Here is a 68,348-nt window from a genome sequence, read left to right as displayed (position 1 = left end):
GTAAGATCACTAATGAATCGAAAAAAGCTTGATCTTTAGATATTAACAAAAATCAGACCAGAAGTTTAATTTTAATATTTTGTGCTCCACATACTTTAGCGGTTAGTGGGCGTTAGAGTGGGCATAACCGACTTTTGAAAGAGACCTGAAAAAAAACATGTTTAAATGCTATTCTTACTGCGAACACAGTTCTGGATTCGGCGGTCCAGGACTAGTTGAATGATATAAAGCAAGTACAGTAGGATAAGGACAGTAGCCTCATACCACGTGACAAGCGAATCCCACACCACAGTTGTGACAGTCGCTACGGCCAGGAGGTACCAAACTGTATCCCTTGTAACCGGCCACCAATCCAGTTTACTCTGTAAGAAAAAGCAAAAGAATATCAATAAAAGACACTATTCAGTCTGAATTTATGATCAGACCGCACCGGTGGAGTAAGTATGCCGCAAACGCCTGCGATTACCAAGATGTTGAACACCGAGGATCCCACGATCGTGCCCAGTCCAATGTCGCCGTGAGTGATAAAGGTTGCTACAAAGTTAACGAAGAGTTCCGGGGCCGAAGTGGCAGCCGCCAGGAAAGTGGCTCCGGCCACATCATATGTCATTCGCAGAGCTATGAAAACAGATTATTATTAAATAATAGTTTAATTGAAAAGCTTTGCGGTTTGAGTACAAGACTGCTTAAAAACGCTTTAGCCATCTCTTGCTATACTACTTTAGGTAGACCAAGACTCTGCATGCTTTTATAGTTTCAGATATCTTGGTCTACATACAGACAAACGCATATAGGATTAAGAAGTGGATTGAAAACGCTTCTTTAGAAATAATCCTGCGTATTTCTAATCTAAGTCCGAACTATCTTTGCCTTTTAGTTCTTCAGATTTCCGCGTTCATACAGACAGACCGAAGGACGGATTACACACTGCTAGGACCATTACGGTATTGAGTGTGCATTCTGTATTACACTGATAGGGCTAGTACATATATATTTCCGATTGCCTTTTAAATGAGAAAACATTAACACATACTGTAGCACAGTCGCTCCATGGCCGGCACTAGGTAATCATCACAAACAATAGCCAGGACGACGAACAGGTACATGCTGAGGAAAAAGCAAACTGTGGCTGCTATCCAACTTTTCTGTCGCATAAAGTTTGGGAAATCCACGATGGCCGGCGGAGTGCAATTAAGTAAATCAATGTCATCGCGCAAATCACTTTTGTCTGAAAACGCGAAGAGGTTCCGTTCTGAAAAAACAAAATGAAGTATATATAATTTATGTGTAGGCCTTTTTTATTTAGAATCCTAATGAACGGCATCTAGTTCGTTCCTTTGATATTGAATATTCGACACTAACTTCACTTGGTGATGCATACCATTCGTAAAATTCAATAAAACGTAGCTTTTAGTTGTTTTTTTTTAGCTGACTTGCCGTCGTCAATTTTTGCTTTAATGTTAAGACAGTTTTGTCTGTTGAAAAATCAAATTTTATTAAAAAATTTGACATGACCAGGCGTAGTAAACACTTGTATGTCTGCTATCTGTGATTCCGCTAAGCTCAGGCGCTTTTAAATAGATTGTAGAAAAAAAGGGTTTTATCTCGATCTGTTTAAAACAATCAAAAACTTATCTCAAAAATCCCGATTTTTTAAAAACCCAAAACAGATTTTAACCAATAAAACTATATATTATATATATATATATATATATATATATATATAAGTTGTATACTAATGACACAATCCCAAACCGTTCGCAAGTATGACTACTAAATTAATTTATTTAATTTACATTTATCCCTCTTATTTTTGGGTAACGGATTTTCTAGGAATTGACCTTCATGTTAGAATTTAAATTCGGCCCCAACTACAGTTTTCGCTTAGTTCCTATGTTAATTTCGTTCCCAGGGGTCATGTCTTATCAAGGATTTTTATACCCGTTACTCGTAGAGTAAAAGGATATACTAGATTCGTTGAAAAGTATGTAACATTTAGAAGGAAGCGTATCCGATCCTATAAAGTACATATATATTTTTGATCAGGATCATTAGCGAAGTCGGTTGAGCCATGTCCGTCTGTCTGTCCGTCTGTTCGTCTGTCCGCATCCTGCCACGCCCACTTTAACGCACACAAATCACGGAAAACTAAAATCGCTGAAATCTCAGGAACTATTAGAGCTAGAAAGTTCAAATTCAGTATGTATAATCTTTATATGTTAGTGCATCTTATAGTGATACTATTATCCGGCCACACCCACCCATACGCCCACCAATCTGAAAAGACGGCTTTCGCATTTTTTAGAAAAGTTGATCACTGTAACTATAAGTTATAGAAAGTTCGGATTAAGCATGTAGGTTTTTATGATGCTCACAATGCGAATGGTTTTTTCCCGTCAAGTAACGCCCTCTCTAAAAAAAATGCAAAAATCTCGGAAACTATAAGAGCTACAAAGTTGTGCTTAAGAATACGTATTTTAGAGATGCCACTGCAACTTTCCCTTAGTTTTCATCTGGGCACGCCCACTCTAATGCCCGCAAACCGCGGAAAACTGTGGCGTATAGTATTATTACGAATGCATTCGTTTGACCTTGTGTAATTTATTTATTTATAACATATTTTTGTCAATATCTATCGATTTACCAAAGAAATTTCAAATCGGAACATTATTTCGCTACTTATGAAGAAATTTAGGTTATAAGGCCTCACATGGGCAGTGACGTCACTATCAGTTACTCAACATGCTTTCTCCGACAATAGGTGGCGCTTTGGGAATTTCGACAAGCAAAATGAATATTTTAAAATGATGTAAAACAGTAACGGGTATTTTATAGTCGCGGCACTCGACTGAACAGAGAAAAACAGAAAATCCCTTATGCTTACCATTGATTTTTCTTTTGCGAATCTTAAAGTATAGCTCAAGGTTCGACCTATGTGAATTATTTAGGTATGTAATTTTTTTAAATTAAGTTTTATTTAAGATATATTTAAGGAGGCAAACGGGCAAAAACAGAATATTGCAATTAGGCCCTATTTTTGTAGAATTGATAAGTAGCTAGGCCTGAAATGTACTATAACCTGGTATTTATATCAATTATTTGTTATCCACATAATACACATTATATACAACCAGTGCACTAGTGTACAGCCTTTATAGATTTTATTAACTTAACAGAACAAGTTTTTGTGGTTCCTGAAAGCTTTATATGATGAAGTATTTGTTTTAAAAATGAATCAATATTTGGTATTGAACTCAAAACTGGATTCCTATTTTTCACGTTAAACCATGGCTAATTGCATTGCCTAAATTTAAAAAAGTATTAGAGTCCAAAAGTTGTTCTTCACATACAATTTATGTAATTAGACCCGGATTTAGTTCCCTGAAACTTAATGTACTAAATTCATTTATAATAAAGGAGAATGCTGATTCGATGTATTCTGTCAAAGAGGAGCGTTTGAGGGTGCCATGCAGTACTCTACATGTTCAGCCACATCCAGAATTGGATCGATGGCTAAAATATATGAAAATTTCAGAAGAAAAGACCGACTTAATTTGCACGTTAAAATCGTTTCATTTGTTGCATGAAAACTCCGCCACATAATTATATAATTTATAATGCTATAATTTTTATGTGTTCATTTACGAACTCACTAGAACAAGTCCTTCAAATTTGTTTTATGAAATCCTGTCGAAAATTGACCATGGAAAGAACTACAGCGTTAGTTTCTTTAAATATGCTTTTTTTATTTTATGAGGTAAAATCATGGATTATACTCTTATACTGTCAGTCTGTCAGTTGTTTAAGAAGATATTTCTTATGCAGTATTAGTAGGCCGAATAATATGTAACGAACCTTTCAGCAAACACTTAATTACTTGGCTCTTAAGCTGAACTTATTTATATAAAATTCAATGTCATCCTGTAAAAACTTATTTGCCTATATCTATTTTGAGTATCTGTAGAATATTAGGCGATTAAGTAAGTTAGATTTGATAAGCCAGTGGACACAATCTTTTTATTTCTAAAAAATAAGCAACCAGCGGAAAAATAAAGTAGTAGTAAAAAAAATAATTAAATAAATAAACACTCCCAATGTTTCCCATTTCTAGAAGGTGCGACATTAGTTTTACCCACCATTAAGATGCAATGTGCTTACCTTCATCGCTCTGTCTGAAGTCCGTGGAGTCCCAGTCAAAGAACATGGTGGTTTAGATACCAAAAAAAATAAGCAAAACAATTTCACATTAAAATTATCCAATAAAATAAATATGTAGAAGAATTATATGACTTGATCAGTTAGGCAATGTCTCCTCTGATCGAAAATGGTTGGAGACCTCAAAAAATGTAAAAACAATCTAGTTTGAAGCTGTTTTGTTTCATAACCCAATGGGGCCATTCCCGTCGAATGGAATGAAACGGACCCTTTCCTTGCATAGATGTTCGTTTTCGGAATTTCCAAATGTGATATCCTTTCCAAGACAGCATATACAGCGATTTAATGATGATGCATTGTAGTAAGCGATCACGAAAGGTTTTTTGGTCCAGATGTTAAGTTTTGTTATAAACTCTCTCTCATTTGGATTTTAAGTGACTAAACGCGGAAAAGCCCACTCGGTGCCATGTTACTGATAAGTATTTTAAAATATTTAAAATATTCATATTGCTAGAGAAAGCATGTTGAGTGACTAATAGTGAGGCCCATATGAGGCCTTATAACCTAAATTTCTTCATAATTAGCGAAATAATTTTCCGATTTGAAAGTTCTTTGGTAAATCGATAGAGATTGACAGATATAAATTACACAAGGTCAAACGAATGAAACGAATTAGTAATAATACTATACGCCACAGTTTTCCGCGGTTTGCGGGCGTTAGAGTGGGCGTGGCCAGATGAAAACTTACGGAAAGTTGCAGTGGCACCTCTGAAATACGTATTCTTAAGCAATTCGCAGTGGGATCATCATAAAAACCTACATGCTTAATCCGAACTTTCTATAACTTATAGTTACAGTGATCAACTTTTCTAAAAAATGCGAAAACGGTCTTTTCAGCTTGGTGGGCGTATATGTGGGTGTGGCCGGATAATAGTACCACTATAAAATGCGCTAGCATTTAAAGATTATAGTTACTTAATGCCAATTTTTTAGCTCTAATAGTCTTTGATATTTCAGCGGTTTTAGTTTTTTAGGATTTGTGGGCGTTGGATTGGGCGTGACAGGATGCAGAAATAAACTTGTGCTGCGTAGGAACCTCAAGAATCTGATTTTTTTTTGTTTTACTTTGCTATTTATTTTATTGAATATTCTCCTTTTGGAGACTAACAATAAGTGTATCAAATCTTAAACCTAATTAATCTAACTAACAGTCATATGACTGATAATGTGCTATAGAGGGCTCGAAAGTTATTGCTGGCTTTGCAGGTCGTTGCGTTGTAGAAGGGATCGGCTGGGAACCCAAGTCAGGCTTCTTGCGAGGCGATTGGGGTGCATAGAGAGCTTTTCATTGTAGGACGCTTTTTATACCCGTTACTCGTAGAGTAAACTAGAGTATACTAGATTCGTTGAAAAGTATGTAACAGATAGAAGGAAGCGTTTGCGACCTTATAAAGTATATATATTCTTGATCAGGATCAATAGCGAAGTCGATTGAGCCATGTCCGACTGTCCGGCCGTCCGTCCGTATGAACGCTGAGATCTCAGGAACTACAACAGATACAAAGTTGAGATTAACCATGAAGGTTCTTAAGATCCCGGGACAGCGCAAGTTTATTTCAGCGCCCACTCTAACGCCCACAAATCGCAAAAAACTAAAATTGGTGACATCTCAGGAACTATTGGAGCTAGAAAGTTGAAATTCAGAAAGTATAATCTTTAGATGCCAGCGCATCTTATAGTGGTTCTTCTATCCGGCCACACCCACCCATACGCCCACAAGGCTCAAAAGACGGTTTTCGGATTTTCTAGAAAAGTTGATATCTCGGTAACTATAAGAGATAGAAAGTTCGGATCAAGCAAGTAGGTTTTTATAATGCTCCCAAGGCAAATTGTTTTTTCCGATCAAGCCACGCCCACTCTAACGCCCACAAAACCCGAAAAACCAAAAATGCAAAACTCTCGAAAGCTATAAGATACTTAGGAACACGTATTTAAGAGATGCCTCTGCAACTTGCCACAAAGTTGCATCCGGCCACGCCCACTCTTACGCCCACAAACCGCGGAAAACTGTGGCGTCTATAATATTATTATGAATGCCTTCGTTTGACCTTGTATAACTTATTTCTGTTAATATCTATCGATTTACCAAAGATTTTTCAAATCAGAACATTATTTCGCTATTTATAAAGAAATTAAGGTTATAAGACCTCACATGGGCAGTGACGTCACTATAAGCATTTTCAACATACTTCCTCTGACAATAGGTGGCGCCTTGTGAATTTCCACTGGCAAAATGAACATTTTAAAATTGTGTAAGACAGTAACGGGTATCTTATAGTCGCGGCACTCGACTAGCGTTTCCTCTTGTTGTTTGTCTTTTTCATCTTTTACGGTAAGAATGCCTAGGTCCCTGTGGATGTTTAGATTGCGAATATACCATCGTGCCCCAGTGATAATTCGGAGGGTTTTTGATTGGACGCGCTGTATAATGTCTATGTTCGTTCTACTGGCGTTCCCCCATAGCTGGGAGCCATATGTCCAGATGGGCTTAAGGATAGAGTTGTAAAGCAAGACCTTGTATTCCAGATGCAGGGGTGAACGGGCGTTAAGAATCCAGTGGAGGCTGTTGGCTTTCAGTTTTAGATGTTCTTTTTTGCATTGGATGTGTCTTCTCCAGGTTAGTCGTCTCTGGACGCCGAGGTACGTTACATCGTTAACTTGGGGAATCTGCGTGTTATTCAATGATAGTGGAGGGCAAGTTTGCCTGTTGAGGGTAAACGTTATGTGTTTACATTTTTGTTCATTTATTTTCATCCGCCAATCAGATAGCCCTCTCTACTACGAGGAGGTGATTTGCTAGCTGTGTGGTGGCTCGGCCTGGGCATCCCGAGCGAATTAGAATTGCGGTGTCGTCAGCGAACGTAGATGTTGTTAGCTGCTCATTCGTAGGAATATCCGATGTGTAAAGGAGGAACAGAGTAGGCCCTATCGCGCTTCCTAGCAGGACTCCAGCTTTGATAATGTAGTCGCCGGATGTTGCTGTGTTGCACCTTACTGCAAAGGTTCTGTTGTATAGATACGACTCAAGAAGCTTATGAGTGTATCCAGGCAAGTGTGTTTTAATTTTGTGCATGAGACCACCTAGCCATACTCGATCAAAGGCTTGACATACGTCGAGGAATATTGCGCTGCAGTATTCCCGATGCTCAAAGGCTGTGCGAATTTCTGTTGTTATTCTGTTTGTTTGTTCAATTGTTCCATGGTTTTGACGGAAGCCAAATTGATGAGCAGGGATAACATTGTGTGCTTCTAGATATGGTATTATGCGGGTTAGACAAACACGATAATAGACTGATTGGTCTGTAGGACGAAATTGTATGGTCTTTTCCGGGCTTCGGTATCATAATGACCCCATGATCCCATTGAAGAACTTACAAATAACCTCAATGGCAGAGTTTGGAAGTTCGGTTATCATTTTTGGGGTTATTTGGTCACCGCTAGGGGCCTTTTTCTGTTTCAGTTCCCCAATGACTTTCGCGATCTCCTTCGGCTGAAGCAATGGTGGCAAGGCAATAGATTCAGATTCGATTTGATATCTCGGTAACAATAAGTGATAGAAAGTTCGGATTATGCATGTAGGTTTTTATGATGCCCCAAATGCGAACTGTTTTTTTCCCATCTAGCCACGCCCACCCTAACGCCCACAAAATCCGGAAAACCAAAATTGCTAATACGTATTTAAGAGATGCCACTGCAAATCGACACGGAATTTCCTCCGGCCACGCCCACTCTGACATCCACAAACCGCGAAAAAATTACCTTCGTTTGACCCTTTATAACATATTTTTGTCAATATCTATCGATTTACCAAAGATTTTTCAAATTGGAACATTATTTCGCTTTTTATGAAGAAATGTGTGTTATAAGCCCTCACATGGGCAGTGACGTCACTATCAGTTACTCAACATGCTTTCTCCGACAATAGGTGGCGCTTTGTGAATTTCCACTAGCAAAATGAAAACTTTAAAATTACAGAAAGCAGTAACGGGTATCTTATAGCCGTGGCACTCCACTGTACCGTTTCTTCTTGTTTTGTACTCAGCACACTCAAAATAGGGAATATCGCCCACATTGACACCATCAATAATATTGACCATCAGAAAACACTTTGTTAAATCTCATATATATTAATCATATAAATACATTATTGAATTTTTGGTTTTGTTCGCGTCTCTCCATTCGCTTCGCTCCGTTTTTTCTCATCTATTTAAATTTGTCTGTTGGGTTCAACCGAAGGTCTTCAAAGAGTCTACTTTAATAATAATAATAATAAAAAAAAAGTATTATTACAATAACAGCATAACGTATAACGTAACTCAACTATCAAGATAGATAGAATTGAACAGAAAATCCATATTAATTAATTAAACGACTGCACTCAGGGTTGATTCCAGACAGATACCGGAAACGAAATCAGAAAATGGGACCAGCACTTATTGGCTGGCATCTCTGGACTCCATCCATTCATCCAAAATGGTACATCGTTCATCTACACATTATACTCCACTAGTCGTCCTTCGTATATCGCACATCTATCGGATACAGATCTCACGATCGACCGCAGGTGGGCAGGTTGACGCGGAAGAACACATTGAGTTCGATGAGGGAGGCGAACACCATGAAGACCAGATACATCACCAAGCAGGCGGTGCCCACCTTCTTGTCCAGCTTGAACTTGTTCGTGGAGAAGGTCAGATAGAGCAGGAACAACGTTGACAGCAAAGTAATCGCTGAGTACTCCAGGCCGGCCGAGTTTATGGCCACGTAGTTCTGGCCCGGTTGGATTGGAAAGAAGACAGCCTTGATCAGCCAGGGCACTCCCAGGCACAGCAGGATGTCAAAGGTGTTCGACCCGATTGAGTTACAGATCCCCATCGATCCATGACCTACGGCAGATACTTGGATATTCCATACACTGCCAAACAGAGACGATCAGCTACTCACCTCGCTTCGCAACAATCACGCTTGACACCGCTTCAGGAACACTGGTTCCAGCCGCCAGAAACGTAATTCCCATCACCGAGTCAGGTATCTTAAGTGTATCACCTGTGAAAAGAGGACATGTACTAAGAATAAACAAAAGTCATGCCATGAAAAAGCTCTTTCGGCCTTTACGATTTATTAGTCGAAACGTAAGTAACAATTTTAAGAATGTGACTGTCTAACTATTCGCATGAACATGGAAATGAGAGCTACAAAGTTAGGGCTAAGCATGAAGACTTTAGTTTTAACTACCACAACTACCTTAACGCTCTTTTACTTCAAACTATGGAACTATATGTTTTTATTTAAATCTACATGTTTTTAAATCGGTTTTATCGTTATCTACAACGCTGCTTAGAAGGATATAGATGAGACAATTGCATAAGAAGATTTTCTGTAGAAGATATTAATCGCGTTTGTTTAAGGTTTTGGATACAGATGAAAATCGCAGGGTGTAATCATTTTAAAAATCAAGCAAAGGAAAAATGTTTATGAAAAAAACCATTAAAAGAAAAGCCTAATGATAATCATAGTTTATGCTAGCGTATTTTATAGAGAAATTAGAATTTGTTTTAACTTTTATGGATAATATACTAATTATCGATTATCGGATTCTAGGTTAAATTTTTTTGTTACATTTAATATTTAGCAAAAATGGAAATGCACTTACAATGCTCAACTTTTTATAATATAGAGTAAAAGGGTGTACTAGATTCGTTGAAAAGTATGTATCAGGTAGAAGGAAGCGTTTCCGACCCTATAAAGTATATATATTATTGATCAGGATCAATAGCGAAGTCGATTGAGCCATGGCCCTACTCAGCGGAAGTTTATTACAGCATCCTGCCACGCCCACTCTAACGCCCACAAATCGAAAAATTAAATTCGCTTACATCTCAGGAACTATTCGAGCTATAAAATTGAAATTCAGTATGTATAATCTTTATTATCCGGTCACACCCACCTATACGCCCACCAAGCGCACTGTGGCGCCTATAATATTATTAAGAATGCCTTCGTTTGACCTTGTATAACTTATTTCTGTCAATCTCTATTGAATTACCAAAGAACTTTCAAATCGGAACATTATTTCGCTATTTATGAAGAAATTAAGTTATAAGGCCTAATATGGTCACTATCAAGTACTCAACATACTTTCTCTGAAAATAGGTGGCGCCTTGTGAATTTTCACTAGCAAAATTAATATTTTAAAATTGTGTAAAACAGTATCGGCTATCTTATAGTCGCGGCACTCGACTATAGCTTTTCCCCTTTTTATACACGTTACTCATAGAGTAAAAGGGTATACTAGATTCGTTGAAAAGTATGTAACAGGTAGAAGGAAGCGTTTCCGACCCTATAAATTTTATATATTCTTGATCAGGATGAATAGCGAAGACGATTGAGCCATGTCCGTCTGTCCGTCCGTCCGTCCGTATGAACTATAGCAGATACAAAGTTGAGATTAAGCATGAAGATTCTTGAGGTCCCGAGAACTATTAGAGCTGGAAAGTTGAAACTCAGAATGTATAATCTTTAGACGCCAGCGCATCTTAAAGTAGTAATACTATCCGGGCCACACCCACCTATACGCCCACAAGGCTCAAAAGACGGTTTTCGCATTTTCTAGAAAGTCTGATATCTCGGTAACTATAAGAGATAGAAAGTTCGGAGTAGGTTTGTAGGTTTTTATGATGCTCCAAATGCAAATGCAATCAAGCTATGCCTACCCTAACACCCACAAAACCCGTAAAACCAATTCAAATATCTCGGAAACTATAAGACTTAAAAAGATGCTTAAGAATACGTATTTAAGAGATGCCACTGCAACTTGTCACCCGCGAAAAACTGTGGCGTCTATATAATTATTATGAATGCCTTCGTTTGTCCTTGTATAACTTATTTCTGTTAATGTCTATAGATTTGCCAAAGATTTTTTAAATCGGAACATTATTTCGCTATTTATGAAGAAATTAAGGTTATAAGGCCTCTGACAATAGGTGGCGCCTTGTGAATTTCCACTAGCAAAAGGAAGACTTTAAAATTGTGTAAAATAGTAACGGGTATCTTATAGTCGCGGCTCTCGACTATAGCATTTCCTCTTGTTTGTATCTGTATTCCTAGTAAACCAAATGATTTTCTAAAAATCGTAGAAGGTTCATCTGCACTTATAGTAGATATTATTTCTGCGACTATATATATATCTCTATTATCTCTACTATATACCATTATATGCATTCATTCCAGTTACATCTTGGGTAAGCCTACACCCGATTTAAAGGCAACAGCTAATTATTGACTAAAGATAGTTTAGCACATAGTTCATAACTCACCAATGATGGTTATCATCCACGCAACCACATAGGACAGCGATCCGATCCAGACGATGCACATGATGAATGTGAGTGGGAAAATCTTGTTGTTCTTGGCTTTCTTGCAGTCGGGAATGGCGATTCGGAACAGTAGGTGGATGGGCCAAATGATGAGCCAGGTGAACTGCGCAAAGCAGCTCTTACCCTTCGGGTAAGTGAGCAGGGAGTAGCCCTCCTCCTCGCTATCCTCCGCAACGGCAGCCACCGCCTGCTGGGCTTCTGCATCACAATTATCCTGTGGTGCCATCTGCGCAATAACCCCTGCCCCTCCTCCTCCTCCTGCTCCTGCCACGACACTGTGACTGGCGGGGGTGCTCATCGTTGTGGTCATGGTTGAGCCAGTGATCGAAGTTGTAGTTGTGACACACCCGGTGGTGCCTGCGGCCTTGGCCTGGTCATTGTTGAGTCCACCATTTAGCTGGATGTTGGCCATATTCTGGCAAATGCGATTCTCTACGAGCTCTGCGGGAATGGGTTATAGTAGAACACGAAAATTAGCTATTAATCTGGTTACAAATGCTTTCAGAGGTCAGAGGTTTGAGATTAGTAATGGGTCTGGAATGGCTGACTCTTGTACCTGGTTCCTTCTCATTGCTGCTTTTTGTGTGTATGCTGCAGTTGGAGGAGCGGCTGCGCGAACGCGCTTGCTTAACGCCACCTGTGTAGTATAATGAGAGTAAGATATTGCGTATATTTATTCATGTTATAGGTCTATCTGTTACTGCTGCAAATGCCATATAACTGCAGAGATGTTACACTGATTGTTCAGTTAGGAAAAGTATTATCCGATTCTTTAGGCTCAACTCAGTTTTAAAGCTATCTGCATGCAGTCTTCTCCCTGTGGCACGTGGTATGTAGGAGCAACCCAAAGAGTATAAGGATACCAAAAAAAGTTATCTGTTTAATTGATTATTAAATATTCATCATCATATTTTATATGTGATGTAGATTTTTACACTTATAAGTAAAATATAAGATGACTTAAATTTATTGATTAAAAAGCTATTGTGGTATCCTTATAAATCATTGATTGATGTAAGTGTAGAACCCTTTGTTATATATAAGTATAATAATCTTAATAATATTATTATTATTATTATCAGTATAGTTCGTAAACATCAAAGTTATATCGATTTCGTCTTTATGTTTTTATAAATAATGTCCTAATAAAGGGCAGTTAGACACGTTATAGTCTTGGCAATGGCAATATCACGATCCAGAGAGGAATAGAACGCTCAAGCCCCGAATGATATAGAGGAAGGTACTTCAAATTCCAAAATATCTCAGAGAACCTGTTTCCGAATTATACTTGCTATGATAGATCTGGTTAAAGCTCTAAGTACTAAGTAAGTTAATATCTCAGATCTGAACTTGTCTACCCAGAATTTCATACGTCATTCATCCACATGACGGAGTGATCTCCACATCAAATATATGGATAGAGCTATCTCTACAAATATCACTCACTTACCTTTCGCGCACTTTTGGAACGTTTTGTCGAAATACATGACCGCCAGGTAGACGGCGTACAGGGATACCAGGATGAGGGCCTCGTACCACTCGACGCGTTCGTCGTGCATTACACAGATGAGTATGGCCACTGTGACTCCATAGGCGATGCTGTCCCGCGTCAGTGGCCACCAGTCCAGGGGTATAGTCTAGATTTTGGATATCAGGCGAGTATTAGGCGATTAGAGGTCTTGGGGATCCAAAGGGGTCAGGACTTGCCATGCCAGCTCCAATACCGCAACAGGCGGCCACAGCCAGGATGTTAAATACCGCCGATCCGACAATCGTACCCACTCCGATATCGCCCTCCGTGATGAAGGTGCCTATCACGTTGACAAAGAGCTCTGGAGCGGAGGTGGCCGCGGCCATGAACGTCGCCCCCGCCACATCGTTGGACATGTTGAGAGCTAATTAAGTATGAAGTATTTTAAATGAGCATTACGTTTTTTAAGACAAAAGGAAAAACTACGCCCAAGCTACGCACCTGCACATATTTTCTCAACTGCTGGCACAAAGTACTCATCACACACTACGGCTAAGGCTACGAATAAATATAAACTGGCTATAACATGAAGTACAACAGCACCGGACTGTCTTTGTGCCTCCGAGAAAAGGTCTCTGGGGAAGTCATCGATGGCGGGCTGAGTGCAATTTATATCTGCAAGACATTCCGATGTAATAGGCAAATTATTTCCGTTTTTGTTTTTATGAATTATTTAAGATTCCTCAAGTATTTGTATTACTTATTTGATATAGGGCTTACTTTTGCTGGTAATAATAACCAAACTAATATTTATGTATCCTACACTTGGGGAAAACAATATCTTACGTGGAGAATTCCGTTCCACGAGACCTGGAAACCCTTGTACTCTGAAACCCTTGTACCACCTAACGTGGTATGCGATAAATATGGCTTAACCTATGATTTTAACAACAGATGGCGCCAAATATCGCACTTCGGCTCAACTGACGTTAAAGAATTTATTTCGAAGTAGGTTAACAGAGTAGTGGTTGTGGTAGCAAATAAAAGGCCTAAAAAGTGCAGGATATGTGGAGTTTAAATTAAAATATTTTATTTTATTGTAACTTTTTGGAAAGCTGCAGGGATAACATAATAGATTTTCTGTAGCATTTACTATACCAATTATATTATTTAGTAATTTTATTATATTACTTTTTTGTCTTATATTGTTTTATTATTTTATTTTGTTATACTCTTTTAAATTATTATATTATTTTGTTATGGCAATATTTTTAATTTTCAAGGAAGCTTTCTATAACTCATAATTATTCAATAACTTAGTAGAGGAAATCGAAGCAACAGAGTTTTACAAGATTTTTTAAAAAAATGTTTAAAAAAAATTCGTTTCCTTTTTAATTTTTTTTTTTTTTGAAATCCTTTTTACTGATATTTTCTGCGGTTAATTATGCACAGCTTTTTCTGTGATCCCCGATCGGGGATCAGGAAGCCAAGATGTACGCATATTAGTATACTTTAGATTATCTCTTAGCTCTACAGTTAATTTTTGATATGGAAACAAAATCACTTGAGTTGCGCACATTTCATGCTGCTCCTGCCACAATGTTTCACACAAAAAAAACACTAATTTGAATCGTTCGGGGAACTTGGGTCTTCCGAATCGCACAATTTTCCCGACCGCCCTTTATTTTCTTCGTGTATCACAAGTCGGAGTCTCAAGCGTCGGTAATGAACTAAACCAGCAGAGCTGCAAGAAAGACCACAAGACTGGCGATCGGAACCCAGAATGTGGCACCCACTAGCCCGCACCCAGCACCCCGCACCCCAGCCCCCACAACCCAGGGATCAAAACTCAAAACAGAAGCCGAATTGGTAGCTGCACGATGCAGAGGCAGGGCAGAGGCAGAGGCAGAGGCACAATTACACAAGCCACTCGTACAGATGCAACTAGAGCAGCGGGCCACAGATACAGATACATTTGTCGAAACAGAAACCGAAGCAGCCGAAGCCCCGCCGCCTTCTTTGTAACGTAGCATACAGATGGACTTGATCATCGATCAAATATGCGACGGACCTCCGATCCAACTAACGATCGCCAGCGGAAGCGATAAATACGCCTTTGATGTCGTCAAATTGAATTGCAAAACAACAAAACTGAAGCCGCATGCTGGAACCCCATCCAAAAGCCGGGCTGAAATTGAAACCGAAAACTATGCCGAGTGCTAAAAACAGATCGACCAGACGGACAAACACGTGGAAAAATCGATGATTAAATTCTTTAAGTTTCCCAAGCGGCGATGGAAGTATTGCCCTCTACATGTATAGTATAGTATAACGATATTCCTGATGTCCACTTATAAGCCAGTTTAAAAATTGATTATTTAGAAGTCAACTTGGCCAAATTAAAAATTCAATAACAATTTATAAAGTAAGCTAGTCAAAAATTGTAGTTTATAATATTTATATATTATTTCATTATCTTCATAATGTTAAAGAAAGGAAATTGACGATTTTGATAAATATAAATATACATTTTACATCTTTAAAATCACAAATACAAAACCTAAATAACTAACTAAAAACCTAAATAAAAAACAATTCTTATATATTTCTGGAATTAGGAATCTTTTAAGATTTAAATTGAATTTCCCTAAAAAATTCATTCATATAATTAAAAAACATAAGAAAATAATCCGCCTTTTTCTCGTGCAGCGCACCTGAGTCTGATCTTCGTGCCGCAAACAAGCAGACCCAAATTGGAGCAATAAATGCTGACCAAGCCGAATGGCTAAGGCTAGCCACACCATCATAGCAATCGATTGGCCATTATTAGTTGATAGCGACATAGGCATCAGCAAAGGCACAGACAGGGTCGAGAAAATATTGAGGTGAGGTTATGCTCAATAACACAATACCTCCGGGAGGCCTTTTTATTATTCAAGACAGAAAACGAAGTAAAAAACGAAATTTCAACTTGCTAAAGCGTATTTATTCTTGTTAAGCTTACTGCTGATCATTGGTGAAATGAAAACTAATAAGAAAATTATGGCAAAATCAAGATAAAGTCCTGTTTCCTAGCAAAAACGCATTTAATCTCGATGTATCATTTTAAAGAAGTAAAGTTATTTACGTACAAATCTATCTATCTTTATTTGGGATTATATAACAAGGAAAGGTTTAATCTCTAATCTCTTTTTCCCTAAACTACGGTGTTCTTCCTCGTTACAAAACATTTCTTTTTCCATACCAACTTTTTATCGATTTTATGTTTCATGTCAAATTGCAAACTCAGATAAGGCATGTTTCTGATAACAGCGTTATAATATTATTCCTAATCTTATTCAAAACGCCAAACCTGTTGCAGAGTTTAGATGCAAAACAAAGGCCAGTTATCAGTCAAGATTTAGAGACGTTATTCATCATGGATTATATTTACAAAATCAACACATAGCGTGCAGTAATATAGCCTCTTGGGCGTTTCTTCCCAGTGTGGAGTCGGAGTTGGGAGCGAAGACAAACATATAGGTAACCCGGGGAATGAAGACGCAGACGCTGACGAAGATTGAGGGATACAGAAACTTGGAGTCCGGGGTCAATTGAGACAAACGCTTTTTGTAACCGGCATCCCGCATAATGGAATGATGCTTAATAAACATTTACAACGTAGCGAATGCGACAGCCACAGGGTGGATGCAAGAGGGAAAGGGAAGTGTTAATGATAATCAATTCAGTGTGGATAACAATCAGCAAAACATTCAATCGCAGTAAATTAAGTTAACTTTAATTGAATGAGAGGCGTTGAAACGGTAAAACCGTATCAAATTCCAAATGTTTGGGAATTACGACATCTAAACATAATAAAGTTGTCTTAATATGGTAAGCGTGGTAAGGGAAGACACTATTAACCTATTTACAAGCAAGCAAAAGGACTTTTTGTCCAGTGTGGATTGCAGTTGAATTCCGGTTCTGGCAAATAGATCTACTAACGGTCATAACGAAGTTGCCACTGCTGTTTGCCAATTTGGAGACGAAAATCTAGGACAATTTGCCGAGAACGGAAACCTTATATAGCACATTAATTAGTCTTCGGAAGTAATAGCTATCAATGCTGAGTTGAAAACTAGCTTTATGGTTTTCATAAGAATATTTCCAACATTCATTTCATTCATTTTATTCATTTCAATCTCTCATTATTTTCACTCTAATTATTCCTTGATTTGCGGATAATTTATTATCTATTTCCTGTTAAAGACCGACTGTATTAGACACAAACTTAAAAGGCGCGATGTTTTCGCATTGAAGGTAAACTAAAATTCCATATTTTCGTTTCCTCCTTAACCTAATTCAAATATATAAATAATAATTAGTTTTCCATAGAACTTAGAACATATATTTTAAAGACACTGTTTATATGACTGAGCTTCCACATATTACGTATCCGCCTCGTTGTCACAATTGTTTTATAGAAAGACTTAAAGTACAACGCCTCTTAGCCCACACAAAAAGATCTATAGGTTCCACGTATGTACCCATATGTAAGTTTATTTCTAACCATAAGTAAGGAAAATCATCGTGACAATGCGTTTTAATATGACTTTTGTATACCGTTTAAAGAAACATTTTCAGAACGATCCCAGCTTTGTAGCTTTTGTGTGTGTATATTCCATTTTTAGTTAGTTAACCTTACTTGGTGCTGTCTCCCCATCTTTTCGATCTGGGTATACCTGCACCCGAACCAATAAGTTAGGCAGAAATAAAATGGATCTATCGCTGCAGTGGCTACGAAAAGGTCAAAGATTTAATTTGTTTATTTTCATTTTATTTGATTTAATTATTTTGGTTTTGACAGCTTGCTTGACAATTTGTTTTGACTTAACGCTTCATTGCTGCTACTCAAAACAAAAAGGTTTTCGATTACGATTCACCAAATATATTACACTCCCGTTTAGTTTCTGCTTCTTTATGGCCTGGTCTTCAAAATAAAAGACAGTTTAGTTCATGATTTAGTTTAATGAGTATCGCGCGGCTAACAAGTTTAAACTCTTTAAGGCTCAATTCCAGGAGTTTAAATTTTAAACTTTTAGGATTATTACATTACCTAACAGACTTATTTGTAAAAAGTAGTATTATTTTTTTATCAAAGTTTTGCATCACCTATTCTGTGGACATTTGTATTATTAACTTCTTTAACTCAATACCAGTAATGGCAATCGAAACTTTACTCCAAGCCGCTTATGAATAAATGATAGAAGCTCTAGAAAATGTAGTTTTTCCACATCTTTAGGCCATAAACTGATCAACCGCGAATATATCTTCAGAGCATAATCATTACAAAGTGATTTGTTATTAACGGAAAACACAATAAACAAGAAATAAAACAAATATTGTCATTTTGAAATGGCAAATAGCGCTAGCAATCGTAGTAGGTAATTTTAGAATCGTCATGCTTAACCCTTTAACTCTTAAGCTGTCATAGTTGTTGACATTTATAATATCCTTGTTTTTCTTTGCAACGAATACCACGAATACAACCTCTTACTTTATGGCAGAAATATTTTATTTTTTGAAAACCTAATTGTACAATTATTAAAATGGTAATTTTTTTAAATATATAGATTTTCCAATGTACAATATAAAATTAAAATTGTTTTGTGCCTAAAAGTGTTCTCTGTATTAATGATGTCACTAATTCCTATTTGCAAAAAAGTCGTTCGTATAAACGTAGTAATAGACAGATAGGGTTGGTCATATTTTTAACTGCTTTTACAGTGGGACAACTGGGAACTTCGACATAATAGTCAAAATGGACACGAAGTGGAAAAATACTTCACAATTTTTTTTTCGCGGAATAGTTCTAAGGCGTAAAATAAGCATAAACATTCTTGTGAATTGGTTAATAAATTACCAATATTCATGTAAAAATAAATTGAACTTGAATTCAGATACTTTTGTTTTTTTACCAAAGGGACATTACGCACACTTTGCATGGTTGCATGATTTTTCGGTTACAGTACACATTAAACATGCGCACAGCACGCCATTCAGAACATCTACATACACACATGCACATGTGAAATCTAATAAAACTGAAACTAACTTGGAAATACACTATAAAGAAAAGAAAAGCCAGCAAGGCACGGTTTCAGTTGCCACTGTGCATAGTAAATGTCATTAAGATTCACTTAATGAGCCAATTTAGACAATTGATCCATATGCCTTAGTTTACGCGCACATACACAGAGACACCGAGACACAGGGCACACACACATGCACTCGCGGGCAGATAGAGATCTGCACACACATACATACACCCACATCGGGAATATACATATGTATAGATACAAGCATACGTTGGGTATGCGTTAGATCGTGCAGAAAATAGCGTTTTCATCGGCTTAGCCTGTGTATGTATGTATCGGGGCCTATGACGTCATTGCACGCACACACACACTTAATTGCATTGCATTACAATTGTTCCGTTTCATTGGAGGCTTAATTGATTTATTAAATTTGTTTCTTTCTTTTTTGTCGCCGCCACTGGCGCCGTCACACAAAACATTAAAAACAACAGAAAAAAAATGTGCATAATGTACGATAGATGTTTTTTCTTGTTAATTAGTTAAGAGGACACTTGTGGGGTAAATTATCAACTTATCTGTAATTCGTCATCTTTTGTTTTTCCTCACGATTTATCACGTTTCATGTTTCTCTTTTTTTGTTTTAGTTTTCAAGTTAATTAGTTGAAAGAACACACTTTTAAAAGGATAATAGTCGTGCAAAACGATGGGCTAGGCAAATCTCGAATTCGAAGCTTAGTCTTGGCTTAGTTTCTATCTAGTTTCATTATTGGTTATGTACCCGTAGTGCTGCTGAGACCCCAATAGTCTTCCATTGCTGCACGGTGTTGTAGTGGTGATGGACACTCGTAAACTGCGATGCGCCGTTGTATGAAGCGCAATCTCAATCTCAATCCCAATACCCACTTCAATGGTGTTGATTTTCTCTTTCCTCCTTTGCAGTTTTTCTTTGCGTTTCTCTTGCCTCCTGTTTCTTTTATTTATCTTCTTATTCGTCTCTTTTTCTTTCCTTTCTTCGGCCTCTTCCCTGTCCCTTCGGCTTTATACCACTTTTAAGCTCGCCTTAAGTGAGACGGCGAGAGTTATCTCAATTTGCGCTAAAGATCCAGATCCACAATGACACGTAGAGTACCCGGGTGGGTCGGTGGGTGGGATTGTGGGTGGTGGATGGCGGATGGCGAATAGAGGAACGGAGGCAATTGAGGCACACACACACCAACTGCCACGCATGGACGGACACCTCACACCCACGCACACGATTACACCTCGGAAAGACGCATCTCGTTTCGTTCGAAAATCGGACGATCTGTGGATGGTGATATATGTTTTAAGGCAGTAATAACCAAACAGACCTATAGTATTCATTCGATTTGTCCGAAGCTACGATTTTTAAAGAGCAGGGATCGAGAGGGAATAAAAAGAAAGAAATACTCAAACAAAAAATATAGATTTTGTATTTTGGTTCTCTACACCTCTTAATGTATTGGATATGTGATTGATTCTAGCAAATGGAAAACCGATATTTCCGGAACTCAAGGAAGAGGGTTAGAATTAAGCCTGTAGACTGTATGCTCAGTTTCGTGTAATCCCTCAATGGTGCCGATCTTATTAATGGTAAATATGGTGTTTTGCGCTGCTAAGGAATGGGTAATATAGTGTTCCCTTCTAGTTTATTGGCTAATAAATAATGAGCAATATAAGATAATAACTATATATGAATGTCCCTCTGTGGAAAACCAGGTTCTTATCAAATTACTAAATCGTTCATTGCTTAAATTTTGTATTATCTTTTCTGTGTAATTAAGGTGATTCCAACAAGCTTCCGGCGGAAAATTTATTTTCATTACTTCCCAGTACCTTTTTCCATTATTTTCCAGCGCATTCAGTCCGTCACTCAATTGCCGGCAAATTTAAATGAAACCAAAAATTAAAGCAAAAATCGAACAAAGTAAAAACCGTTTAAGAGGGGCTGCCTTCTCGGTATATGTATGCTCAAAAGCAAACTTTAGAAAAATTAAAGGGGAATGAACAGAATGAAATAGAAAACAGTCGAACTTCCTACAAAGAAAATTTGCCCTAAAGTTTTATGTTAAGATTCGTGAACGTAATCCGAACGAAATTCCGTACTATTCCGTAAATAGGGGTTCCGAGCAATAGAAGTTCGACTGTGTATATACATATGTGTGTGCAAATCTGTTGTTTCTGGACCTTGCTCTTGACACTCTCACTTAAAGGTTATGGCACAACAACAAAAATACTGATCAGATCCCGTTACGCAGCGTTTCTTAACGATTCTTCGCGTTTTGTTCTGTTTTCATTATCTTTGTTCTGCGCCTACTCGCGTCTTTGCACTCGCTGACATTAATCTCGATCTTTTCGGTATCGTTTTTGCTCTCGTTTCTGGATCTCTATCCAAAAATGTTGCGTTTAGTATTCGCTTTTCTGGTTCTTCGCCTCTACATTCTCTTTATTTGTTATTCTTTTTTAATTTTTTATGTGGCTTGGCTTGTTATTGTGTGTATTGTCTTGATGCCACCGACGTTGACGTTAAACTGATTCTGAATCGGTGCTTGGAGCGCTTTAGTCTAAACCGAGCTCACGATTTTTTATGTTTTTTCGCCGAGCTTGATTTGGCTCCAGATCCGAGCGTATGTGTGCCTATCTATGTATATATGATATGCATGTATGTACGTACCATGTTTGCTACTATAATACAAATTAACTGACTATTGACTAATACTAGCAGTGATTCAAAGGCGAATTGCTGGCTGGTGTGCGTGGGTGTATTTTATTTTTTCGAGCTTACCTATGCGCTCGTTGTGGGGTGTATTGTTTGCCAGTGTTCAGTTATTTAGCTTACCTTTTTTTTTTATTTGCATTTGGTCAATTTTATTTCGGGGTAGAGTGGGCATTAGCGATCGTCAAAGGTCAAGTCATGGTAGAGCGATCAACTAATTAGAGTTAAGCGCAAACTCGTGCCATCGATTTGGGGCGTGGCAGCAGAACCATAGCTTCTCCAACAAAATAATGCTAGAATCTGCACCGAAAAAATCTAATTTTCTATTTGAGGCTGAAAGAAAATGAAGACGCATTACTTTCCTCAGTATACCCGTTATTCAGTTATTATGGGAAATATTAAATGACTACTCTAAGTTATGATGAAAATTCTTAATTAACAGTCGTCCTTAGAAATTATATTGTTTGTCAAGGATCTAAGCGTGATCAATCATTTGTTTTTGGAACCAACTTCCAAACGGGATTTGTGAAACACATTTACAAGAATAAACTTAAAAAACCAATAGAAAACTTCTTGTTTTCAAGTCGAGTGCCACCACTATCACTTTTTTCAATGTATAATACGAATATAGCATGCTCTTTCATCTTACACAAGACTTTTCTTATATTCCAATTATAATGGTCATTTGCTACTTCGATATTTGTTTAAAATGTGTGGTAGAGGGGTGGGGACCAGGGCCATCATTAGCTGAATAAACAGACACTAATTGGTCAAGAGCGTTCCTAATTAAGCGACCAACTCATAAAATAGCCAGTAGATCAGACGATTACCAAAGCAGTAAATAGAATGCCACTGACAAACAGAAGACAATCAGTTACGATCGACTACAGCAAACATCCAAGGTTGGTTTATCGATTAAAACCTGAAAATATAGTTATATTTTGCTGAAATTATAAACCAATATTTTATTCAAACAGATCCAATTTTGACTGATATTTATCCAATGTATAATGTATTTAAAAATCCATAACGTAATCAAAAATATCCAAACAGCTTGTAAACGGCAACAAGGAAGAAAGTTAGCTTCGGCAAGCTTCAGTTTTTGTTTTATTGACATTTTATTGAAGTCACAACTTGTAGGTTTCGTGGCTATGGCGGCTTAAACATCATACATATGTACGTAATTTTATGTATACCCAATTTTATGTATGTACATATCAATCATCATCATAAAAAACTACATGCTTAAACCGTCTTTTGAGCTTGGTGGGCGTATGGGTGGGTGTAACCGAATAATAGTACCACTTAAAGATGCGCTGGCATCCAAAGTTTATACATTCTGAATTTCCCTTTCAAGCTCTAATAGTTCCCGAGATTTCAGCGATTTTAGTTTTTCGCGATTTGTTGGCGTTAGAGTGGGCGCTGAAATAAACTTGCGCTGTCCCGGGACCTCAAGAATCTTCATGCTTAGTCTCAACTTTGTATCTGCTATAGTTCCTGAGATCTCAGCGTTCATACGTTCAGACGGACATGGCTCAATCGACTTTCCTAATGATCCTGATCAAGAATAGGGTCGGAAACGCTTCCTTCCATCTGTTACATACTTTTCAACGAATCTAGATAACCCTTTTACTCTACGAGTAACGTGTATAAAAAGGTGGTTAAATCCGTTGCTAGTAGAGTAAAGTTGTAATGTATTCAGAAGAAGGCGTTTCCGAACCTAAAAAGTATGTATTCTTGATCAGGATTAATAGCCAAGCGGGTAAAGACATGTCAGTGTCTATTATTCTATTCTTGTTATTACTTTTCGAAAGCTTCTAAACTTACATCTAACTCTGCATGCCTAATTTTACTTGTTTACTTAATTTTATCAACTTTCACCGATGACTTTAATGTATATCAGCAACTTCTTTTCTGTAACCGCCCGAATTCAGAAGCTCAAAATAATCAAAAAAAACCATAATAACCGATTAGTGCTTCGGTTTGTTGTCCTGGTTTAAACTAAAACCCTTTTGGGAACGGGAAAATGTCCGTAATGGCTTCGATAGAGGCCCATTCCACGTGTAAATGTGTGCTTCCTATATACAAGTATTTGAAATTGGCTTGAGGTACCACCTGATAGTTTTTAATGCCTTATGCACATCTTCTTTTTCCATTTACCTTTATGGGATGTGAGGATATAGTTGTCATTCAGATATTCAACCCAGACGACTTAGAACATGCAAATTTTGAAAGTATGAAAAGTTTGTAACTGGTAAAAGGAAGCCCCTCGGACCTTATAATGTATTTTAGGTGTTTGATCATGAGGCCTAGCATTGTCCGTTTATCCGAATGCACAATGTTTCTGCAGATGTTTAGGTCGATAGTCATGTCATGCATGCAGATATATGCCATAATATAATATTAAAAATATCGTTTGATTATGAATTTTGTTTTTAACAATAATTTAACGCCCACTTACCGCGAACAGAAACGTATCAAGCTAAAGGCTTGGATTGGATTGAATATTAGTTTTTGTTAATATGCATTTATTGCCAAAAACTTTTACAAATTGATACATTATTTTAAAGGCCTTTAAATCATAAATCAATTGATAAACATACATTATATGGTTTCAAAAACAGATAGCGCTAGCCAATGACCAACAGTTGGGAAAGCATCGCCTCGACATGCATTAGGTAATAGTAATATTAACCTTGTGAAAAAAGTTGCCTTAACATCCGACAAATAAACTTCCTAATATAGTCTTATTCGTCACGCTAAAATACGGAGGCTCTGATAAGGAAAGAAATCTCAAATCTACTGGCTCTGATAAGGAAAGAAATCCCAAATCTAATGGTTAACATGGCTTTACAAATCCGAAGCCCACTGCACGCGTGATCATATTGAACTGTGAAGCCACGAAGCAGTCACGGCAAATGACGATCGCGAGTTATGATAATTGATCATCGTCGGCGGGCTTTTGTCATCCCCTTTCAAGCTTGGCCTCGGAAATGGAAAACCCCATAAAAAACAAACGGCCATCAGCAATAAAAACTCATACAGTTGGTGGTTTGCGTCTGCGTCCTGGGGTCGGACTGTATTTTGCAATAAGGTCTCAACAAAATTATTCAAGGTTTCTTCGATTGTAACTTGATAACTTTAACATTTAAAACTAGAAATTTGTCTTCGTCTCGCCTCCTCTTGCTCCGCCGCATGTAAATGCCAGCTATTTATACAGAAATCACAAACACAAGATATATAGTTTAACCACTAATGTTATACCGACTGAAAAGGGCAAAAGGATATGAGGAAACCTGATAAAGAAATATGTGAAGACAAAAAACATTGGTCTAAGCTCGGGCTAAAAAAGAGCAGCAGATAATAGCAGTAATTAAATATTGTAAAGTACATATATCAATTTGGCATGCCCAAGCCCTGCTGGAAACCCAAAGTCTCTTGCTGCTTCTTAACTTCATCCTGCATCTCAAGTGCCAGCTTCTTATACTTTTCCGCCTCCTTCTCATTTTTTTCGATCCCATCGCCTCTGGCGTACATCTGGCTGAGATTGGCGCATGCATACATGTTGCGAAGTTCGCACGCCTTGTGGGCGAACTGGAACGCCTTCTTCATATCTTTCTGCACAATGTAGTCGGAGTCCTTTAATGGTGTGTTGCTGGAGGGGGGCGCTGTAGGTGCACTTCCTGCGGATGCAGTCGTCGTGCTCTGCATCGGCTTTTTTTGCACGCCAGAGATGTGCATGCCGGAGAGGTAAAAGCAGGCCGTGGCGTTATTCATGTCACAACTCTTGGTCAGGAACTCCAAGCCCTGTGAATTGCACAATAAACAAATTAATTCTTATATTTTATATAAACTTAAAATTTCGACTCTAAAAAGTTATAGTCCTCCTTTTGATTAGGTATCACATTTAATTAAATTAAAGCAAAAATAGAACAATTTAACTTGGAGTTAACTGTTTATGTGATTGGAGGTTAAGTGAGATTTGGAGATTTGTTTGCATAACACTTATTGTGAACACAGAACGATCGTTGATCACTTACAATTATAGCACCTTTAAAAGGTAGAAAGTACAAGAAATGTTCAGACATTAAATACATATCAAAAATTTGGGCATAATAAACAGCATTGAATTTCTTTTTGCTATTATTGCCAAGGCAGTTCAGTAAAGTGATTTTAAAAATCCTTATGAATTGGTGAGTTGTAGTATGCTAGGCAATCAGTGCTTCAGCGGGGTAAAAACCTCAAACTATATTTTATATGGCATTTTCAGGCAACTATTCTTTAGCTGTGCTACCAATGGGTACCTATGGCGTTCACACTGCGGCACCTACCTTGGGTACATTTCTCTCGATCTCTTTGGGCATGGATCTCGAGACCAACAGTAGACCTGAGTGCAGGCAGGCGTCCGAGTCGTTCAGGTTGCAGCCCTTCTCATAGTACTCGTAGGCCACGCGGGGATCCCCTTTGCTTCCGCTCTTGCCCTTGCCCAAAAAGCTATAGTTGCCGAACTTGTAGCAGGACTTTGCGTAACCGTAGTCGTCGCACGTGGACTTGTACACCTTAGAGGCCTTCTCAAAGTCCTTCTTGATGCCTTCGAGGTAGTCGCCTAATAGGTGGCAAGCTGCAAAGCAGAATGGCAGTTAGTTATCTCATATCTCGAAGCCTCGCGTTTTGTTTTGTAACATTTCCTTCCCGGCAACCAAGCTTATGGACCGCATGTGTTTGTGCTAAAGCGGCTGGTGCCTCGACTGGCTTGCCCCGGCGTTGACCAGGTACTCACCTTCTGGCTTCTTCTCTGAATAACATCCGAATCGGTACTCCACACCCAACTTGTCTACGTACTCCTTCACGTCTGACTCCTTCTTCAGGTCATAGGCCATGGTAGGTGATTTTTGATAGACAGCAACAAAAAATAATTATATTATGCTATGTACTAATTATTATTTATAAATATTAACTGTCCCCAAAAGGCGCAAGTTTCAGAATATTTTCCTTTTCCTTTCCTCCTGATATCATGAATTGATAACATAACTATCGATTGCGTCCCACACGTAGTTCAACAGCTGTTTCTGCCGATAGGCCTCGCTTCTGGCATCTTCTGATATAGATTGTTTACCTATGGATTATACCCCTCCAGATATATAAGAACGATAGAGTTTTAATATGCTATCGATATTAGGAGTGTTACCAGATTGATTTATAATTTGTGATTTTTGCGCGAACATTTTTAAATTAAAATTTGAACAGTAAACAGTTTGAATTTCCCTAATTTCAAGCAAGTTTAATATATATTGTATTGTATGTCAAACTGGGTTAAAACTTGGGTTAACTCGCTCTAAATTTTCAGTTTGATCGTCTGCTGTCCGGCTGTTTGATGCTGAGCCAGAAAGTTGGAATTAATGAAAACTACGAGTATAATTTTTTATGCAGTTCATATCATAACATTTTTTCTGAAAATACGAATGCCACTTCTAAACCGAATAAGGGCATTTTTCAAACCAACAAAGAAAGCCGTGCAAGAGGACTGTGCAGTGGTCGATATGTTTAGATCGAGGTGTTAATCTTGAGTAATTTGTGCAAATCGTGTATTGTAGATATACCTGGTGGCTTCCCCTTTCGCGATGGTGGATAGGGATGTAGAAAGGGGTTTTCCCTATATTGGCATCGCCAAGTCTATAGCGCATATTACAGATTCAGAACCAAGGTTTTATATTTATAAAAATCAGAAGTCTATAAGTTAAGAAAATTGTTATTTAAAATTCTCTAAATAATGCTCTAATAATAATAATCATAAAACTCGTTTTATGGTTTGGCTTAATTACAGATATTAAAAGGCGCTATTTAAACTAAAATGTGAATTATTAAACCAAAAAAAAATTTTTTCGCTAGTCAGTTTATCCGCCATTTGTTATTAAAAAACGGTCGATGTACTGTTAGATCATTGTGTACGTATAGCAGTTTCTATCTGTAAAATAATACAAAAAGTTGGAACAAATAAGGGGAATACAGTATTTTTTTGCTTAGAACAACTATTTATTCTTATTCTAAGGTCTTAACACATTGAGATTAATAAATTTTTCTGTGACTGAAAGCCAATATGCCAATTTCCTACCTAGGTTAACATTTTTTCATCAAAAAAATATATATTTTCATGTAATGTACATACATTTTTACCCCTTTAAATCTGTAAATTTGAAGTCCAAATTGTTTTGCAACCGCATGATTGCGTGTGTAGACCTCGCTCCAAATAAATTAATTTACTCCTAATTAATTATATGCGTATTTTGGTCATCAGTTTTATCATTATCAGTATAAAAGCACTACTATAATCAGCTGGATAGCGGAAGGAGAAAAAGCTCATGAAGATCGAGCAAGCTAATATAGCTCAGACTTTTGCATGACGGCGGTGACTAGCTCCTTGAATGTGTCTTCGATCATTATTATGTGCAGCTGGGAATCCCGATATGAGCATAACTTCGCGCTTTCTGTTAGAGGCATTTGCATTGTGGTTACGCCCAATGACGACTGGGAATGCAGGCTACGACCAGTGGTCATCAATATATTGACGCAGTCGTCGGCCAGGATGGGAAACGTTTGCACGAACCGCACAATCGCTGGCAGCACACTTCGCAGAAATTTACATTTAGTTGAGGCGGTGAGCAGAGACAACGTTGTCTGGATCACATTCAGGCAGAATTTTGAGACACCTAAACTCTTGGGTATCGAATAGTTTAGGACCAAGTGGGAGGTCAGTTCAATGGTGAATATCTGTTTGTCCATCTCGGTGACGTTGAGAAATTCGTGAACGAAATCAATACATATGTGCATCGATGGCACACTGGCCACAATCAATGGGATAACAGTCTTCGGATATGTCTGGAAGTGTACGAGTTTGGCCAGCGACGGCTCCGTTATGAATGCTTGATGCACATAGGTCCCAATGATACCCTGTATCTCACGCAGCTCAAGATGAGACACCCGATCAGAAGCCTTGCCGGCCATGTAGTCAAGAACTTCCAGGAGAATGTGCACGGCTGCGCTCTCCTGCGAGGCAATCAACGTGGTCTTCAGTTCCTCCCGATCCGCATCCGTCTGCACTAGACCATTTTTGTCCAGAACTTGCTTCTGCTGTATATGTATGTTAAGGTAGGTCTTCGAAGCGGCCAGGCTTCCCTTGAGTATGCGCAGCAGGATCATCAGCAAATAAGGTGAACAGAACACAGCTCGAGGACAGCTATTAAAAGAGAAGAGGGAGATATTAAAGGCAATGTTAATAAATCATTTGAAAATCCAAAAGAAACCAACCTCAACACCTCCATGGGCTCCAGCAAACTCTCGTTGGCGAAGGTCCTCCGGTTGATCGAGTCCGAACTATTGGTAATCGCCCGCAGTGACATAATCCACAAGGTGGTGGGCAATACGGCGTTAAGGCGTAGCCAGATATCGATATACAGATCTTTAATGTACCGCGGCACTGACTTGCCGAACACCGCTGGAAGATGCTGCACCAACTGCTGACCATACTGCGCCTGTGTTTCTGGCGGCATCTGAAGCAGTTGCTTAAACGCCCTGATAATCAAATGTGGTTTCGTCTGAATGGCGGCCAATGCCCGATCCAATTCCTCCGGGCTAAGCTCACGCTTGCTCACCACTACGGTGGAGTTGCCCTGAGCCAAATTGTGGTCCTCCAGCCAGTCATCCACCATACTGAGATGCGGGTAGTTGGAGATGATCAGACGCAGCAGCGGATGGAAGAGGTTGAGGTAATCGTTGTGGTAGTTATGCGCCTTCTGAAGTAAATACTTTAAGGGCAATCCGCCCAGAAAATTGTTCGAGTACTCCTTCTGTTTGCGGCCACCCAAAACACTGAGGTTCATTAACCTCGTGTCTTCGTATAGCATCAGATAGTAAATCATCAGCAATTGCGCGGTTAGTGGACAGGCCACCTCGATTTGGGCCAGTTCATCACTCTCCGCCATGGGTGGCAGTTCTTCGGCGAAGAATGTTAGCTTGGATGTGCGGAATACGTGCAGGATCTCGGCTTCAGTAAAAGGCCTGTGCATGTGATCAATGTTAACCTTGCCAGTAGGATTGGGTATTATCAGCGTGTTAACAAACACCTCCACCAAAGCCGGTATCACTGGATGGACTGGCTTCACCGAGTTGCATATCTGCTTAAAGATCCACGACTTAATTGGCACTTTGTGCTTAAGGAAGGTCCTTGACTTCAGCAGTTGATGGATACAGTGCACTGGCAAGTAGCCCGGAATATTGCCATTTAAATTCGGAGTGACTGGGACGCGAACAGCATGCAGTGCCACCACTTGCTCCGTGAACAGATCCTGTGTGAATAGTTGCTTGATTCTGTTTGTGCTATTCGGTCGAATGGGAATCTTCATGGCCAGAGTGGAACAGACCATCTCGCTAATAGCCGATATCTGATTACTATGAAAGTGGATGGCTAGCAGCAGGAGCATCTCACCCAGTGAGGTGCTGGTGCCGGATCGCTTGCAAAAGAAGGCATCTTCGCGGATCAACCACTGCAGCCACTCTACTGCCTTGTTTTCTAAAGGAATTGAAGATACTAGCGACGGACAGGCGATGAGCATGCACAGAGCCAGCGTCACGAATCTAATTCCAGAGGGTGTGGCTTGCGGACAGCTCGTTACCAATTGGGAAAGGGCATTGATTTCATCGTCGTTAAACTTCAGACCACCAATTCCACGAAGTGCACAGTATAGTCGCAGGAGCACCGCTCCCTGTAAATTGAAGTCACGCAGCTCCGCCGCATTCGCTGTCGTTTGAATCACTTTCTGCAAAAGCTCTATGCGCACCAGATTGAGTGCATCGCCCTTCCGTTTTTGACTGGATCGGATGTAAACGGCGAACCAGGAGCGCAGGTTCTGGTCATTGCCCAGCAGCAGGCCCGTGAGGAATGCGATCTGTTGTGAGTTACAAAGTTTAGGCTGTTATTTATTTATATATACTAACATATTTATTTGCGAAGGTAAATGGAATAGAGGGAGATAGCGATATGCTACCTTTAGCTACAAACTGTGTATCAAACCTACACGAATTACTGGGAGAGTTTTAAACTTTATAATTAAGTATTTTTAATAAACCAATTTCGTCACTCTCTCATAATGGGAAATCTTGAAACTTACAAATTTTAGTTACCCTACTCACCAAATCCTCAGGATGCTTAAGCGTGAGCTTGAGCATGAACGACGGCACCTTAAGCATGTCCACGCACATGGATCTGTTGGCCAGCGCCTGGGAGGGATTCATTTCGCTAAGCCCCATTAGCAGCATCAGTCGATGCTTTCCATCACTACCGTCCTCGTCACAGTTGGCGATCACATGGGACACAACGTCGCGATAGCAGTCTGGAAAGTTGGCTACCAAAGCGCAGATAATACGATGACCGTTGGGCACATGAACGAGGGCATCAGCCAGCTCTAGGATGTTTAGCAAGGAGGGCAGCTCGGCCAAAGCAATGCATAGGATATCCACTACCTCTTCCAAGTAGATGCCGTCGTCCAGCATTTCAGAGTGGGCGGCAGGCTTTTGCTCGGAGACTTGCTGCTGCAGATTAAATATCTCAGAAAGTACGACGCGCACCTTGCGAGCCACATCTGCCCGCTCAAAGCCCAATGCAATGCCTGACTGAAGCCCATACTCGTGCTGCTGTCCCTCGAAAAAGGCTGACTTTTGCCGGGCCTGCAGCTCCTTCTTTAGCTCGTTTTCAAGCTCATGGTAGTTGACCTGCAGGTATGACACGATGCTATTTACAACCTCAATACCAATGAGCACGGCCAAGATCTGTTTGCGGGACTCCATCGATGACTCTGTGTTGTCCAGCGGCGACAGCAGGCTCATTCGCACCAGCGATGGCAAAACGGGGCGAATCTCGGCCTCTGGATAGCTGGCGAGCAAGGTGATGTCCAAGTTTTGCATGGCACAGAAAACGCGGGGCGACACATCGTGCATCTTTACTGGCATCGTGTTCTATTTATGTATTAGCCCTTGTCCTGACCGACGGAGTCTCTGTGCTGAATTTGACGGCACGGATATGGGTTAACCTTGTTAAGTGATAGGTTTGCCAGGGAATACCGAATACAGGGTCCACCGAAATTGAAAACTCTCCGCCCTAGCTGATAATGTCTAAGGGAGAGGATAAGTTGAATATCTCTAGTAATCCGTTTGTAGTTTTAACCTTTTTCTTCTGTTCAGATTATATTGTCCAGTTTGCGGTCGGCAGATTCATACCTTTGCCGTCACACGCACAGTGTAAGATAGCAGTCGGCACCTACACATCGATAAGCGCGGGCAAAGTATTATTGTAATACAACAGGTAGTTGTTTTCGCAGCCGCTGCAGTGTGGTTTAGTCTATTTTCTAAGTTTTGGACTATTAAGATACTTTCCTGACCATTTAAGATGGATGTTTTATATTTTTTACTCTGTAACATAACTATCGTTTGTGTTCCATCCGCAACCGAACAGCTGTTATTCGCGGCGTGCCCCGTCAGCGCTACCCGTGAATCAGTGTTGCCAGTTTAGCTTATTATAAGCTAGTTCTAGCATATTTTGAACTGGAAAAGCTTGAAAAATATCGATCTAGCTTATAGCTTGAAATATAGCTTATTTTAAAATTAATCTAGCATATTCTAGCTTTAAATTTATTTACGTCATTACCGCGTTGTTTCTTAAGAAAGATATGCTTTATGGCATGAAAATATCGGAGCTTGTTCTTTTTTGCCGATGGTTATGTGCGTTTCATATGATCGTGAATATATTTCTAATCGATAGTGTCATCGAAGATCGATATGTTGGCTAAAGTGTTGCCAGCAATCACTTGGAGTTGTGAACTTTAATAAAGCGAGTGGTAAAATGTATAGGTGGAGAATGTTTTTCGATGTTTTTTGGCGAAAACATCGATGAAACATCAATGTTTTAAATAAAAAAAATGTGCAGTTATTTTAATGTGTTTGAACTTTATTTTAATTTGTAATGCTTAAAAATTAGAAGTCAAATTTTCAACAAAATATATCCAATTTATTAATCACTTATTAAATAAAAACGAAAAGAAAAGCAAATTAAAATAAAACTGTTCATGATATTCATGTTCCACTTCTTTGGTATAATGTCCTATTCTTAGTTTGTAAATAAAAACCAAAAAAAAACAAATTTTTTATCAATATTTCAATATATACATGGTCCAAAGAAAATAATAGTTCTTTTGGATATTGTGATATCCCTACTATACTTACTATCCCGAATTCTACTATATATGTATATTTGCATATTCTTTACATGTTTGTTTTTGTTTAAAAAGAGGAGCTTATCGACAACGGTCGATGATAGCCGCGTACGACGTTCATTTATAAGTCGTCCAGCTTTACTGAAAACTCTTTCAGATTCGAACGAAGATGCTGGATCGCAGAAGTATTATTAAGCTAACGTTTTAAAAGCGTCGCCATTTAATTAAGTGATATATGTACTTATTATGCGTCAATCTTCCTCAATATGCCTTAGAAATGGAAAAACATCGATGTTGCTCCGGTAAACATCGATGTTGCCAATGTTTCGAAAACATCGATGTCATCGATGTTTCTCCACCTCTAGTAAAATGCCGAAAGTCCAATATAAACAAATTTATCGCGATGCTTGGCTCCAAAGTAGTGAGTTCAAGGCGTGGTTACGCAAATTGCCAGGAGATTATACAAGAGCTTATTGCTCCTATTGTAAGTCAACAATTTCAGCAAAAAGCTTTGAAAAATGGCAGCAAGCGGCAACAAAGAAGCACGTGCTAGAAATGTTACAAAACACCCTTCAAAATGTTACAAAACACAGGAGCAGGAAGCAGCCCTTTCAATGGAAATTTAAGGACTTAATCATAAAAGTAGCCCCCAATGACTATTGCCACCCACATTTGGGTGTAGCTTGTTTTTTAGCATATTTTTTTTTTTAAATTTTAGCTCATTCTAGCTTATTTTGTTCACAAATCTTACTTATATTATAAAAAAAACAAGAGGAAACGCTATAGTCGAGTGCCGCGACTATAAGATACCCGTTACTGTTTTACACAATTTTAAAATATTAATTTTGCTAGTGGAAATTCACAAGGCGCCACCTATTGTCAGAGGAAGTATGTTGAGTATGCTTATAGTGACGTCACTGCCCATGTGGAGCCTTATAACCTTAATTTCTTCATAAATAGCGAAATAATGTTCCGATTTGAAAAATCTTTTGTAAATCGATAGCTATTAACAGAAATAAGTTACAAAAGGTCAAACGAAGGCATTCATAATAATATTATAGACTCCACAGTTTTCCGCCGTTTGTGGGCGTTAGAGTGGGCGTGGCCGGAAGCAACTTCGTGGCAAGTTGCAGAGGCATCTCTTAAATACGTGTTCCTAAGTAAAATTGTGTAGCTTTTATAGTTTTCGAGATTTTTGCATTTTTGGTTTTTCGGGTTTTGTGGGCGTTAGAGTGGGCGTGGCATGATCGGAAAAAAACAATTCGCATTGGGAGCATCATAGAAACATACATGCTTGATCCGAACTTTCTATCTCTTATAGTTACCGAGATATCAGCTTTTATAGAAAATCCGAAAACGGTCTTTTGAGCCTTGTGGGCGTATGGGTGGGTGTGGCCGGATAGTAGTACCACTATAAGATGCGCTGTAATCTAAAGATTATACTTTCTGAAATTCAACTTTCTATCTGCAATAGTTCCTGAGATTTCAGCAATTTCAGTTTTTTGCGATTTGTGGGCGTTAGAGTGGGCGTGGCAGGATGCTGTAATAAACTTGCGCTGTCCCGGGACCTCAAGAATCTTCATGCTTAATCTCAGCTTTGTATCTGCTATAGTTCCTGAGATCTCAGCGTTCATACGGACGGACGGACGGACGGACGGACGGACGGACGGACGGACGGACGGACGGACGGACGGACGGACGGACGGACGGACAGACGGACATGGCTCAATCGACTTCGCTATTGATCCTGATCAAGAATATATATACTTTATAGGGTCGCAAAAGCTTCCTTCTATCTGTTACATACTTTTCAACGAATCTAGTATACCCTTTTACTCTACGAGTAACGGGTATAAACATAAAATTATATTAATTATATTAAAAAAAATAAAACTTAAAAAAAAAAAAATGTTAAGCTATTGATTAATATTTTTGGCATATCCTATTTTTATTTAACATCGCAAGGTTATTTTAATCGCAGCAAGAATTTCATTAGCTAATGTTTTACTTTAACATTTTCGTAAACTGATAAAAATATTTGTTATTCCAGCTCGAACTACAATAAAAGCATCTGCCATTTTTGTATGTATCACATGTTGTATCTAGAACTTTTGAATTTCTTTATCTTACTGACTTCAGCATTATTATTTATTTTGAGATTTTTTTATATAAAGGGACGCGTTTTTACAACTCTACGACTTAATGAATCTACTTACATATGTCTCTTTCAACTGGCCTCGATTTTGGTCGAATGAATGTATCCAAAACTGAAAAGCGTAAAAGTGTTATTAATTTTTAAACAATATTAATTTTTATCGATTAGGCAGTAGAAGGTTTCGACCGATATGAAATCGCAATATGAATGTAAATATTTAACTAAAACTTACTGGCTATTTACGTTGAAAACTATTTTCCTGCAAACACAAATTTCAACTCCAATTAATTTTTTTTTATTTAAATATTTCGATAATATTATATTATTTATTAAAAATTATATTAACTAATTATTTATTTATGAATAACTTAAATCATGGGTAAGATGCCTAGAGATTTGTTGCTGTTGTATAGCCCTATAATTCGCTTGTTTCAGGGTTCGGTCACACTGCGCAGTTGCCGTTTTTTAGTGTCAGATTGTCAGATTTTGCTGTTGTTTTTTTTTGTTTCTTTGTGTCAGGCAGGACACCTGGGAATCCGAAACGCATCCCATAATGAATGCGAGCAAAACAGGCAGCGAGAATTTTAAGGTAGTTCTGCTGGGCGAAGGTGATATACTGAATAACCAATTAACCATAGACCCCTAAAGACACCCCATAATTGCAGGTTCTGTCGGCAAAACTTCGCTGGTGCTACGCTACATGGATGATCGCTTTAATTCCCAGCACCTGAGCACCTTACAGGCCTCCTTTGTAACTCGCAAGGTTTCTCTCGACGACGGAAGAAGGGCCCAGTTGAATATATGGGACACGGCGGGGCAGGAACGGTTCCATGCCCTGGGACCCATATACTACCGAGGATCCGATGGCGCACTGTTGGTGTACGACATAACGGACCTCTTATCATTCCAGAAAGTCAAGTCGTGGGTGCGGGAGCTGCGACAGATGCACAGCACGGATATTGCCCTAATAATCGTGGGTAACAAGACTGATTTGATGTTTCATCGGACGGTGTCGGAAGAGGAGGCCCTCCATTATGCGCGTTTAGTAGGCGCCCAACATGTGGAAACCTCGGCCAAAGAAAATGAGGGCGTCACCGAGCTCTTTGAACTTCTGACCCGTTTAATGCTTGAACAACGACAGCGTGATCCAAATGATAATCCGTTGCGTCACCTAAGTACTGATATCGATCCCCTCAGCATCTTAGATGACACACATCCCGGCGATCCGGTGGGGCACCGATCCTGCTGTGGCATTTAGCCGTTCCCATTGTGATCATAATTTTTTTACTAGTAGTCGATGTTCATCCTGTGTATATATTATATATTTAATGATAACGCGTGCTTCTGTTATCAAATACCCAAGTTACCAAATTGAGCCCACGTGTTTTAGTCATCCTCATAACTGTTCTCGAAATTGCTGGGATTTTCGTTTCGTTTTCTCTTCGTCTAGTTCATATACGTAATTTACTGTTTGCAGATTCGGCCATTTAAGTTTTTTCGCTCTTTGTGTGTGAAAACCAATAAATTATTTAATACTTGCACTTATCATGTTATCGGGCGGCTAACGTCAGGAGTGTGGTATGAAGCAGCCGTTTTAAGCTTAAATAGTGATCTAGCTGATAAAGTTTTATAAAAATCGGTTGATCTTATAATAGACATAATTATTAGAATATAGTTATAAAATGGATTAGAAGGGAAACGGCTATCTGTTAGTCGCTGCACTTGACTGTAGCGTTTCTACATGTTAATATGCAAAGCCTATCGCTTTCCTTGATCTTAAGGTAATTGACAATCTAATTGAATGGTAATTACAAACCCAATGGGGTCCTAGAAGTGTGCTATGGGGTATGTATATATATGTACATAAATATGCATACATGCATACATTTGTTTTTACACGTACATTGTGGCAATCATTTTAATTTGTGTTCATGACAATGGGTCATTAATTTCGATTCCAGGACATTATACCACCACCGACCCAATGGTCAGTGCATTAGGGTAATTGCCAGAGATTGCTCTGCCCCACTGCAATTACCATGGGGAGTCCGGGCCAAGGGACACCTGGCACTGTTTCCATAGGTTAATCGAACTCCTCGTCACTTTCAGTTTTCGCATTTCCCGATGGCTAAGTCAGTTTTCAGTTGATCCCGGATAATAAAGCTGTCGGTGGATTTCCTAATGACCTGCCTAGTCTACGGATTCGTTGTGCTCTTCAGCCTGGTCAGTCGATTCCTAAAGTGCTGTCTAGACCTCTGCCACTCGTTAACCGTGTAAGGAGGAGGGCTGTAAGGGTTTGTTGTGCCCGATATCACTAATCTAGCGCAATATTTGTTCAACCAGCTGGGAGTGTGAGTTATGAGTTGTGAGTTTCCCAAACTAATCGCACCGGCAATCAATAATGGTCGGTCTTATCGGACTCACACCTTTCGGAAGGGAACTACGACTATTAGTACAGTGCCTACAGGGTAGTGTTACAGTGTTGTTATAGAAAAGTATCAATTTGTTGCTTCCTTCAACTTGTTGCGTCACTTTAAAATGCTTATCTTAATATTTTTTTTTACCACCTGTAACACTCAAACTTTATTGGACTTAAAGCAATGCCCTGAAATTGCAGAGATGAATATAGGTAGGGCCTACTGTAGCTGTGGAGTATTTGGCGGTTGTTATCAGGTCAGGTCCGGCACATTTCGATGGCTGTTCGATCGGGTCGGTTGGTTTGTGGGACGCGGGGCGTCCTGCTGTTGCTCCTCGTAGTTTTAGCGGGGACCTTAACGATCCTCTACAGGGTTGTTCAGTCCCCGCTCCTTAATCAGTACGGGATTCTACAGGATCACTTGGAACATCAGTTGCTTGGGAATGCCCGATCCACCCGAACCATTCTCCTGTGGAATGATTTCTTTGGAGACCCGCGATGGAAGTTTTCTTGGGACACACTGGGACCGCAGGAACTGCGAGATGAGTTCCGTTGCCCGGTCTACCAGTGCGAGATCACCAACCAGCACGAGTTCTTACCCGCGGTCCAGCTCTACGACGCCATCGTTTTCCATACGGCGGAGATGTTTCCGCTCATACGACAAGTACCCTCGAATAGGAGTCCTCACCAGGCCTATGTCTTCGCTTTGATGGAACCTCCCGGGGAGACCAAACACCGACTGGACGACGAGGGGGACTTTTACAACCTGACCATGACATATCGCCTTGACTCGGATATCGTCTGGCCCTACGGCACACTGGTGGACATCGATACTGACGCCGTGATTGCCCCTAGTGTGAGGCCACACTGGAGAAAGCCACCAGATTCGTTTAACAACTCTGTCATTTGGAACTTCTGGCCCAAAAAAACAAAGATGGCCGCGTGGTTTGTTTCCCATTGTAAAACGCTCTCAAAAAGAGAGATCTTGGCTGACAGGCTTAAGGAATTCATTAATGTAGACGTTTATGGAGTTTGCGGGACCCATAGGTAAAAATATGATAAAAAATATAATACAAATCAATAAAACATTAGAGAAGACGAGTAGTTTTCAGTTTGCATAGATATAGATATATAGTTGGTAGTGAAACATCCAAAAGTTTGGAATAACCGTAACCTTTGTCATTGAATTGAATATTTTTTTACAATTTTAGCTGCGCCCGAGGAGATCCGCACTGCGACGATATGTTGGACTCGGATTACCTGTTTTACCTGGCCTTCGAGAATTCGTTGTGCGATGACTACGTGACGGAAAAGCTCTTCGGCGCCTTGCAGCGAATTATAATACCCGTGGTCTTTGGAGGAGCGGACTACTCGCGCATCCTGCCCCCGCACTCCTACATCGATGCCAATCGCTTCGAGACGATATCGGATCTGGCCCAGCACATGAAATTCGTGGCCGAAGACCCGAATGAATATGTCAGTTACTTTTGGTGGCGAAGACACTACCGCCTGATCTCCACTTCCCCTTTTTGCGATCTGTGCGCCCGGCTCCATGATCCAGGATTCAGTCACAAGACGCAGTTCTACGGCGACATCCAGTCATGGTGGTTCAACAGTTGTCGCCCGGAAAGCCAGATCCTTTTGTGAGCTGTGCACGAAATAGAACAAATATGTACCTAGCCAGCCAGTCACAAGAGATATGGGCGATATGGACTATGTCGGACCGAACCTACATACACATGTTTATTCATTCGAAATTTGTGTGTAATGTGTACTAGGCCCATTCCGGCGGAGATAAGATACACAGTTTTCGACTTGATATTGGGTGCTGACAAACTACGCTTGCCTTTGATTGGAAAATGACTCACCTGCCAATCGGCTTTCTATCGGTTGACAGTGGATAAGAGAACTCAAATCAGGAGAAAAATGTTCCTCTTTTGAACCAAACTTCAAAATATCCTAACTACGACTTCCAGAAGTTTTGATATGTCATACGAGTGCGATAAGCCGAAATTGTAAGATAGTAAATAAGGCATATGTATTCATTGGTCAATTTTATTGGAAACTAAGTTACAGGTTTTTATTTTGCTTATAGCTTATAACTTATAAATATATAACTATTATTAAACAAGAGGAAACGCTATAGTCAAGTGCCGCGGCTATAAGATACCCGTTACTGTTTTATGCAATTTTAAAATATTCATTTTGCAAGTGGAAATTCACAAAGCGCCACCTATTGCCAGAGAAAGCATGTTGAGTAACTGATAGTGACGTCACTGCCCATGTGAGGCCTTATAACCTAAGTGTCTTCATTAATAGCCATACAATGTTCCGATTTGAAAAATCTTTGACAAATCGATAGATATTGACTAAAATATGTTATACAAGGTCAAACGAAGACATACATTATAATATTATGGACGCCACAGTGTTCCGCGATTTGTGGGCGTTATAGTGGGCGTGGCAGGATGCTGAAATGCTGCGTATGAATCTGCCTGCTTAATCTCAACTCTGTATTTCTCATAGTACCAGAGATCTCGGCGTTCATAGGGACAGACCAACGGACGGACGGACTAACAGGCAGACGTGGCTTAATCGACTTCGTATAGATACTGATCAAGAATATATAAACTTCATAGGGTCGGAAACGCTTCCTGCTACCTGTTGCATACTTTTCAACGAATCTAATATACCCTTTTACTCTACGAGTAACGGCTTTAATTAATTATATTAGTAAGTATAATTTCTTCTCAAAACCATTATATAATATAATGCAATCAACCATAAAAGAAAGGAAGGTAACCAAATTTAAATCTGATTGATTCCTTCGCAAATCTAACAAAAATTGCTGCAGAAAGATAAATAATTATTATTGGTGATAATCACGGAGCTATTGACAGGATTTCACTATAAATAAGTGAAGGCCCTGAAGCTCCCAGATATCCATTATCAACAGATACCCTTTACTCTGTTAATTCCACCTTTATTTTTTTGTAGAGCCCTGTGTTGATAGAGGAAGAACAGAGAGAACGTATTTATCAGCTAGCGATGACTTTCCTGGCCATGTGCAGCCCTTATTGTTCAATTGGAAATAGATCGCTAGGTGTTGGTAAAAGGGGATATCCAAAAGCAAGATTTGTAAAATTATTATTACGGGTACTTTTTGTTGCCTAATAACAATTATAAGCCACCTTAAAGCAACCTTAATGATTTTTTATATTAGTTTTAAGTAAAATTAAATGTAAAAAACGCCTTTTCTCACAAACTTGACAGATCAAGAAAAATGATCAATTGTGTCTAAATCTCGGTGGGGGCTTGAATAAAAGTCAAAAATTGGTTCATGCTAATTTAGTTTTCTCAAGAGACCAGACAATTTGGCTCTTTTTAAAAATCATTACACTCTGACCTCAATAAAAAAAAATAAATTACAAAAAGTCAGTCATTTCGGATCGTCGTGATGTCATAGGTGTTTAAGCGAAGAACATTTTTTATTCGATATATTTACCTTTTTACAAAGGTTTCGACTTATTACTATAAAAAATATAAATTTATATCATATACAAATAATTCATTTGAGACATCCTTAAAAAATATTGCAATTTCTTCAATAATTTAAAGGAATCAGTTTTACGAAAATTTAAATTCCTGAAAATTTCATAGTTATTTTAGGATAGTTTATACAATTTTATACATTTATTTTATATATACATTAAGTTTACATAACTTATCGTTTGACATTCCGCTGAAATCTGATCTTAAATTTTTAAAAATTTGTATTAAAACTCAACGTTTATTCGCACAGATTCCACATAACTATGTCTCACGTACTTACGTTGAATATTTAGGGCTGGCGAACGGTAAACTACGGACGCGCATGCGTCAAACTAAAATGTCAAGTGTCAAACGGAGGTGACGTACATGACAGTTCTATTTCTTCCACTCTCATTCTTAGAGCTTTCGAGCTTATAAAGCGACAGCAGAAAAATCCTTTATGGAAAAAGGGGATGGCAATAATACAGCGTCAGCTGTGGGAGGAAATCTACGATGCTTTTGTGAAGCTTTTCTCAAACTTTTGCAGGATATATCGTTCGCGCTGTCGCAACTGCTGCGCCACAGCCTCTGCTGACGTCGCTGCCGGCGAAAAGCACTTCGTATGGAATTTCACGACGTTTTATTCATTCTGTGCTAGATTTCCCTATAGTTCAAATCAGAGGTAAAGCCCTGAAGCAAATAGAAACGAAAGTACCAGAAATCCATTAAAATAAAATTGTAATACCCAAGTTGTTAACTTTGTCTAGTTGGAAATTTCAATATATTGCGCCCTTACACAAATAGGAAAAAGGGTCAAGGCCGAGTGAAATTGTGTTTTTTTTTGTACAAATTAAGTTCTGGTCTGTTAAAATAAACGTGTGCACAGGAGTAAGGTTTAAGTTGCATAATTTCCTTACTCCAATTGGGAAATACTTCGGAAAGACGAGAATCCTCAAATTTTTTAGAAGTGCTTTAATCAGGCCTAAGGAGAATTATTGGGGCCTTAATATTCATACATACAAACAAAATTCAAATATTTTATATGTATGTAAGCGTGTGTGTGTGTGCTCGCGGGTGTTTGTGTGGTGTTAAGTGCGTGGGTGCTGTCACGAATTAGTCGTCTCGCTTGCTCTTGCCAGAAAAATAAGTCTCTAAATCATTGATTTTTCCCAACAATACAGAAAGAGGAAAAATAAGAGAAAGAAAGGAAAGAAGAAGAACGGTACTACTGGCCCCCCTTTTGAAGGCGTCAAGAGCGAGCAAAAGAAGGCCACTTTTGTCCTTTCCTCTTCTGTACTTCTTTTGAAACATTACGATTGCGAATCCAAAACGGTATTGAAGGTGAAACCCTAGAATAGTATCCTAACTTTCACTTTTCTATAGCGATTTAATGTCAAGATCAATCAAGGTTTAATTGGCCAAAGCGACTAGTCATGACGTTTAGTAGTTCTTTCTGTTATTTTTCCTGCAAGAATAATAATGTAAAATGTACTTAAAAAATGTACGAAAACGTACTTTGTCATGTAAACTGTCTGCTTAAAGTACAAATATTTCCTTCTATAAATTTAAAGTTTTGCAGAAAGCAAGACACCCGTTGTTTTTTATTAATTTAAAATTTGTTTAAAATTAATTTCTAAAGACTTGGACTTCTAAAGAATGACAATTGCGTTCATAATAACATTAGCAGGAATCAAAGACACCAAATGGCCAAACCTTATGAAGAGGGCACAATTTCGAATAGTAAAGCTATTGGAATTATATTTGTAAAACCAAGTTTCTGTATTGTTTAGAAAATAGTATAGCAAGTTGTTTGAAAATATCAATAGATAAAAAGCCACAAAATGAATTGCCTATTTTTTCGGTGAGAAAACTTTTCCGCCTGACGTTAAGTGTGTGTGTAGTACGTGGGCCTCTGAGCTTTGACTGGCTCAACTGTTGTTGTTGCGATTTTCTTTTGGTGGTGTGCGGCGAAAAAGCTTTTTCAATTCGTGAAGTTCACGTGTAGCTACACAATCGAGCGCTTTATATATACATACGTATATAGAAAAGTATCAAATTTTCCACAATCGTGTTTTTTGCTAGTTTTTTTCTTTTAAATTAAGCGACTACGGAAGGCATATCCGAAGAAAAACTATCAGAAAGGCGGCGGTGAGTGGACGGATCGGTTACATCGCTTACAAATTCATGAAAACCATCAAATTTACATTTCTTTTTTTCGATACCGGTTTAGTTTGGAGAGACGTGCATAGCTTACATAATCCCTCGTCTGCTCCTCCCACCCACAGTTCCAAGACCCCATCCAACTAGAACTAAACTGAATCCTACGTAGCCGTCGTAACCACCTCCACTACCTTCATCTCCAGCTCGATTTCGTATTCGACCCGGAGTCAGTAAGTTTCACGACTTATTTGCAGACCGATCTCGATGTCTCCGCAATCAGATAATGCTTAAGCTACCAAAGGGCCTAAAAAAGAAAAAGAAGAAGTCGAAAAAGGACCAGGAGCTCTTTACTGAAGAGGAGCTCGAGCAGTACAAGCGCGACCTAAAGGCCAAACAGGAGGCGGCGGCCACCAAATCGGACGCCGGCGAATCTGACGGAGCGGCATCCGACGTTGAAGTCCACCACGAAGCAGCAGCCTCCAACTCTAGCTTGGGACCAGGATCAGGATACCAGGCGCCTGGATCATCCTCGATTAACGCCCATCAACCGCCGGGCGATCAATGTCACGGAGCTGCCGGCGGCGACGAGGAGTGGGCCAAGTTTAAGGCACTCACCTCCGGTGTCGATAGTATCCTTCATAAGACTCAGGACGAGCTCGATCGGATTAAGAAGGAGTCCTTTTACCAACGCCTGCCCTCAGCCGCCGAGAAGAAAAAACAGGAGGAGGAGGAGGCTGCTCGCCTTGTAGCTGAGCAACAGGAGCGTGAAAGGCAACGACTGGGGCAGATCGAGGCCCAGCGGGATAAGTTAGCCGAGGCGGTTGTCCAGCTCTCTGAGTCGGAGGAGGAGACCGGCGATTACGAGGCCGATGACATCTTCGCCACCGACTACATCGAGGCTATTACGAGCGGTGAGCTCCAATTAGCAGTTGTTCCGGATTCCCCGGTCCTCGCCGAAGACGGACCCGATCCCTTTGATACCGCCTACGCGGAGAAGGTCATTGTTGGCGCCGATCGGGCAAAAAGCAATAAGAAACTAGTGAGTCTCGGAGCTGCCGTTGAGGTTCTATCCGGTCGCGTGGACCGCGAGCACGCTGTCGCCCTAGCCAATCCCAAACGGAAGTTAAGAAAGGGCATTCAAAACCTTTTGCTCAGCGAAAGTGTAGAACTTGCAGATTCGGAGGCGGATCTTCTGGCTGCCGCTGCCGACGCCAAGCCGCAACATAATCTGCTCGACGATCTCGACGAGGAACTGCTCGAGTCCTCGGCTCCCATTGATCTCAGTGTCTCGTTGCATTTGCACTTAATTAAACACAAACCCGTGGAGGAGGAGGAGCAAGAAGAGCAGGATCAGGAAAATCAGCTGCTCAACCCGAACTTATCCGAGTTCGACGAGCTTAAAGACGACGAGGACGACGAGTTTGCCGAACTAGCCGCCGAGTCTTTGACCAAAAAGGAAGAGGTTACCATCGTAAGCCAGGTTGTTGTTCCAGCCGCGGAGCTACCAACTGAAGCCTTCGGCGAAGGCAGCTGGGCCGAGTTTGAAGCGGAACCGGAACCAGAATCAGGTAAGAACTCAACCATTTTTCTGCCCCCGCTGGCATACGGATATATTGAAAATCGAGAAGTAACTCTATAGTAGAGTGTAGGGAGAGTACAGTGTGTACACTGGTTAACAGAGTACGGGAAGATTTATACCTGAACAAAAACTTAGAGAAACTTTCGATTCGGTTCACTGAATCTATAAGACGAACACAAATTTTAGCGCTAATTATCCTATCACAATATCATCTCATATTATCTTATTCTTATATTATTAAGCATTCAACTCTAGCCACTTTGATACCAACAACTCCTTTTTGTCTGTCTCTAGGAAAACCTAAGCGCCCACCACCACCAGTCCGTCCGCCAACAGGACCGCACATCGTACCAGGTGCCATCTACGTTTCTGACGACGAGGAAGAGAATCCTGACGACGATCCATTTAACACCAACTACGCAGATCAGGTGATTAAGAAGAGCACCGTACTCGAGGAAGACGACGACTTTGATCCGCGTGCCGAAGAAGAAACTTCTGCGTCATCATTTTTAGTGTCTTCAACTCGAGATCTTCTTGCTGGAAGTGCTACCGATCTGAGTCAGGTGGTTCCCGCGCCTTTAGCGCCTACTTTAAGTGTTGACCAGGAGCCAGAGGACTTCGATCCGTTCGACACCTCGGCAGTATCGGCTTTGGTTCAGCCCAAGGCCACAGAGCTTCGCTTTCTGGAGCGCGTACTTTTCGACGAGTCTGGCGAGGGAGGAGCTACCCTCAAACACTCCCTGAGTGATCCCGACTTTGATCCACGGGCCGATCAGGACAGACCAGCAGAGCCGCAGGTGAAGGTAGAACAAATACAGACGGATTTCGACACCGCCCGCCGAAAGTCCTCGCTAAGTCTGAACATCCAGGCGAAGAGTGTGGGCTTTCTAGTGCCAGCACCGGATCTCCTCGGAGCGGGTAATGAGTTGGGGGCCAACAAGAAGCCACTGACACCGTATTACGCACCAACTGGCAATCCACTACAGGAGAGGGAACGTGAAACAGAGGACGTTGATCCCTTTGACACCTCGTATGTTCCTGAGGCAAAGCTTAGCGAAATAGAATTGAAACACATAGAAAAGGACCTGATCTCGGAACCAACGAATCTGCGACACAGTCTTTCCGACCCGGATTTCGATCCTCGGGCCCCACCCACTCCAGTTCCCGCAGAATTATTGCTGGCTGTCGAGGAGAACATCAACATTAAAGTCTTAACACCCGCCCAGGAGCGAAAGAAGCTAACCAATTCTGGTGGGAGTGGCGGATCCGAAGACGACATCGACCCCTTTGACACCTCCATAGCAGCAAATCTCGGGCCAGGTCGGACGGAGTTAAAACTGTTGGAAAACGAGCTCTTGCCAGAAACAAAACCCTTAGTGACTGACGTCCTAGACGTGCAGAGCGACGCTCAGGAGTTGGGCTTGGGTGACAAGGTACTTACGCCCTCGACGCACTCGAGACCGGTCTTGCCTTTTCAGGATATAGATCCATTTGACACTTCTATTGCGGAGAATCTAGCGCCTGGTGAGACAGAAATTAAGCTGCTGGAAAGCGAACTGATCGAGCGCTAGCTCTAGAAAGTTAAACTACTTAATCACACAAAAACAAAAGTCGACAAAATGGCCAATCCCTTCCTAATGGACGACGACCTAGACGGTGGCGACATGGCCGCCAATCCGTTCCTCGTGCAATCTGAGTCGGAGCCTAATACGGACAATCCCTTTGGATCAGGTATGTTTAATAAAGGCTATTCATAATGATAAGCATATAATGTAATACTCAATCTGGTGGTAACGTCATTGCACTTTAAATATGTATAATAATGATATAAAAGGAATAATAATAACAATAATAACAATACTAATAATAATAAACATAACAATAAATAATAAAATAGTAATAATAATTATAGTTTCTGGTTAGTACACCCACCAAGCTGAAAATTAACTAAAAAACATCAACATCTAAAAACACGTCATTGCCCATAAGGTAATCAAGGTCGAGTCCCCCATTTCCGTCTGCTTTTCTGTGCGGATGAACGCTGAGATCTCAGGAATTTTAAGAGCTGGAAAGCATGCAAATTTCAGTGATGCCACGCACTGCAACTTCAAAATTTCCATAAATTGTAATTAAATGTTTCTTTCATATTTAGCTACTGGTGCCTCGAATCCGTTTGCTTTTGGTGGCGATGATCTGGAAGCGGGGGTGGAATCAGAAGCAGAGGCAGCCCATGATAATGATCTCGATCCGGCGATGAGTTTCTTTGGCACAACGATCGAGGCAGAAGACGATGCATTGAGTCTGAAATCAGGGGCCGAGGAGGAGGAAGAGGGCGGCAAGAAACCACTTCAGTCACAGTCACACGCACACCAACCGCCGCCTCGCCCCCAGGCTCCTCCACAGAGCACCCAAGATTTAATTAGCACGGTATCCAGTCAGTTGGAGGAGACCAGTTCAGAGCTACTAGGTCGTATACCCGCCACCAGATCTCCCAGTCCGGTTTCAATGAGGGATTTGCACTCACCAAGCCCCACTCCGGATTCTGGACTAGCCGATCTATTAGATGTATCGGTGGATAGTGGATCGAGTGCCCATACTCAAGCAATGGAGGTGGATTTGATTGGAGGAGTGGCAGGTGGTGTTCCCTTAGATAATCCTTTCGCGGTACCGACGGCGGTGCCCAATATACAGGCAGCAGCGCCACTGCCAGCAACGCCAGTAAAGCAGCCGCCACGACCACCACCACCTCGTCCCGCTCCGCCACGTCCCGCGCCTCCTGGTCAGGTGGCGCCCCAAAGACCACCGCCTCCGGTGGTTCCACAGCTAGACGCGGCAGAAGCAGATGACCTTCTGGATATGTTTGGCACTACTGCGAATAAGCCGCCTAAGCCGCCACCCCCCAAATCTAAGGAGGATATACTGAGTCTCTTCGAGCAGCCACAAACACAGCCAGCATCGAAGCCGGACTTACTCCATGACGATCTTCCCAAGGCGAAGGCGGATGGACAGGAGGAACCTGACGAAGAGCAGCGCGAGGGACACACTTCACGGGATGAACCGGTATTTACCTCGCTGCTGATACGCCCGGATGAGAGCACACATGACATAACATCCCAACCGCAGGCGGCTACTGGATTGGAACTACTAGCCAATCACATGACGGCGCCACCGGAAACAACCAGCAGACAAAGGGCACCTACGCCGGATATCGAGATAACCACGGTGGATGATCTGCCTCGTTCGGATGACGAGGATGAGCCGGAGGTCAAGCAGGAACCGGTTCCGGAGCCAGAACCACAAGTCGAACAGGAAACGGAGCCCGAAATCATCTCTGACCACAGCCCGCCAACAGAATCACTCGTAACCACCCAGGCAGCTGACGTCGATAACGAACCACTGGCCAGCGAACCCGAGCCGGAGCAAATGGACACCGGTCTGGACTTTCCACTGGCTTCTAGTGGTGGCTTGGCCAGTGGGCAGTTGTCTGCCAATCCCTTTGCCAGTCCTGAGGAGGAGGAAGAGCCGAGATTCGCACCGGTGCCCGTGGCCAATATTTTTGCCGTCGACGATACGGCACCGGAGGTGGAGCTTCCGCAGACGGAAGTGGCCCCTAGCTATACGGGAAACATCTTTTCAGCCGAGCCTGACGAATTCGACGCTTTCTCAGCCAAGTTTGATTCGGTAAAGAAGGACAACATAAGTATCCTGGACGGCTTTGGGGGATCCGGGGCCATAACGCCTACGGGCGGAGATGGTGAGTTTTATTGCCAAAAATTACATATTGCCAAGATTACATACTGATTAACAGATATAGATTTAATTTGATTATTTAAATGTGGAAAATCTGAAATTGTAACATTTTATTATTTATTTAAATTAAGAAAAGCTTAAATATTGTGAAGTTTGTGCCAACTTGGAGAACTGATGTGTGTCCTTTTCCAGCTTGGGGAGACAGTGCTTTCGGATCGGTAACAATCTCGGCGAATGCTTTTGGAGACACCAACTCGGCGGACGATGGATTTGGCAACGAGGACGATGACTTTTATGCAATGCAGGCTCCAGCACGCGCGGATTCCGTGGAATCAGTGGACAAGGAGTTCAGCGTAGTCATCAACCCGAAGGCAGCGGGGACTGGTGGAGTGGCCCCCACACTGGCGCCACCACCACCGCCGGCACGGACTGCCAACCAGGCTCAGACCACATCTCCGCCAGGCACGAAAGTTAATCCCTTCGAGGATGTCAGTGGCTTTCCGGCTCCTGGGCCACCACCAACCGATGGCAGCTCCATTAAACGAACGGACTCACAGGAAACGCCACAGACACCGCTCTATGACGAGGACGTATCACAGCCACTGGAGGAGTTCCCGCGACTTCATTACGTAGGACCCGGTTGGGAAATGCAATTGCGTCAGCCCAACAAGAAGAAGATCACAGGACAGCGCTTCTGGAAGAAGATCTTCGTCCGCTTGGTGATCCAGAACGACGTGCCGGTGGTGCAGCTGCTTAACCAGGCAGGTGACAAGCAGCCCTTCCAGGAACTGCCATTGCAACCATCGTATTCCGTGTCGGAGGTCGGGGCACAGCAGTACGACCAGTTCGGAAAAATATTCACAATGAAGCTACAGTACATATTCTATAAGGAGCGTCCCGGTGTAAGACCGGGCCAGGTGACCAAGGCAGAGCGGATCACCAACAAGCTGACCAAGTTCGCACAATATGCTATTGCTGGCGACTATGAGGGTGTCAAGGAGTTTGGCAGCGATCTGAAAAAACTGGGCTTGCCCGTGGAGCATGCGCCGCAATCGTCCCAGCTCTTCAAGATAGGATCGATGAACTACGAGGACATGAAGCAGTTCTCCGTGTGCATAGAAGAGGCTCTGTTCAAGCTGCCAGCTCTACGGGAACGAGCTTTGACTTACAAAATGGAGGAGGTTCAGGTGACCGCCGTGGATGAGATCACTGTTGAGCAGGACTTTGAAGGCAAGATCCTGAAACAGATTGCTCGGGTGCGACTCTTCTTCCTCGCCTTCCTCACCGGCATGCCCACCATCGAGCTGGGCGTGAACGATATGTGGCGGCAGGGGAAGGAGGTTGTAGGCCGGCACGACATCATCCCGGTGGCCACCGAGGAATGGATCCGGCTGGAGGCTGTTGAGTTTCATAGTGTGGTCAATCAGCAAGAGTATGAAAGAACGCGCACCATAAAGTAAGTAGAAATCACAGGAGGTTAGATACGGCTCTCCGTAGTAAAAAAACATGGCATTTCCATGGGTTTAAAGGTTTATTACAAGAAAAGTTAATTACAAGCCCAAGTTACCAAAACTAAAAACAATGAAAAAAGTCATCATGAAGATGATTATTAAGGGTCGTGCTTATTCCGAACATTAAAGCTTTTAAATTCCATAGATTCCAATTCCAAATTTTTTTTTTATTATAAATCACTGCTGAAATTTTTAGGCTTAGCACTTAACAAAGACTGCTTGATAATGGAACCATTGTGAAATTATAAATATTGTTTATAAAATGGAAAAGCAGGAAAGAGGGCCATGGCTGGATTGACTCGCCTAGTGATCAAAAAGATATAAAGGCTTATTGTCAAGATAGATTGTCAACTAAAGTTCTCAAAAATACGTATGGAAATTAAAAACAAGGAAGAAAATTCTTAATGATAGTTTACAATGATAGAAACAATTTAATGTGAAATTAGATTAATTATTTTATTAAAATGAAAACCATTTCCAATCTGCTTTAGATTCCAACCGCCCGATGCCAACTACATTGAACTGTTGCGCTTCCGTGTGCGTCCGCCTAAGAATCGCGAACTTCCGCTGCAGCTAAAGGCCACCTGGTGCGTCACCGGTAACAAGGTGGAGCTGCGGGCCGACATCCTGGTGCCCGGATTCACCTCCCGCAAGCTGGGCCAAATCCCATGCGAAGATGTCTCAGTGCGCTTCCCTATTCCCGAATGCTGGATTTATCTGTTCCGCGTGGAGAAGCACTTTAGGTGGATATTTCTGGTATAATCAACCGTCTTCCAGGAAATTAATAGCATTTCTGTCTATGATAACAGATACGGGTCGGTCAAGTCGGCGCATCGACGAACAGGTAAAATCAAGGGAATCGAGCGGATCCTGGGTGCCGTGGATACGCTGCAAGAATCGCTGATCGAGGTGACCTCTGGTCAGGCCAAGTACGAACATCATCATCGGGCCATTGTTTGGCGTTGTGCACGTTTGCCCAAGGAGGGTCAGGGTAAGTGTATATTTTGTAAATTTTTAATATGAAATTTAATTAAGACCAAGTAAGCCAATACAAATCGTGATGCAATAAATTGACCGTTTCTTCCGTTAGGTGCTTATACCACGCATCAGCTGGTTTGCCGCATGGCACTAACATCATATGACCAGATTCCAAGTGAACTGGCGCCATACGCATTCGTGGAGTTTACTATGCCCGCCACGCAGGTCTCGCATACCACCGTGCGCTCCGTAAGTGTCCAGGACTCAGATGCCGATGAGCCTCCGGAGAAGTACGTCCGCTACTTAGCGCGACACGAGTACAAGTGAGTAGCCATTCACTATTCTATTGATTCTTTCACATGAAATCAACATCTTGTAGGAATAGTAGTGTAAGTTTTTTAAAATAATGCTAAATAATGCTTAAATTTACCTTACGGTAAAGCATTTACTAACACAAATACAAGAAAACGTGCACGTACTCGTATGTAATATTTTGTAATGTTTTTGTGTTGGGTTGCAACTGCGCACAGAGAGAAAGAAAAACGGTTTTAGTTACAATTTAGGATTTTTTTTGCTAATTCCCCTGCGAAATAAAGTCTAAATGCAAACAGAAGTTATGTAGGAAGAATGAAATCCAGAGCAAGTGTTCGAGGTTGATCCAGAAGAAACAAGAACAAATTAAATTCCAAATATTATTATTCCGAATGTTCTCGGACATCGATGTTTTCGATGTTTTTTTAAATAAATAAAATGTGCAGTTATTTTAATGTATTTGAACTTTATTATTCATATTATACATGATTCAAAGAAAATAATAGTTCTTTTGGATATTGTGATATCCCTACTATACTTACTATCTCGAACTCTACTATATATGTACATTTGCATATTATTTACATGTTTGTTTTTGTTTAAAAAGAGGAGCTTATCGACAACGGTCGATGATATCCGCATGCGACGTTCACTTATAAGTTGTCCAGCTTTACTGAAAACTCTTTCAGATTCATACGAAGATGCCGGATCGCAGAAGTATTATAAAGCTAACGTTTCAAAAGCGTCGCCATTTAATTAAGTGATATATTTACTTACAATTCGTCAGTCTTCCTCAACGTGCCTTAGAAATGGAAAAACATCGATGTTGCTCCGGTAAACATCGATGTTGCCGAAGTTTCGAAAACATCGATGTCATCGATGTTCACATCGTTGTTTCTCCACCTCTACAGTCTAGACTCTGTACACTCTGTACACTTGCTGGTCATAATAAGATAATAACTCTCGCAGTTGATACTTACATATGTATATCATTAACTCTTTAAGTTAAAATACAATAACAAAGGGAATTCCGGAAATATTTTTTTCAGTAATTCATTTATTAATTATTATTTATTAATTAATTAATATTTATATTAATTGATTCTTTAACATATCAATTATATTACTTAATTGCTTATATTAATTTAAGTAAGTTATGGTGCTATTAGTGGCAAATCGTTATTAACTCAAAACTGTTCTTTTTCAGGGTTGGCATCGAGACCACGCACGGCGAGTCCACGAACGCGTATCTGGCGGCAACGCGTCCCATTCGCGAGGAACCGCCCAGCACGGCCACTAAGCCTGCTGCCTCCCCGGTCCCACCCAGCGATTCGGACACGGATTCCAACTAAACCAACAACGCCAGACCGAGCTCCGTGGCAGAATCTGCCTAAGGGGAAGAGTGAATAGAAAGGCAGTGCATTCAAGCGGCTTTTTGTAGATATTGCTCGTGCATGGTTATCCCAATCGTTCTTGTTATATATATATAATATAATACGCATTAGTAAATGTGGTCCCTAGCATATAAATATTTTTATGAGCATCTGCCGTATTTTCCTCCTCTAGCTTGTACAACGAGTTCATCGCGTTGGGTAAGGTAAAGATTAGTTGACAATAAAGTTAAGGCCAGCAACTGAGAAGAGTGCGAGGGTTACGAAGCAGACAAATGATGAACACTGTGTAAAAAGCCAAACGAACGAAGATTATGATGAAGCTGATGGATTTGTAGAGACGTCAACGGAGAAAAAGGCAGCCAAGGCGTCTTAGGTATCCTATATCCTATACACCACATAGTCACAGCCATACTACATGACTTAACCTAGCCTAGCCTAAAACATACTAAACTGCGTTACTTGTAGCTATACGACTGCGTTACAGTTAATTAATATCAGATCAGACAAGAATTGTACGTAAAGTCAACTCATACATATGCATAGGAATAATGGTTATAATCTCAAGACAAAAACTCACACACGAGCCATATATGTTACATATACTATAACTGATGTAACGTGAAGTAAGCAGAAAAATGAAAAGCAATTTTTCCACAAAAGCATTTTTAAAACAAGGTTCAAATGCACATCAGGTCAAGTCCTACTGAAACTATGCTGGCACTAACTAAGATAAACCAACATTGGCTTCGGCTACCATCTTCGCAAAATGTTAACCAAAAGTTGCGTATTGGCTGCCAGCTTAATTATCCCTGTAGTGAACTGTCAGCCTTACATAAAGTTAACCAACACTGGTCAGACTACATAATTAGAAAAGGCTACTTGAAGCTTTCCATTGCCATCAGATACCCTTTAAGCTTTATGTATACCATTTATTTAATGATATATTTAGAGATGTATTCAAAAATCCAAGCGTAAACGTAAACGGAAATGCATATTCAAATGTTATTGTTGTGAATCAAATTAAATTATATTCAAACTAAACTAATAAGCAAATAAAAACTATATAGGCAAATCATCTTTGTTAACGCAAAAAGCAAATTGAAGTGTATGAGGAAAACGAGATCTTACTTAAAACGAAACTAACGAAAATATTCATAACTATATGCCATACATATTGATTGATAACTAATTGATTGATTTATTGAATTTACTAGGAAGGTTGCATAAAAATAGATTTGTTAATTGCGTGTTAAATTAATATATTATATCATCCCAGCTTATCGAACTCTCCCAGACATTACCTCTTTTCTATCCTATTCACTCCATGCCCCCAAAACTCACATTCCATGTCGGAGGACTCTCAGTGAAATGAAGATATATTATTTATAGAGATTGTGTATATTGTACCCCTAAGAAATTATATTTATTCATGAATTATGTATGTTACATTATTTACCTACGGTTAATTCTAAATATATTATATTATATATTGTCAATAACACATGTATTGTATGTACAATAAAAAAAAGAGGAAACCCATGTAAACTCACGGATCGGTTGACAAACACTCTCACACGTTATATATATATATACTATCATAAAATACAAAAATACAAAAATCGACGGTTCCGACGCGATCTATGCCACCGATCCGTTAGGGTCTAGAGGCTTATACAACATTGCGTTAGGACTGGTCGATATTATACAAATATGCGCCGCAAGCTAATGGTGTTAACCGATAAACTAAACATGATATAATGAATTATTATGAACCAAACAAAACGCATTATGAAGGAACATTATCTAGTCAAATAATAAATATTGAGACAACAAATATTAAGCAATGCAAACTGACTCGTTTGTTTTAACTCTTCGTCAAGACTTGTTTTTCTTGGGTTCCATGGAAACTGCATTACTTCGGATGGTATAATCTGTTATATGCTAGTTTGGAAAATATAAAATATTTCAGCTTGATTTGAATTTGGAATGCATTGCATGAGTTCTTTTTGTAACAGAAAGAAATTATCCCAGAATTTTGGAAAATAACCTTTACCTTTAATAATATAATTGGTTTTTTAAATTTATTGATACTTTTTTATAGCCATTACTCGTAGAGTAAAAGGGGATATTAGAATCGTTGAAAAGTATGTAACAGGTAGAAGGAAGCGTTTCCGACCCTATAAAGTAGAGTAAAGTAAAGTAGATCTCAGGAACTATAAGAGAAACAAAGTTGAGATTAAGCATGAAAATTCTTGAGGTCCCTACGCAGCGCAAGTTTATTACAGCATCCTGCCACACCTTTAACGCGGAAAACTGTAGAGTCTATAATAATATTATGAATGCCTTCGTTTGACCTTGTATAACTTTTTTCTGTTAATATAATATCTATCGATTTACTAAAGATTTTTCAAAACGGAACATTATTTCGCTATTTATCTTATAGTCGCGGCACTCGACTCGATAGCGTTTCCTCTTGTTTTTTTAAAGTGAATTGAATTTTTTTAAACCTATACTAAATCTATAAAATTGTATAAAATTACTATATTCAACCTTAAACATATCAATTTCGTTTACATTTTCTTATGGCAATTGCATATTGCAATTGCAGTGGCATCCCTTAAATGCGTATTCTTAAGCAAAACTTTGTAGCTCTTATAGTTTCCGTTTTCGGGGTTTTGTGGGCGTTAGGGTGGGCGTGGCTTTGCATTTGGGGGGCATCATAAAAAACTACATGCTTAATCCGAACTTTCTATCACTTATAGATACCGAGATATCAGGTTTTCTTGAAAATGCGAAAACCGTCTTTTGAGTCTTTTTGGGCGTATGGGTGGGTGTGGCCGAATAATAGTACCACTATAAGATGCGTGGCGGGTTGCTGTAATAAACTTTCGCTGCGTAGGTACCTTAAGAATCTTCATGGTTAATCTCAACTTTGTATCTCTTATAGGTTCTGAGATTCCAGAGTTCATTCGGAAAGACGGACGGACATGGCTCAATCGTCTTCCCTATGTATCCTGATCAAGAATATATATACTTTATAGGGTCGGAAACGCTTCATTTTGCCTGTTGCATACTTTTTAACGAATCTAATATATCCTTTTACTCTTCTAGTAATCGGTATAATTAAAGGCATTAGTAAATCAGTTACCATCAAATTGAATCACGTTGATTTCTTTTGCGGGTAGGTGCTTCCCCATCTTAGTTGCCATTGCAATCCGCTTTTTGTGGTATTCTCAAAATCAAAGGAAATAAATAAAGAACGTATCATATATTGCCAAACTTTAGGCTCGATTTACCGAATTTTATTTGGCTGAACTCAAGTAAAATGGACGGAAAAGCTATGCGGGGATCGTCGTCGTCCATTAGGGAATTTGAAGCCCGAAGAAAGGAGCCGCCACATTATTGGCTCTATTCCTGGTAGAATTTATCGAAGGAGCCCCAGGGAGCGGTGCAATGATGCTGCCAGTGAAACAGACAAGTAAACGAGATGCCGAGACCCCTCTTCTTCGCCAAGTTAGCACCAGCAATATTGGACCTAGAGCAGCGTCATAACCAGTGCACTTAGAGCAAAAACAGGATTGCTGTTTCCGAAGTAGGCGGAACACGTATCATCCTCCCATTTCTATGTAAATAAAGGGTGTTTCTAGAGGTATAGAACTTAATGTTGGCATTACTGTTCAAGATGGCGACCACTTTAAAAGCTGTCAAGTGTTTTATTCTCAGTTTGGTTTGGCGATTGATCATGAATTCATCACGCCTTTTATTTCCAAAATAATGGTTCTGTGCGGAATATGTATCGCGCACTACGTCAACAAACAAAACTGGCGCATTTGGAGTGAAGAATCCCACAAGTGTATGTCACACACTTGTGATTTAACACCGCTAGATTACTTTCTGTGGGGCTATGTAAAGTCATTGGTCTATTTGGATAAGCCTAAACGCTTGACCATTTGGAAGACAACATTCGCCGTGTTAGTCACGCCATGTGGCCGATATACGGCCACAAATGTTGGAAAAAGTCATCGAAAATTGGACGGCCAGATAAAACCAGAAATTATATTTAAAATGTAATGCCACAAGATTATCTTTCAAATGAAAAAATTTCATGTCAATCGAATAATTCATCGTTGTTTTATTGAAATTTTAAGTTCTATACCCCTAAAGAAAAAAAACTTTACAAAGATTCCGGGTATGAAATCTGCAACATTATGTGATGAATCCGTACGTCGGGTTTATTAACTGTTTAAATGTTTAAATTATATTAATTATAATTTGATTATCTATCATTGCTTTACAATAAGGAATTAATTATTTTAATACATTTCGCAGTAAATAGGCTTGGTCGTTGGGTACATCACTATAATATTATAAAGTTTTCTAAAGTAGGTTTATTTGAGGTTACGGTTTTTTTTCTGGTGTACTTGCAACTTTGCCAACATAGTGTTCCTATTTGCAACATTGACAACTTGGCGTGACGCGAGTGACGCGGAACGAAGTTCGAAGTTGCTGTAGTTGTTGCTGTTGTTGTTGCTGCTGTTACCATAAGTATAAGGGCCGCCATTACTGTTATAGTTGATGTTGGTGCTGCTCCCGCCGCTCAAGCAGCTCGTATTTGCAAGCAAGTCATAAAAGTTGTCTGACTCCGGCTAAGCCCAAGGTGGAGGAGGTAGCGACGAATGTTCACGGAAAAAAAATGAAACTCTTTCGAAACAAAATGCAGATACCGAAATATATTACTACATTTATTGATCTTGATTAGCCAAATACTTTTTTTAATTCCTCCAGATTGTAAATAAAGTTAAGCTTAAAATTGGTTTTACAAAGTGGAAACGAAATTATAAGCAATAACATTATTTAGTTATTATAAACTTTTTCCCGTACTCGTGGAGCAAGACCATGTAGACCATGTTATGTTGGTAGCTGTTAATTACACTCACAGAATAAATAATATGAGCTGGTCATGCTGGGCAAAAATATGCTTTTACATGATCTGGATTAATAGCCATGGCCATGGATCCAATCGGAACACTCTTTCATAATTTATCCACTAGTTTTGGGGCCTGATATGGGCAGTAGCGTCACTACCAGTTCATAAACATGGCTTATATGGTTCTGATGGCAGATAAAATTAAGCTGATAAACAGAGTAAAGGATATCTGATATTCTCGGCACTCGAACTGTACGAACCTTTTTGTATTAAATACACATTTTTGACTCAGCCCAGAACTATTTCTTGCTTACTTTTAAGTTTTCGAATGCAAGTTCTGCTGTTCCTAAAATTGTTTTGGGTGCATTAAGCGACAGTTGCGGTATATGCACTAACTAAGACTCCAACTTCAGGCACGGACGCTCTTTCGACCATTGTGTGTGCGTGTGTGTGTGGGTGGGGAGGTGAGGGTGCGACTATATTACATTTTATGTCAAGCGCGTTCGCTTCAATATTGACAGAGGGCGCCCATGTTGCAGATGCAAATGCGGATGCGGATGTGAACGAGCCACCTGTTCCCGTTTTCGTTCCTCCCCACGAACATAAGCCACATCCTTGTCGTATGCCTTATTGTTGCTTTGGGGCACGTCATGCTAATACAACATTTTTTGTATTTTTTGGCACCCTTCACTCCTTCCGCAAGGGTTTCGAACCGCCCATCGCCAGTTATTTCCAAATAAAGAGAATGCAATTTCAGACAACGCTATATTTGAAAATGACGATATCTTCATTATAATATAGTGCTCTTTAGCTTTAAAAGGGCTCTCCCAGAGGCTTAATGGTCAGCTCGTGCACCTGGACATGAGGAGGCGTGGCCAGGGCATACATAATGCCCGCGGCGATGTCATCTGGCCTTAGCATCGGCAAAGAATCATATCCGGAGGGCAGAATCTCCGTGTCGGTCACACCTGGAGAGATGCTCTAAAAAAAATAATAAGATAATAACTTCTCGGTTTTATCTGGTATGGTAGAGTATCATCGATTAAAACATTAGAAAAGTAAGTTTTAGCTTTTATGTTTATACCCGTTACTCGTAGAGTAAAAGGGTATACTAGATTCGTTGAAAAGTATGTAACAGGTAGAAGGAAGCGTTTCCGACCCTATAAAGTATATATATCCTTGATCAGGATCAATTCCGAAGTCGATTGAGCCATGTCCGTCTGTCCGTCCGTCCGTCCGTCCGTCCGTATGAACGCTGAGATCTCAAGAACTATAGCAGATACAAAGTTGAGATTAAGCATGAAGATTCTTGGGGTCCCGGGACAGCGCAAGTTTATTTCAGCATCCTGCCAAGCCCACTCTAACGCCCACAAATCACGAAAAACTAAAATTTCTGAAATCTCGGGAACTATTAGAGCTAGAAAGTTGAAATTCAGTATGTATAAACTTTGGATGCCAGCGCATTAGTGGTACTAATATCCGGCCAACCCACCCATACTCCCACCAAGCTCAAAAGACGATTTTCGCTTTTTTAAGAAAACCTTTTATCTCGGTAACTATAAGTGATAGAAAGGATTAAGCATGTAGGTCTTTATGATGCCCCAAATGCGAATTGTTTTTTTCCGATCAAGCCACGCCCACCCTAACGCACACAAAACCCGAAAAACCAAAAATGCAAAAATCTCAGGAACTAAAAGAGCTAGAAAGTTACGCTTTTAAATACGTATTTAAGAGACGTCACTGCAGCTAACGCCCACAAACCGCGGAAAACGGTGGCGTCTATAATAATATTATTAATGCCTTCGTTTGACCTTATATAACTTATTTCTGTTAATATCTATCGATTTACCAAAGATTTTTCAAATCGGAACATTATTTTGCTACTTATGAAGAAATTTAGGTTATAAGGCCTCACATGGGAGGTGACGTCACTATCAATTACTCAACATGCTTCCTCCGACAATAGGTGGCGTCTTGTGAATTTCCACTAGCAAAATGAATATTTTAAAATTGTGTAAAACAGTAACGGGTATCTTATAGTCGCGGCACTCGACAATAGCGTTTCCTCTTGTTTAATATTTATATACTGATTTAGTTACACTCACCGTTATCTTGATCTTGGTATTGAATCCGCGCAGCTCCTGTCGCAAAACCTCCAGCATGGCCGTAATCCCGTGCTTGGTCAGCGGATACATGTTCAGCACCTGCAGCTCCTCGCCGGGTGGGTAGATGATGTGGCGCCCAGTAAGACTGTTGATGAGCACAACATGACCAGCCACCTCACGCAGCTGCATCGATCTAAAGGCGCGGCGGGTGCAGTGGAGCACGCCCATTAGGTTAACGTTCAAAACCTTCTGAAGGTGCTCCATCTCCAGGGTCAGCAGTTGCCCGGGGAAAAGGCAACCGGCATTGTTCACCAGGATGTCACAGCCGCCAAGCTGATCTTCGATCCAGTCGAAGGCGGCCGTTATCGAGTCTAGGTCCCCGACATCACAGTGGATGGCATGCAGTCGGGAGTGTAATTCCGAAGGCAGTTGCTCCTTGATGGCCTCCATTCGATCCACACGCCTGGCCAGACCTACAACAATAACGCCAGAACTTACCAGCTGCCTGGCCACGGCGGCTCCGATGCCAGAACTGGCTCCCGTGACCACAGCAACGCGATCTTGCCAGCGTTCCATATCTCAGTTTCCCGATCACTAGTCCGCTCCCCTACGAGTATTATGTTTCCAAGAAGTTTGTTCCTGAGACCCCTCTCCCAAGTAGTTATTCGCTCAACTGGCTGAGATGCGCCCACACAGCCACTATATATACCCGAAATCGTTGGCCCAACTTGGCCTTTCCACTGAAATATTTAAAGCCGACCGCCCCAGTGCGCAGTTCACACGTGAGCTGAATAATTGAGTGCAGTGGGTCTACGGCACATTCTAAGGGGCAATCAAAACCTACCGAGTAAGGCAGCAAATATAAACGCTTTTTTAAATTGGCAAACGGCCTACAAAACTTCCACATCAATAAATCAAATAAGCGATAAAAACCTGGCCAAAACACCTATCAGTTAATAAAGCTGTCTCTAAATATGTATTATGACAGTAATATTTTAATAAAATAAATAAACTATAATAATAATTATACCAATAATAATAATGTAAATGATAATAATAAATTGATAGAAAAATTTATAAAAAATGTACACATATTAAAAGCTTCTGGGAATTACCCAATTACTTAGAAATGGGCCACCCATTTGAAAATTCATGAAATTTATTTTTTATCCATTTCATTTATTTCTCTGCATGCCACGAATTATTCAGTTCGAGGTTATGGAATACCATGAAATATTTAGTGGCCATAGTAGAAGGATGCTCCGGTGTCCTAGAAGGGTTCGCCCATGGGCTTGATGGTCAGCTCGTGCACCTGAACGTGCGGAGGCGTGGCCAGGACATACATGATGGCATTGGCCACATCCTCCGCCTGCAGCATGGGCAGCCTTTTGTAGGCCAAAGGCACCAGCTCCGTGTCCACCAATCCCGGACTGATGCTCTGTTAGGTAGTGTAAATTAGTCAAAGTTTAGTAGTTTAGTCTTTAGTATTAAATAGCCAAGCCATAAAGCCGAAGGCAATGCCATAAAATTATCCATTTAAATACTGTAATAAATCATAAGCCACGGAAGCCAGAGACATAAAATTGATTTTGATTTAGTACTACCGACAGTTTTAATTGCAGTTTAAGCTAGTCTTGCGGTTTTAAATCAGTACGCAAATAGATTTTGACGGCATTTACGAATACATGCGAGCAAAGCTATGTTGAGCACAACTTAAATGAAACCAAATATGACGGCATTTACGAAATTCATGGGGCTATCTATACCATTAAGTTTATCAATTAACTGTCAGTGCCTTACAAGACAAATGCTCAATAACTTGGTAACTAATCATCTGATAGATACAGACAAAATAAAAATGATTCGAAAATTAGTCATACGATTAAGATCCTTTAAGAAATTGTTTGCCTTAATAAACTTAAATTTCTACATTTACTCACTGTAACTTTAATCTGGGTCTTGAACTCGCGCAACTCCTGGCGGAAGAGCTCAGTGAGGGCAGTGACTGCGTGCTTGGTGGCTGGGTACATATTGAGCTCCTGCTGGCTTCCAGGCAGCGGGTTGAAGATGTAGTGGCCCACAATGCTGTTGATGAGGACAATATGGGCGGGGGAATGGCGTTGACTCATCGATTCGAAGGCTCGCTGCGTGCAGTACACTACGCCCATCACGTTCGTCTGCAGTACTTGTTGTACAGTGTCCAGCGGCATGGTCAATAGTTGACCGCCGGACAGCTTTCCTGCGTTGTTGATCAGTATATCCACTCCACCCAGATCCTGCTGCACTGCATCAAAGGCGGCGTTCACGGACACCAAGTCTGTGACATCACACTGGCGAACATGCAGGAGCGGTCGCCGGCACTCCGGCACTTCCTGACGCAGTTGCTCCAGACGGTCCAGGCGACGGGCCAGGGCAACCACCACCACACCGGCGGAGATGAGTTTTCGAACGATTTCCGCCCCGATTCCCGAGCTGGCGCCGGTCACTGCAGCCACGCAGTTCTGCCAACGTTCCATGGTGACGACTTAACATCTAATGGAATCTCTCTGAGGTCTATCCTTCAATTTAAAGCTTCGGGTGATGGTGGTCCATCCTCTGTTTCTATACAGAGCCGCAAAAATCCACTTAAAAATATATTTTTATTCATTTCTTTTTTTTAGTTTATAAATTATTCCGAAAATGTGCGGATTAGCGGAGATTATTATACAAAGTAAACAAGAACTTTTAACTTAATGAGTTCTTAAAGTAAGCTCTTAAGCCCAAACTTTCACCTAATTATATGAGAAATACTTTACTTTTATCTTTAGGGGGTAATTTGGTAAATTCGATAAATATTTCGAGGACATACGAGCAGTTACATCGGGAATTTGGCAGAAATATTCAAATATATTTTTACATTATTCTTTCAGTACATTTAATGTAGTTTTTTCTAAGTGTATTGACGCGATTACTCTTTGCATAACCGACAGACCGCAGATTGAAACGATCCAATTACGAATCAATACAGACCGCAATTCATTCGTAGACGTTCGGCCTAGTTAGACGATTTTTATACCCGTTACTCGTAGATTAAAAGGGTAAACTAGATTCGTTGAAAAGTATGTATGTAGCAATAACAGGTAGATGGAAGCGTTTCCGACCCTATAAAGTAAATATATTCTTGATCAGGATCAATAGCAATGACGATTGAGTCATGTCCGTCTGTCTGTCCGTATGAACGCTGAGATCTCAGGAACTATAAGATATAGGAAGTTGAGATTAAACATGAAGATTCTTGAAGTCCATACGCAGCGCAAGTCCGCATCCTGCCACGCCCACTCTAACGCACACAAATCAGGGAAAACTAAAATCGCTGATTTTAGGTTTTTATTATGCCCCAAATGCGAATTGTTTTTTTACCATCTGGCCACGCCCACCCTAACGCCCAGAAAACCCAGAAAACCAAAAATTAAAATCTTGGGACCTATAAGAGCTAGAAAGTTAGGCTTTAGAATGCGTATTCAAGAGATGCCACTGCAACTTGCGACGAGTTGTCATACAGCCACGCCCACGCGTCCATAATATTATTATGAATGTCTTCGTTTGACCTTGTATAACATTTTTTTTGTCAATATCTATCGATTTACCAAAGATTTTTGAAATCGGAACATTATTTCGCTATTTATAAAGAAATTTAGGTTATAAGGCCATGGGCAGTCACGTCACTATCAGTTACTCAAGATGCTTTCTCCGACAATAGGTGGTGCTTTGGGAATTTCAGTTGGCAAAATGAATATTTCAAAATTGCATAAAACAGTAACGGGTATCTTATAGTCGCGGCACTCGACTAAAGCGTTTCTTCTTGTTTTATCTTCTTCTTCTTTGCATGTGCATTTAATCTTGCCCCGCCAACAAGCCGAGAAAGTCTCTGGCGTCCACGTTATCAGTGCTAGATATTTGGAAAAATTATGTAAAATTGCAAAAAAGATTATTATGATAAAGTTAGGTTACGAGGTTTTTCTAGCAAAGTAGCGTCGCTATTTAAATTCTACATGGCGCCATATGATGGTGGTATGCTGACTTTAGCATTGAATGTAGCGGCTCTTCTTGTTTGCCTTAACATTTAAATTCTTGATAAAAAATAGAATCATAAATCGATTTACTGGCTGGTTACCGGCTGCCACGGCGGCAATAGTAAACGATGATTCTGGGCCATTTGCGATTAGGCCGCACCCGTAAATTGTTTGTTCCTTCCTTTGCCTTGAAGTTCGAATTCAAAGCACCGTAAGAGGACCCTCTAATGAAATATTGACGGGTCGTATTTGTAAGTTTGTCGCAGCTGCAAACTAGGCCAACAAAAATAAAGTGGAAAACATAAGATATACAACAAGCTCAACAGCTGCACAAAAGTTTTTCCTTTGAAATATAAATAAAATCAATTTGAGGCGCATTTTACAGAGCCGAAACTCAAATACAGCCGCTTTCAGGAGGGGGCGGTGGCAGGGCGGGCTACTGCAAGTTTTCATGGTGGTGCTGCCAAAGTGAGTGCCACATATGTACGCAAGCAAATGTTTGCAATAGTTAACAAATGCCGTAGAGGAAACCTGGCGGGCATTCGTCTTAGTATCGTTCGGTGTGTGCCTGAGGAATCAGACTAGAATTGAACTCAAGAACTGTTATGAAGTTTTAAAAAAATCACAAATAATAAATGAAGATATTCGAGAACATATATTTACCCTTAAAAATACTTTTAAAGTACTTTATTTTTATATTTAATATATTTAACTATAATCCCAATTGAAATTATGAACTTGTCCATGATTTCGTGAGAGTGTTTTGAAGAACTGTGATTTCACGCGATTCCTGTCCCATGGGCACACGTGCTATTTGCTCACGTGTTTATGGAAATTGAGCAACGTATTTCAAGTATTTGGGGGAGCGTCGTTTATTTGTAAACTCGGAGCGAGGGAAGGAAAAGGTAGAAAAATGAGCATGAGCATTTCACTGATTACGTATTTGCCAAGGAGCAGGGAGCAAACAAGGCGAAGTGGGTGCCTTAAACTTTTCGTCAAACAAGGATCTATTAGTCGCAATGTCTAGAGTGCGGAGAATGTGTATCTCCTACATGTGGCCGTGCCAGTGGTCAGGGTTCAATGCCAAGCATGTGAATATGCACGTGCCGATTGGAAGAAGGAAAAGCTCTTGCTTCCTACTCTGAGTCTCCCGGCTCCCCAAAGGGAGCTCGCTGACTTATGCAAACAATAGGCGGGGTGGGAGCCTTCTTTGGCTGGCTCACTCAATTGGTTACGTCTTTTAGAGTAGCTTATTCATTAAAGAACCTGCTCTTTTTATACCCGTTACTCGTAGAGTAAAAGGGTATACCAGATTCGTTGAAAAGTATGTAAGGAAGCGTTTCCGACCCTATAAAGTATATATATTCTTGATCAGGATGAATAGCGAAGACGAATGAGCCATGTCCGTCCGTCTGTCCGTCTGTTCGTATGAACGCTGAGATCTCTGGAACTATAAGAGATATAAAATTGAGATTAACCATGATGATTCTTGAGGTCCCTACGCAGCATCCTGCCACGCCCACTCTAACGCCCACAAACCGCGGCAAACTGTGGCGTCTATAATATTATTATGAATGCCTTCGTTTGACCTTGTATAACTTATTTCTGTTAATATCTATCGATTTACCAAAGATTTTTCAAATCGGAACATTATTTCGCTATTTATAAAGAAATTAAGGTTATAAGGCCTTGCATGGGCAGTGACGTCACTATAAGCATACTCAACATACTTCCTCTGACAATAGGTGGCGCCTTGTGAATTTCCACTAGCAAAATAATATTTTAAAATTTTGTAAAACAGTAACGGGTATCTTATAGTCGCGGCACTCGACTATAGCGTTTCCTCTTGTTTGTAATCAATATGTTGAAGCCAACATTTATGAATTCGCTAATGCATATCCTAGGATAATCACTGCTCTTTCTTGTCTTTTTAAGGTACATGTAAGGCATTAAGTTGTATTAACTTTTGCTAGAAAGAAAATTTTAAGAAGTATTTCGGGAAAACATATGCTCCAGCTGGCCACCTCGGATGTTAAAATGTCCTGGCCATGCATGGCCATGGCAAGAGTCGCTCTGACTCGCTTCATACCACAGTCACAGAGTTCCATCGTCTACTTTTATATCGCGTTGCATACGTTTTGTCACTTTAGCTGGGGCGAGTGGGACAGCTGCTCTTGGAGCCCGGGCTTCCGATACTACCCAAGTATGGTTGGATGGTTTTCCTTGCGTTCCTGTTGTGACTTCTGCCGTTTCCACTGCCGCAGGCCATAATTCAAATTTGCAGTTTTCTATGCTAATTCGTTTTATATCGTCGTGAAGATGTCAGTGTCCTCGGTTTCAGCCACAGAAAGTGCGTCTCAAATTTATGCAGCCCGGGCATATGTGGTGTTCCCCTTGAACAAGGGCCATACGAAATTCAAATTCGAAATGAGGAATACAGAACACGAAATGTAGATACCCGAATCCGAATCAGAATCCGAATCCGAAGGACCAGCAGGCGATAAGTGAAATGTGGAGGAAAACACGCGATATTTGCATTTAGCCTGACCCTTGAAGGCGTCGCCAGCTGTTTTCATTATGCTAACTTCCCTTGGCCTTCCCATTTTCCCACATACCGCAGCATAATTATTCAAGCAGATGGCGAGGTTTCACTACCCCCTTTTGCCCCATCGCCTCCTTCGACAAGTTAAGCTGTTTTGTGGCCGAATCGGCAGGGTTCCAGGTGATTATGTTTGTTACAATATTTTCGAGAAAATGGCAACCACTTGGCATTCTCGCTCTTATGTTATGACCACCTATAAACCGGATGAAATAACCGCCAGTCCGCAGCCCGCAACAATGTCCTGCAGGGTGACCATGATGCTGTGACTTTGTTTACCCGGCTTGTTTGACGTGATCGGTAAATGATTGATTCGATTTTAATGCGTATCGAAATTTATTATTATTTGGCTGGCTCAGTAATTAGTTGTAGTACAATGTAGTTGGCAACGGGGGCCGGATATCCTTTTTCAGTTTCAGTTTACGATGGCTCCTTCCGCAGCTTAGGTTTGGCCAGCTTCCAGATTCCAGGCCGACTGCGGTTACAAACGAGGCAGCGATGGTACCGGAAAAGTCGCTTTTATTTCTGCCTTATGAATTTAATTGATATTTAAGATAAAAGATAACTACAGAAATTTCGAAAATACCTCTTCTTGGTAATAAGCTATTTATATTACATTTACTAACTTTCTTCTTCTTCTTCTTTGCTTTAAAACGTAACTAATTTTAAAGTCTGGTGAGATCGTGAAAACTATATGATATAGAAAGTTAGTATTTATTATGCAGATTCTAGAGAAGGTTGCATTAACAGGGCCAAGTCCACTCTTCCGCCCCAAAATGCAATAATATAGGGTGGACCTTAAACTGTTTCAAATCTGAAGTTTTTAAAATATTTTAACACCTTACATGGGTAGCATCTTATACTCTGAACTAGTTGAAAGAGTATTGGTTATAAATTATTTTCTGTTCGCTTGAAGTATAGACACTCAAGCTTCGCTTACCGGATTCTTCGATGTTTAGACAAGGGAATTTTATTTGGAGCTCTCTTGGCAGATGCCAGTCAATCGTTACAATATTATTTATTAACACGCCGATGGTGCTTGTCGCCCTTCCCCAGTGGCCAGCGTCCAGCGACGAGATGTTAGAATCTCATATTCGTAAACAAGTAGATTTCGGTCGGCAGCTTGTGTCACTTATTCAGCTCATTTATTGATTCATATTGCGGCCAGTCAGGAGACACGTGCTTACCGGACTTGGCAGATCCACCGAAGGATTAGGTCCCTGGACGTGCAGGGCAATGGCTAAGATGCGTGCAGGGCAAATGCCTTCGAGCACACAGGAAAATAATCATTTGATTTTTTTTAATATTTGCATTTTTTTTTATTTTATTTTGTCTTATGAACATGAATTTTGACTTAGATCATATTGCATCGTATTGAAAGGATTATGTTTACCCTGAAATGTCAATATAATACTTATATTTCTTTCCTTATTTATTTATATTTGAATCTTTAAAAAGATTGACTTCTTTTGTTTTAGTGATTTTTGATTTAGAGCTATCAATTTGCTGACGGCAAATTTTTCTCACGTGTCCGAGAGCTGAATCAATCGAGCCGGAAATAAACTTATTAGGCTGGAACAGGGACCATGAAGTAGGAAAAAATAGTTGGGGAGTATGCGGCATTTGAATGGCCCAGAAATAGCGAACTTATTTAACTGCTATAGCCCGGCAACTTAGGTCGGTCTCAAAAACCAGTCACGTCAGCCGTTTCCCGTTGAAGACTCCAAAAAAGTAGAGAAAACTGC

At 40.3% G+C, this 68,348-nt stretch overlaps 10 protein-coding genes across 25 annotated transcripts in view; 4 read left to right on the top strand and 6 right to left on the bottom strand.

Moving 5' to 3' along the window:
• Positions 1-4,266, bottom strand: part of LOC108102389 (sodium/potassium/calcium exchanger 4) — a 7,637-nt gene extending 3,371 nt beyond the window's left edge. Inside the window, exons 1-4 of the mRNA XM_041817848.1 lie at positions 4,159-4,266; positions 1,034-1,252; positions 431-618; positions 179-362 (exon numbers count right to left, since the gene is read on the bottom strand). Of these exons, the coding sequence (XP_041673782.1) occupies positions 179-362; positions 431-618; positions 1,034-1,252; positions 4,159-4,204 (637 nt within the window). The 5' untranslated portion in view covers positions 4,205-4,266. The remainder of the gene's footprint in view (positions 1-178; positions 363-430; positions 619-1,033; positions 1,253-4,158) is intronic.
• Positions 4,267-8,319: 4,053 nt separating this feature from the next.
• On the bottom strand, positions 8,320-21,693 carry LOC108102420 (sodium/potassium/calcium exchanger 4). 3 transcript variants are annotated; one of them, XM_017207395.2, is made up of 10 exons: positions 21,264-21,693; positions 20,994-21,139; positions 19,918-20,442; positions 13,564-13,737; positions 13,299-13,486; positions 13,042-13,228; positions 12,148-12,228; positions 11,532-12,032; positions 9,160-9,261; positions 8,320-9,101 (listed from the first exon to the last, which is right to left on the bottom strand). In XM_017207395.2, the coding sequence occupies exons 3-10, from the start codon at positions 19,949-19,951 to the stop codon at positions 8,764-8,766; spliced, it is 1,605 nt and encodes a 534-aa protein (XP_017062884.1). In that variant the 5' UTR covers positions 19,952-20,442; positions 20,994-21,139; positions 21,264-21,693; the 3' UTR covers positions 8,320-8,763. The 3 variants fall into 3 exon arrangements, with proteins under 3 accessions (XP_017062884.1, XP_017062885.1, XP_017062886.1); XM_017207396.2 differs by lacking the exon at positions 20,994-21,139 and having other exon boundaries at positions 21,345-21,693; XM_017207397.2 differs by lacking the exons at positions 19,918-20,442; positions 20,994-21,139; positions 21,264-21,693 and adding an exon at positions 14,640-14,823.
• Positions 21,694-24,918: 3,225 nt separating this feature from the next.
• Positions 24,919-26,945, bottom strand: LOC108102425 (cytochrome c oxidase assembly factor 7 homolog). Its single transcript, XM_017207403.1, has 3 exons — positions 26,654-26,945; positions 26,205-26,494; positions 24,919-25,680 (listed from the first exon to the last, which is right to left on the bottom strand). Exons 1-3 carry the CDS (start codon positions 26,751-26,753, stop codon positions 25,270-25,272), a joined length of 801 nt encoding a protein of 266 aa, XP_017062892.1. The 5' UTR covers positions 26,754-26,945; the 3' UTR covers positions 24,919-25,269.
• A 952-nt stretch (positions 26,946-27,897) lies between these two features.
• Positions 27,898-32,399, bottom strand: LOC108102419 (integrator complex subunit 2). Of its 3 annotated transcripts, none has more exons than XM_017207392.1 (4): positions 32,090-32,399; positions 31,060-32,037; positions 29,179-30,815; positions 27,898-29,107 (listed from the first exon to the last, which is right to left on the bottom strand). In XM_017207392.1, the coding sequence occupies exons 2-4, from the start codon at positions 31,873-31,875 to the stop codon at positions 28,249-28,251; spliced, it is 3,312 nt and encodes a 1,103-aa protein (XP_017062881.1). In that variant the 5' UTR covers positions 31,876-32,037; positions 32,090-32,399; the 3' UTR covers positions 27,898-28,248. The 3 variants fall into 3 exon arrangements, with proteins under 3 accessions (XP_017062881.1, XP_017062883.1, XP_017062882.1); XM_017207394.1 differs by having other exon boundaries at positions 31,060-32,027; XM_017207393.1 differs by having other exon boundaries at positions 31,060-32,399.
• Positions 32,400-35,729: 3,330 nt separating this feature from the next.
• On the top strand, positions 35,730-36,830 carry LOC108102422 (ras-related protein Rab-21). 3 transcript variants are annotated; one of them, XM_017207400.2, is made up of 2 exons: positions 35,730-35,878; positions 35,938-36,830. In XM_017207400.2, exons 1-2 carry the CDS (start codon positions 35,847-35,849, stop codon positions 36,545-36,547), a joined length of 642 nt encoding a protein of 213 aa, XP_017062889.1. In that variant the 5' UTR covers positions 35,730-35,846; the 3' UTR covers positions 36,548-36,830. The 3 variants fall into 3 exon arrangements, with proteins under 3 accessions (XP_017062889.1, XP_017062888.1, XP_017062890.1); XM_017207399.2 differs by having other exon boundaries at positions 35,731-35,897; positions 35,955-36,830; XM_017207401.2 differs by having other exon boundaries at positions 35,742-35,878; positions 35,955-36,830.
• Positions 36,831-37,149: 319 nt separating this feature from the next.
• On the top strand, positions 37,150-39,746 carry LOC108102421 (alpha-(1,3)-fucosyltransferase C). The gene is given in 3 exon segments (XM_017207398.2): positions 37,150-37,950; positions 37,953-38,752; positions 38,917-39,746. Coding segments are annotated over 3 exon segments (1,359 nt in total). The 5' UTR covers positions 37,150-37,827; the 3' UTR covers positions 39,353-39,746.
• A 2,097-nt stretch (positions 39,747-41,843) lies between these two features.
• LOC108102403 (protein stoned-A) lies at positions 41,844-46,546 on the top strand. Of its 9 annotated transcripts, none has more exons than XM_017207353.2 (4): positions 41,900-41,974; positions 43,319-43,384; positions 43,467-44,964; positions 45,270-46,546. In XM_017207353.2, the coding sequence occupies exons 3-4, from the start codon at positions 43,680-43,682 to the stop codon at positions 46,544-46,546; spliced, it is 2,562 nt and encodes an 853-aa protein (XP_017062842.1). In that variant the 5' UTR covers positions 41,900-41,974; positions 43,319-43,384; positions 43,467-43,679. The 9 variants fall into 9 exon arrangements, with proteins under 9 accessions (XP_017062845.1, XP_017062844.1, XP_017062841.1 ...); XM_017207354.2 differs by having other exon boundaries at positions 41,904-41,918; XM_017207356.2 differs by lacking the exon at positions 43,319-43,384 and having other exon boundaries at positions 41,844-41,918; positions 43,522-44,964.
• A 48-nt stretch (positions 46,547-46,594) lies between these two features.
• Positions 46,595-54,770, top strand: LOC108102402 (protein stoned-B). Of its 2 annotated transcripts, XM_041817843.1 has the most exons (8): positions 46,595-46,706; positions 47,128-48,035; positions 48,099-48,729; positions 48,918-50,181; positions 50,728-50,979; positions 51,046-51,227; positions 51,327-51,537; positions 52,734-54,770. In XM_041817843.1, exons 1-8 carry the CDS (start codon positions 46,595-46,597, stop codon positions 52,876-52,878), a joined length of 3,705 nt encoding a protein of 1,234 aa, XP_041673777.1. In that variant the 3' UTR covers positions 52,879-54,770. The 2 variants fall into 2 exon arrangements, with proteins under 2 accessions (XP_041673777.1, XP_017062837.1); XM_017207348.2 differs by having other exon boundaries at positions 47,128-48,729.
• A 3,828-nt stretch (positions 54,771-58,598) lies between these two features.
• Positions 58,599-60,614, bottom strand: LOC108102394 (farnesol dehydrogenase). The gene is made up of 2 exons (XM_017207335.1): positions 59,953-60,614; positions 58,599-58,828 (listed from the first exon to the last, which is right to left on the bottom strand). Exons 1-2 carry the CDS (start codon positions 60,526-60,528, stop codon positions 58,661-58,663), a joined length of 744 nt encoding a protein of 247 aa, XP_017062824.1. The 5' UTR covers positions 60,529-60,614; the 3' UTR covers positions 58,599-58,660.
• Positions 60,615-61,110: 496 nt separating this feature from the next.
• On the bottom strand, positions 61,111-62,474 carry LOC108102392 (farnesol dehydrogenase). Its single transcript, XM_017207334.1, has 2 exons — positions 61,893-62,474; positions 61,111-61,390 (listed from the first exon to the last, which is right to left on the bottom strand). The coding sequence occupies exons 1-2, from the start codon at positions 62,466-62,468 to the stop codon at positions 61,223-61,225; spliced, it is 744 nt and encodes a 247-aa protein (XP_017062823.1). The 5' UTR covers positions 62,469-62,474; the 3' UTR covers positions 61,111-61,222.
• Between the last annotated feature and the right edge of the window lie 5,874 nt (positions 62,475-68,348).

The sequence above is a fragment of the Drosophila eugracilis genome, unplaced genomic scaffold (genome assembly GCF_018153835.1).
Source record: "Drosophila eugracilis isolate 14026-0451.02 unplaced genomic scaffold, ASM1815383v1 contig_1963, whole genome shotgun sequence".
Lineage (NCBI taxonomy): Eukaryota > Metazoa > Arthropoda > Insecta > Diptera > Drosophilidae > Drosophila > Drosophila eugracilis.
This window is presented reverse-complemented; position numbering and strand designations above follow the sequence as displayed.

What these genes read in the sequence shown, in the direction of transcription:
- LOC108102422 (XM_017207399.2), top strand. Translation starts at nt 35,843, where the DNA reads ATGAATGCGAGCAAAACAGGCAGCGAGAATTTTAAGGTAGTTCTGCTG. An exon ending in GGTAGTTCTGCTGGGCGAAG is followed by an intron (nt 35,898 to 35,954) that starts GTGATATACTGA and finishes CCATAATTGCAG; the next exon opens with GTTCTGTCGGCAAAACTTCG.
- LOC108102425 (XM_017207403.1), bottom strand. Translation starts at nt 26,753, where the DNA reads ATGGCCTATGACCTGAAGAAGGAGTCAGACGTGAAGGAGTACGTAGAC. An exon ending in TTCAGAGAAGAAGCCAGAAG is followed by an intron (nt 26,495 to 26,653) that starts GTGAGTACCTGG and finishes TCTGCTTTGCAG; the next exon opens with CTTGCCACCTATTAGGCGAC. An exon ending in TCGAGAGAAATGTACCCAAG is followed by an intron (nt 25,681 to 26,204) that starts GTAGGTGCCGCA and finishes TGCAATTCACAG; the next exon opens with GGCTTGGAGTTCCTGACCAA.
- LOC108102394 (XM_017207335.1), bottom strand. Translation starts at nt 60,528, where the DNA reads ATGGAACGCTGGCAAGATCGCGTTGCTGTGGTCACGGGAGCCAGTTCT. An exon ending in ATACCAAGATCAAGATAACG is followed by an intron (nt 58,829 to 59,952) that starts GTGAGTGTAACT and finishes TATTTTTTTTAG; the next exon opens with AGCATCTCTCCAGGTGTGAC.
- LOC108102420 (XM_017207395.2), bottom strand. Translation starts at nt 19,951, where the DNA reads ATGGAAGACTATTGGGGTCTCAGCAGCACTACGG. An exon ending in CAGCAATGAGAAGGAACCAG is followed by an intron (nt 12,033 to 12,147) that starts GTACAAGAGTCA and finishes CCATTCCCGCAG; the next exon opens with AGCTCGTAGAGAATCGCATT. An exon ending in GTGGATGATAACCATCATTG is followed by an intron (nt 9,262 to 11,531) that starts GTGAGTTATGAA and finishes CTCTTTTCACAG; the next exon opens with GTGATACACTTAAGATACCT.
- LOC108102392 (XM_017207334.1), bottom strand. Translation starts at nt 62,468, where the DNA reads ATGGAACGTTGGCAGAACTGCGTGGCTGCAGTGACCGGCGCCAGCTCG. An exon ending in AGACCCAGATTAAAGTTACA is followed by an intron (nt 61,391 to 61,892) that starts GTGAGTAAATGT and finishes ACTACCTAACAG; the next exon opens with AGCATCAGTCCGGGATTGGT.
- LOC108102403 (XM_017207356.2), top strand. Translation starts at nt 43,680, where the DNA reads ATGCTTAAGCTACCAAAGGGCCTAAAAAAGAAAAAGAAGAAGTCGAAA. An exon ending in GGAACCGGAACCAGAATCAG is followed by an intron (nt 44,965 to 45,269) that starts GTAAGAACTCAA and finishes GTCTGTCTCTAG; the next exon opens with GAAAACCTAAGCGCCCACCA.
- LOC108102402 (XM_017207348.2), top strand. Translation starts at nt 46,595, where the DNA reads ATGGCCAATCCCTTCCTAATGGACGACGACCTAGACGGTGGCGACATG. An exon ending in GGACAATCCCTTTGGATCAG is followed by an intron (nt 46,707 to 47,127) that starts GTATGTTTAATA and finishes TTTCATATTTAG; the next exon opens with CTACTGGTGCCTCGAATCCG. An exon ending in AACGCCTACGGGCGGAGATG is followed by an intron (nt 48,730 to 48,917) that starts GTGAGTTTTATT and finishes GTCCTTTTCCAG; the next exon opens with CTTGGGGAGACAGTGCTTTC.
- LOC108102419 (XM_017207393.1), bottom strand. Translation starts at nt 31,875, where the DNA reads ATGCCAGTAAAGATGCACGATGTGTCGCCCCGCGTTTTCTGTGCCATG. An exon ending in TTAAGCATCCTGAGGATTTG is followed by an intron (nt 30,816 to 31,059) that starts GTGAGTAGGGTA and finishes AACTCACAACAG; the next exon opens with ATCGCATTCCTCACGGGCCT. An exon ending in GAGCCCATGGAGGTGTTGAG is followed by an intron (nt 29,108 to 29,178) that starts GTTGGTTTCTTT and finishes CTCTTTTAATAG; the next exon opens with CTGTCCTCGAGCTGTGTTCT.